The following is a 72,089-nucleotide window of genomic DNA, read 5'->3' on the forward strand; positions in this document are numbered from 1 at the left end:
ACAAAGGAAGAATGGCAATTGAAGTTAATGGCGAATGCGGAACTGGCCAAAATGAAGGGAAGAATCCGAGAACAGTGGGACCAGAAGTTCATCAAGGACTGGACTAAATTTGTAAATTGTTTGAAAGACAATTGTAGTCAATCAAACACATTGGTAGGATTGCAAGAAGCTTTGTAAGGAAAGGTATAAAAATCACCGCAGAGAAGAATAAGAAAATATGGTGCTTTGATGTTTTTGATTTGAAAGCCATGGTTAAGTAATGAAAATGCAGAAATTTGAAATGAAAGGTAGAAAATCATAAGGAAGGTTTGAAGGAAGTCATGGCCCTAAAAAGCCAAATAGTAAAATATAAGAGGAGAAATTGTAATGGAAAGCATTATTGTAAAATTAATAAAAATGATATGGCCAAAAGAAAAGAAAAGAAAAGAAAAGAAAAGAAAAGAAAAGAAAAGAAAAGAAAAGAAAAGAAAAGAAAGGGGTACACTAATGCCTGTCCCTCAGGCAGTACTGGACCCAGGAAGGTGGGATATGGTCATTTCAAGGTCAGTTTCTGAGCCCTGGCTCAGGTGCACCTAGAAGTAATGAGCATGTTTTGCTCCCTAGGCTGTATTCCAACTTCACACTCCTTTTTCAGAATTCTAGGCCTATTGGCACAGTCCACCCTGGGTATTTCTTCTTCATCTCAGTTATAGTGCAGCGCGCATTTACTCTCTTATTACATGGATAGAGTCTGGTGTCCTATCTAGCCTATTCTCACAATATCCAACCAGAAACCTGCAGGAAACGCACAAGCAAGATTTGAGTCCAAGACCCCTCTCCTCTTCTGTGCATTCCGGCATAGAATGTATTCAGAAGAAATGCTGCCTCCATCTGTGGAATTTTAAGTAATGCCTCTGAAGCTTAATTAGAGGGGGGCAGAGAACCAACAAGAGAGTATTTCTGCAAATTAAGTTTCTTGACCCCGTTGCGGTCCTTACATGTCACAGAGAATGCACATACTTACATCCACATCCTCACCCAAAGTCTCCTGAAAGAGAAAAATGCCAGCAATCTTGAGAGTCATTTATTTTTATCTGCAGTATATTATTATTATTATTATTATTATTATTATTATTATTATGGCATAATGTACAATAGGGTTATATAAGAGAAGGACTGCTTAGATCTGCCAGTCCTTGTCATAGTGACTATAGTAGTCATTAAAGGGGCTGCACTTGAGGCGGAGGATCAGGCTGTTCCTGTAGTGGGGTGTGTGTATGTGTGTGTTTGTGTGTGTGTGTGTGTGTATGTATTGGTGTCTCACAACTTTGACCTGTTGCAGGACCTTAGCCTGACCTTAGCAGAGCATACCCAGAGTTCTAGAAAGCAATCAGTTGCAGGCAGGATGGACGAAGCAGGAACAAAATGCTGTTACTAGTAACTTGGTTACTTAGAGGTGTTTATTATTTACAGCAGGCTCTACAAGTTACTATACACAAGAACAGATACAGATATGGATCTTAACTAGCTCTCTCTGACAAACTCCAAATGACTCTCAGAACTCCACACTGACCAACAAACACTTCAGTCAGTAAGGTCATAAGTCATCATGCCTGTGTGAGACCTCAACCAATGGTAGAGCTGTATCTAAGGTCCCATATCTCCAGGCAGATAACTCCTCTCTGCTCAGTCATCCTTGGCCTTCAGCCAACTCTTAATTGATTCTGTGTGAAGCTGCACAGAATGGCACGTAGTCAAAAACCCCAACAGTATGTGTATGTGTGTTTGTGCGTTGCCAGTGTGATGCATTACAATATACTCACAAGATCTCTTTTGCTCTGCGCATGTTTCTGAGGAATGAAAAACAAAACAAGGGTGACTCAATTCTGCTTTTCCATCAACAAACCTTGGGTACAGGAAAGATTCTCCTGGAGGATGCTCTGGGTCACTGGGGTTTGAACGGACATGGAAATTTCATCCTTGAGCACGGAAGGCTCATTTGTTACATGAAATCTTGTGCGCTGACACAACCTGAGACCAGGGCAGGCTGCCATTTTGAGGTAGCCCCTAGGAAAGCAGCAGAGTCCTGCCTATAGCAGTGCTTATTGTAAGAGTTTTAGGTAGGCATTGGAGTTTCCCCATGATGCCTTGCAGTGACACTCCATCATTTGGGGAAATCAAAGTGGTGGCTTGCAGATCTAGACACCAAGGCAGTGCTGGTGTGCACTGAGAAAACCTCAGATCAGGGCTGGCTCCCATTTGAATTTTCGCATCTTTTTAAATTGTAAGCCTGAAGGCAGTGCTTCTGTTTTGTTTTTTCTTCTTGAAATTAGTTCTCTGGGAGTCACTTTTAGAGATAAAATAGAGTTCTTTTTTAATGTAAATAATAAACTGAGCAAAGGTAGGGCCCAATTACTCTGTGTCGTGCCTAGTAGGCAGGTTTATGCTTTGTTTTCCCACATAGCAATGAATGGCAGCTTTTCAACCCATGTGGGAGAGCTTAGGAGTAGTGGGAAACACTTGACCCTCCAGATTATGTTGACCTACAACTCCCATCAGCTTTCACTATTATCTATGTTGGCTGAGGTTGATGCATGAAGCAGTTCAACAAGATTTGAAGGGCTTTTGTCTCACTAATAAAACACTGTGAATTCACTCTTTCACTACACAGATAGATCTCCCTTCTCCTTAATCTTGGTGACTTTAAAAAACAAATCCACACAAGCGCAATTAAAAGCAAGTGAAGTAACGAAAGCATTCTTTTGCAGATTAAGGGTTTGGCATAGTCCATATTTGGCAGCCACAGAGAAGGACCACAGCTACTTACGTGCGCCTTATCTTTGCCTTTCTGAAAGAGAAAATTGCCATCAGTCTGCATAGTGCCCAACAGAGTTATATAAAAGAAGCTGATGAGAGAGTCAGAGTGATTAGATGGTTGGACTAGGACCTGGGAGACCAGGGTTCAAATCCTCATTCTGTCATAAACTCATTGGGTGACCTTGGGCCAGTCCCTGCCTCTCCACCTAACTTAATCCATTGAGTTGTTCTGGGGATTAAATGAGAAGGGGAGAACAATGCACACCAACCTGAGCTCCTTGGAGAGAAAAAAAGAGTATAAATGCAACAAACAAACAAACAAGGATGAATATGTCACAGGCTACAGTAGCAGAGAGAGCAGAAGAGAGGCATGACCACACCATCGCTACAGCTGGGAGGCCACTCTGATTCTGTGTCTCTTTGACCTATCCCTGTCTAGCGAGTCACTGGAAAAAGTTGCAGCTCATTTACACATTTCTTCCTCTGTGCCAATCCATTTTGTTTTGTTTTCAATTGTAAGCCAGAGGGAAAGGACCCCCACTTTTTTGTGACCTGGGGACCAATTTTAGCTAAAAAGCGGAATAAAAAAAAGTGAAGTAACAAAAGCATTCTTCTGCAGATTAAGGGTTTGGCATAGTCCATATTTGGCAGCCACAGAGAAAGACCACAGCTACTTACCTTTAGCCCACCTTGGACTTTCTGAAAGAGAAAATTGCCATCAGTCTGCATAGTGCTCAACATAGTTATATACGATAAGATGATGAGAGAGCCAGAGTGGTTAGATTGTTGGACTAGGACCTGGGAGACCAGGGTTCAAATCCTCATTCAGCCGTGAAACTCATTGGGTGACCTTGGCCCAGTCCCCGCCTTTCCATCTAACTTATTCATTGAATTGTTGTGGGGATTAAATGAGGAGGGGAGAACTATGCACACAAACTTGAGCTCCTTGGGGGGGGGGCAGAATATAAATGCAATTAACAAACAAACAAACAAACAAGGATGAATATGTCACAGGCTGCTCTAGCGGAGGGAGCAGAAAGAGGTAGGACCACTCCATCCTACCAGTGTGGTATAGTGGTTAAGAGCGGTAGTCTCCTAATCTGGGGAACCGGGTTCGCGTCTCCGCTCCTCCACATGCAGCTGCTGGGTGACCTTGGGCCAGTCACACTTCTCTGAAGTCTCTCAGCCCCACTCACCTCACAGAGTGTTTGTTGTGGGGGAGGAAGGGAAAGGAGAATGTTAGCCGCTTTGAGACTCCTTAAAGGGAGTGAAAGGCGGGATATCAAATCCAAACTCTTCTTCTTCTTCTTCATCGCTGCAGCTGGGAGGCCACTCTGATTCTGTGTCTCTTTGACCTTTCCCTGTCTAGCGAGTTGTTGGAAGAACATGCACCTCATTTTACAGATTTCCTCCTCTGTGCCAATCCATTTTGTTTTATTTTCGATTGTAAGCCAGAGGGAAAGGATTCCTCCCCCCCTTTTTTTGGTGACCTGGGTTCCAATTTTAGCTGAAGAGTGGAATAAATAAAGTGAAGTAACGAAAGCATTCTTCTGAAAATTAAGGGTTTGGCATAGTCCATATTTGGCAGCCACAGAGAAAGACCACAGCTACTTACTTCCAGCTTATCTTTGCCTTTCTGAAAGAGAAAATTGCCATCAGTCTGCATAGTGCTCAACAGAGTTATATACGATAAGATGATGAGAAAGTCAGAGTGGTTAGAATATTGGACTAGGACCTGGGAGACCAGGGTTCAAATCCTCATGCAGTCATGATACTCATTGGCTGACCTTGGGCCAGTCCCTGCCTCTCCACCTGACTTACCGTCTTTTTTGCACCATAACACTCACTTTTTTCCTCCTAGAAAGTAAGGGGAAATGTCTGTGCGTGTTATGGAGGGAATGCCTACGGGTGGCATGCCTACAGATTTTCCTCCTCTAAAAACTACGTGCGTGTTATGGTCGGGTGCGTGTTATAGAGCGAAAAATACGGTAATTCATTGAGTTGTTCTGGGGATTAAATGAGAAGGGGAGAACTATGCACACCAAATTGAGCTCCTTGGAGAAAAAAAGAGAGAGTATAAATGCAACAAACAAACAAACAAGGATGAATATGTCACAGGCTACAGTAGCAGAGAGAGCAGAAGAGAGGTATGACCACACCATCGCTGCAGCTGGGAGGCCACTCTGATTCTGTCTCTCCTTGACCTTTCCCTGTCTAGCAAGTCACTGGAAGAACTTGCAGCTCAGTTTACAGATTTCCCCCTCTGTGCCAATCCATTTTGATTTGTTTTCAATTGTAAGCCAGAGGGAAAGGATTCCTCCACCCCCCACTGCCTTTTTTTTGGGGGGGGGGGGTGACCTGGGTTCCAATTTTAGCTGAAGAGTGGAATAAAAATCCTTTAAACAAACAAACAAACAAATAAATAACCCAGGCAATGGTAGGGCCAGGGTTGGTGGGTAAGAGCTGCCCACTCAGCAAGATGCCTTTCAGAGATGCCTCCTTGGACCGAAGATTGGGGCCCCATCAGTGCAGCATGTCACACACACGTGTGTCATGTATGCATCATTGGAAGGAGGCACATCATCGAGACCAGGCTTTGCACAGTTTCATTGATTGCGGCTCTTCCTCTCTCACATTCAGGAAAAGCCTTCCTTTGATGCTCAGTGGTTAGACCTCCACCCCCTCAATATCGGGGGGGGGGAGGCTAAGTCCCCTGCTAAGGAATACTGAGGGGGCTGAAGACACATCCACCCCTTAGAGTTGATGTGTGTGGTGCCATCCCCTAGTGTAATGTTTTATAGCAGTGAATGGTGGCTTATCAGCAGATGTGCGCGTTGACTGGTGTCTTCCAGTTGTGCTTATGGAGCAACCCTGCCTCACTTGGGGACAAGATCTGACTCTTGCCCGGGGACTTTCCTGTGTCCCAACGCACAGCTCTTCTTATAGACCAGCTGATTGGCACAGACACACTCTGGATTCTAATTCCTGGTAACACATTACTGTGAATTAAGCCTTCCTTTCTCAGGTAGATCGTCCTTCTGCCTATGCTCAGTGACTTTTAAACAGTCTGTGGGAGCCCTATTAAGGGACAGGAACGAACAACAATGTTGTTCTGCTCCTTTGGTTTTGGGTGTTCTCTAGTCCATATAGGCAGTGCTTTTTTCTAAAAAAAATGTTTAGGGGTACTCTCATTTTGACTCAAGAAAACCACCATTTCCTTGAGACCCTGAAAAAAAAAGGCCATCAGGTTAAGAACTTAATTCATTCTGGAGGTCCGTTCTTAACCTGAAACTGTTCTTAACCTGAGGTACCACTTTAGCTAATGGGGCTGCCCGCTGCCACCACACGATTTCTGTTCTCATCCTGAGGTAAATTCTTAACCCGAGGTAATATTTCTGGGTTAGCAGAGTCTGTAACCTGAAGCGCCTGTAACCAAAGGTACTACAGTATTCAGAAGCATTGTTGCCTCCAATTGTGGAATTTTAAATAATTCCTTGGAAGTTTAATTAGAGCAGAGAACTGTTGCAGTCCATACATGTCATAAACAGAGAAAAGAGATACTTACGGCGCCCACAGAACCCTGAAAGAGAAAAATGCCATCAGTGTTCAGAATACTTTATTTTTCTCTGCTTTTTTTTTTTTAAAAAAATCTATTTTTCACTTTGTTTTTCCCGAACAGAAACAAAACATACACAAAAATATCAATGCAACATGAGGGGCTTTTTGATGATAAAGTCAAAAGAAGGATTAAAAAAATAGGAGTAAATGAACGTGATACAATTATAAAATTAAAAAATTGTAAATGGGGCATAGAAACAACTTGCATTATACACTGAAGGGAAAAAGGAAAAAAGGTCTTAACAGTTTACAAAGGTTGTCAAATAAAATCATATTTCAAAGGGATTTGTCACCTGTATTGTTGTTTATTTATTATTTAATTCATAGCTCCCCAAGAGAGTACTTAACAGTGTTATATCAGAGAGGAAGATGGTGACAAAGATGACCAGGATGGGGGGGGGGTAAGGGTATAGAAGAGCAAGTCTCTTCCCCCAAATCATAGATCTGGAAAGTGAAATATAATGGGAAAAGGGTGGGAAGGGGGTTGAAGCCAAAAGTACAAATCAACAAAGAAAGAAGGCAGGATGAGGGCAACATGGATCAATAAGTTTCATTGGAAATGCACGCTGAGAACATGGAGGCTGCTTTGTGTTGCTTTGGGCTCAATGCCAAACTGAAGCCAGTAAGCAAATTAATAATAAACCCCCCAAAAGCTTAAAAGTAAATTTCAACAACCAATATAAGAGGGATAAGCTGGTTAAAATCTGCAATTATTAGACAAAATAGCAGTTGCTACAGCCAAAGCTAAATGATAAAGGAGAGAGAGGCTGGTCCCTTTATGCAGCAATCAGCTGTGCCCGTTGGAATTTTGTAAAACATCCAATGCTAATCATACTTTGTAAACTAAAATCACTAAACCACCACAATCAATAAATGTAAGTTCATAAATTTCAATGGCTGTCATCTATGGCTAACAATGGGTACCACCCATCCATTTTAATGTAATATTGGCCTGCACTGAGCCCCCTCCCCCACTTTAAAAAACTTTTCTGTTTTTTAGCAATACCTCTAGCAAAACTAGCAATACTGGTAACCTTCACAGAGTATGCACATACAGTGGGAATCCAGGACAACGCACTTAATAACAACTGCCATCATTCCTGGCCATTGGCCATGCTTGCTGGGGCTGATGGAAGTTGTTGGTTAGCAACATATGGAGAACCAGAGTTTCCCCACTCCTGGTCTAGACAGAGGAGAGAGCTGCACAAGGCCAGAAAAGGGGTCACAGAAAGCTGACATCCATACACTGGTTTAATCTGTACCAAGTCTTTAGCTGGAAGCTTCTAAGTTTGTTTTTAGCATGAAACCCAGCCCACTGAATTACTCCCCTCTTACCAAGCTCTGTACAGACACCGCCACGAAAAGGAACACAACCAATGGATACAGCAGCTTCATTTTGCCGGTCTCCTTCTTTTCACTCTTTGAGATACTACTCAAAGCGCAAACCGTCCTTTCCAAACCCCAGCATTTATACTCACTTTGGGAAGGCTCAGTGGGTCCAAATCTCAATGCTTCCATTGTCAAAAGGCGTGTGGATAATAGGTTTATCAATAAGGAAAGGTCACGGGATGGATTGCATCAGCCTAACCACAGTATGGAACAACATGGCTGCATCCAAGGAAAAGAAGGATGCAAAGGGCAACTGGACATGGCATCCCATGGCTCTTGGCACTTCTGCAGCTGGCACAGAAATATTATCTGCCACTTCTTTGATGTGCTGGAAAATGCCTGGATGCTGGACACAGCCATGTCTGTTTCGGATTTTTGCTGGACCCTTTGGAAGGCAAAATCCATAGCTGCTGAGGTCATTCAACTAACTTTCTACTAACATCTTCCTTGATTAGGGCTGGGCCAAGCTGTCAATTCTGAACTCTATTGATTTCTCATTTAGCAATGCATTTTAAGTCCTTGTGAAAATTCGTTAGTGTTTTTGTGAAAATTTCTCCTAAAATTAAATATGTATGCAAAAAGCCTAATGAACTCCTTCTTGCAAAGCGGGTTTCCCTAACATATGCAATGTTCACTTGTTAGATGCATTTTTATGCACACTCTGCATTGTATAGGCATTTGAAAAAAATGTATTACTTGGCTGGAGAACTGCATTTGAAAATTCAGAGAACAGCAAATCTTGAAGGACTACTGTGTTTCACCTCTCGTATTGTTTTGGGAGATGGGACTCAGTTAGGCTCATCTTAATTATTAATGGGAACATTTTCTCTCTCTAACCCTGTTAGATAAAATTGTGAATAAATCGCCTGTAGTTTTTAGCAGAAGAAGCAGCTCAGACATAATTCCCAGACCTGTACAAATAACAATGAGCAAATTGATTCCCTGGTCCTGAATGGGGTAACTGTGCCCCTGAAGGACCAGGTGCGCAGCCTGGGAGTCATTTTGGACTCACAGCTGTCCATGGAGGCACAGGTCAAATCTGTATCCAGGGCAGCTGTTTACCAGCTCCATCTGGTACGTAGGCTGAGACCCTATCTGCCTGCAGACTGTCTCGCCAGAGTGGTACATGCTCTGGTTATCTCCCGCTTGGACTACTGCAATGCGCTCTACATGGGGCTACCTTTGAAGGTGACCCGGAAACTACAACTAATCCAGAATGCGGCAGCTAGACAGGTGACTGGGAGCAGCCGCCGAGACCATATAACACCGGTCTTGAAAGACCTACATTGGCTCCCAGTACGTTTCCGAGCACAATTCAAAGTGTTGGGGCTGACCTTTAAAGCCCTAAATGGCCTCGGTCCAGTATATCTGAAGGAGCGTCTCCTCCCCCATCGTTCTGCCCGGACACTGAGGTCCAGCTCCGAGGGCCTTCTGGCAGTTCCCTCACTGCGAGAGGCTAAGTTACAGGGAACCAGGCAGAGGGCCTTCTCGGTAGTGGCGCCCGCCCTGTGGAATGCCCTCCCATCAGATGTCAAAGCGATAAACAACTACCTGACATTCAGAAGACATCTGAAGGCAGCCCTGTTCAGGGAAGTTTTTAATATGTGACATTTTAGTGTATTTTCATCTCTGTTGGAAGCCGCCCAGAGTGGCTGGGGAGGCCCAGCCAGATGGGCGGGGGTACAAATAATAAATTATTATTATTATTATTATTATTATTATTATTATTATTATTATTGATTGCCTTGTTGTTAACTAGGGTTGAGTACATACCACCTTCTTGGGAGTGTTACAATCCACATTCTCATATTTTTCTTATTCAGTGCTCCAACAATGTATTAACTTCATGCACTCCCAGAGCCGGTAAGGTTTGCTAAGTGACAGTATAAGGGGAAAATGAGAAACTGAGAGGATCGAAATTGAGATATCTTCCCATCCGTGCTGTTAATACATGCACCTGGGAAAAGAAGATGGTGGGAAATGAAGATGCAGTTTGCCAACTACCCTATTAGCAAAGTTTAAAAAATAAAAATAAAGGGGGGAAAAGGCAGGAGTTCTGGGGTCTCCTGGTAACCCCCTGAGCCACCCATAACAAAGCCCCTGGTGTTTGAATCACATATGTATTATGGTTTATTAAAGCAATATCCTTGTCTTATCATGATTTGAAGTTCATGATCCTTGGCTTATCACAATCCTTTGTCATCATCAGATGCCCCTTTGAATGAGCTTGCTGCAATATCTCCACTGAACCAGCTAATGAAACCACAGTGCTGTTCTGAATCAACAGGGACTCTGCTACTCTTGGACCAACCTCAGAATGGTTTCTTTGTTGTTTGCAAAAGGGACCTGAGCACCGATAAGGGAGACCAAGGTAAATGAATCTTATCAGCGAAAAGGGCATCAGATTCAAAGAGTGTTGTGCATAGATAAAGAGATTTGGCACACCTTCTCTGGGCCAGATGGATCAGCCAAAATCATTAGGTTCTTGGCAAGGGCAAAGTGGAAGCAGAAGCTTGAGCCCTCAAATCCCAGAATGACCACCATTATCATTATTATCATTATATATTTATATATACCCCATCTTTTCCCCTGATGGAACTCAAGGTGGCACCACCAAAGAAAGTTCAAAACAGGTCTCAGCCACACAAGCAACAGAATGAGATGGGAATGAATTGATAGAGTCCTATAATGATATATTGGATTATGCCACTTCTAAACCTGACTGCAGGTACTGGACTTACATTACCAAATCCTACCCCATCCCCCTTTTTTAAAAGAGTCAGTGCTAGTACTTCTGAAGAGCTGTGCTGGATCATGGAAACTGTTCATCGGTTGATGAAAGGAGAGATTAGTCCTTCTTGTTGCAAGGTGTTGCTTCACAGAAGCTTTACCTGCAGGATTCATTCAGGGCCTGATCTGGGTCACGGCCAGTTCAGTGTTCCAGATCAGGCCTCAGATCGGGTTGTGAGGGCATGCACAGCCCTAGTGCATATAAAATAATATACAGTACACTAAAATGCTGCTGAACTTTCATGGGGATGTTTGTCTTCTTCTTAATTTAAAAATTGCTGCTGAATTTGAGGCCACATTCACACCATACATTTTAAGCACTATGACATGGGTAGGTAAGCTAAGGTCCGTGGGTCGGATCAGGCCCAATTGCCTTCTGGATCTGGCCTGTGGACGGTCTGGGAATCGCCGCATGCATCGCCAGCGTACATGTTCTTTCCCTCTCCTTCCCTCTCCCTCACACGGCGGCGGCGCCTACTCCCTCCCTCTTCCTAGCTTCTCCCCACCTTGCCAGCAGCAGCAGCAGCAGCAGCAGCGCTTGAGCGGCCACCATTTTAAGCAGACCCTCTCTGGAGCCCTTTCGTGGGCCAGTCATCGTTTCCCCCCCCCCCACCGCCAGCCCCTGCCACTCGCAAGACACAGGTAAGCAGCCACTGGGGATTGTGGTGCTCTTGCCTAATTTTTCTTCTTCAAAATATAGTCCGGCCCCCACAAGGTCTGAGGGACAGTGGACCGGCCCCCTGCTGAAAAAGTTTGCTGACCCCTGCACTATGATATGACTTTTAATAGCCATGGCTTCCATCAAGGAATTCTGGGAGCTGTAGTTTGTTAAGGGTGCTGAGAGCTGTTAGGGGTCCCCCCCTATGTTCCCCTCAAAGAGCTACAATTCCCAGAGTTCCCTGTGAAGAGGGATTGATGGCTAAACCATTCTGAGAAGTGTAGCTCTGAGGTGGGAATAGAGGCCTCCTAACAACTATCAGCACCCATATCCAAATAAGCTCCTGGGATTCTTTCAGGAGGGAAGTTCTGACTGTTCAAAGTGGTATGATACTGTGTTAAAGGTGGTGTGATGCGGAAGTGGCCAAGACTGGGGAAAAACGAGAAACTGAAATTGGTCATGCATCCCTAATGATTAAAATGTTTTCTGGATGCTTATAACGAAATGGCTCTGCTTCGATCATCATTATGTTAGTGTAACTAGTTTGGTTTTTTAGAAGTTTGACCTCCCCATACGAACCTCCCCAGTTTGGTTTTTTAGAAGTTTGACCTCCCCATACAGCAACACAACACTGTTCCTTCTCTTCAAGTGTGGCAAATGAAATCATTTTACGTGGCACAATGCCACACACGCCCATCCCGCCACATTTCCTTGACAGGAAGGGAGCAGAAATTCTATAACAATAGGGGCATTGGGTTTGGGCACTCAGGCCTGCTGGCACATGTATTAAATGTAGCTGCAGAACTGAATACTGTTCCTGCAGGAACATCAAGGTGTGGAAGAATCTTGGAGAGGTGAAGATGATGATGCAGTTCCTTGTATGGACTGCTTTGCTTTTTGCAGTCTCAACACAGGCTTGGGTAAGAGAGAGAATGCATCCAATGGGTTGGGATCGCTTTTCAATTGCACCACAGATTTGAAGTGGTATTATACCACGGTAAATAGCCATGGGTTTTCCCAAAGGATTCTGGGAAGCAGAGGTGGATTTAGGCAGGGCAACCAGTTCCACCATACTGGACTCCAAGCCTAGAGTGTGCCACAGGGCATCACAACTATGATGTTGTGAATTGAGCAGGACGTGAGAGGCATCGGGCACTAAATTTTGGCCTCACATGGGGCACCGCTGAAATCTGAAAGACTAAAGTCTGCTCCTCCAGGGAAGTGTAGTTTGTTATGGGTGCTGAAAATGGCTATGAGACGGCTATTCCCCTCTCACAACTACAATACCCTGAATTCCTTGGGAAGAGAGATTGATTGTTAAACTACCCTGAGAGTTGTAGAACTGTGAGGCAATTCCTTCAGCCTACTTTGCAGTTGGGCCAGGCCTGTCAGCAGCCTTAACAGACGGCACTTTGGGGGAAGCTGTGGCTGTTTGAAGTGCTATATTAGTGCTTTAGATGTGTGGTGCAGATGTTGCATTCGAGTACTTAAAGTCCTGGATTTATTGTGATGTTACTTGCAGTGCTGAAGCTCTGAATGGCCTTTATGTTTTTGAGTCAGTTGATGGATAAGGGTTCAAACCAGATTTGGGTGGGCCCAACAACATGCAAACTCAACCTGAGAGATCGGTTGAGAACTAGGCCAGTTCCAAATTTCAAGTTGCCCTCAGTGATGTGATGGTTGTGGGCCACAGCAGTGCCCTGAGAAGTGCTAGGCAGCTGGGTCTAGCCACCATTTGGGGAGGAGTGTTTGCTAAACTCCTCACATTTACAAACTTGGACCTGGCACTAGCACAAGACAGTTGATTCTGCCACCTATCGGCCTTGTTCAATTTAAAAGAGCATAGGTTCAAAGCTTTGGCCTCGAAGCTTGAGTTGTAAGGAAAAGGGTACATTTTTCAAGTTGTCAGAAATACATGAATGTGTCCCTTCCAGGTGATGTGACCTTTGTTTTGATTGGTATTCATATGTTTGTAATTAATATGCAAAATGTGCATGCCTTTTCTATCCATGAGTAAGCCTTAACAGGGAAGTGCATGTTGCTAAGTGGGATGCAGAGGTTTTGGGAACATTGTCGCAGCAAGTATCCCAGAGGACAATGGACTGCATTATGAATCAGATACATGGAATCGGGACCAGTATCAAAGATTGATATGGTCAGGCATCAGTCATAAGCAGGGCTCACGGAGAAACAGGGATGGAGAAATTTGATTCTTTGCATTTAAAGGCAAAGCTTCCTAATTCACACTTTCTAAAACAATGTTTGAACTGAAACACAGCCATCCTTGAAAACTCGCTCCTCTCTGAATTTTGCAATGGAGTTCTCCAGCCAGGTAACATGAACAAAAATGCATCTGCTACAGGGGAAAGTGTATATAATAATGCATATATTGGTGATAAATAACATACAAATAGCATTGTGTTAGGGTGAAATTATTTGTAAAAAAAAAAAAATGTATATGCTAGGCAACAATGCACACAAATGTGTCTCTAAACAGAAATGTGTACTATCAGGAGGCCCTTTAATAATAAATAAATAAATAAATAAATAAATAAATAAATAAATAAAGTATTTGTACCCCACCCATCTGGCTGGGTTTCCCCAGCTACTCTGGGTGGCCCCCAACAGAATATAAAAATGATGAAACATCAAACATTAAAAACGACACTAAACAGGGCTGCCTTCAGATGTCTTCTAAAAGTCAGAGGGTTGTTTAACTTTTAAAATATTAATAATTGTAAGCATGAACTGATGTGAACATGTAGGGAAATCCATTTTAAAAGTAGAGAAATAAGAAACCTGAGAAGAAGGGAAATTGACATATTCACCCATCCGTCCCGACAAGAAATAGACACACCTGTCCCACTCTCTCCTTTTCATGGCTGCGATTTGCTTGATCACGTGCCTCTCACTTCGGTCCAGACAGTGGTAGTGGTGAAAGGGAGGGGCCACAGGTGCCACTGCCTGCCTGCTCATTGGCTATTTGCCTGTTAAGCCAGTAGGTGGTAGCAATGGTGAAGTCGGTGGAGGAGCTGGTGGTAATGTCAGTGACAAGATGGGCTCCCTGAGGGTTGTGAAGGCGAAATCACAGAGGTTATCTTGTCCAGGGGTCCTACAAACTCCGGGGGTCAACAGGGCACCTGTTTCCCAGAATGCTTAGCACGGTGACACTGACATTCTGCACCTGAGTGCATCTCTGTAACTGGCCAGATATCGTAGAAATGAAAATAATGCCTGTTTTGTTTTGTTTTGTTTTGTTTTGTTTTGCAGGGTGATGGAGATGGGGATGAAGATGAAGATGAAGGGGGGATGCCGGTAAGTTAAGCAAAGCTGGATTTCAGTTACAGTGTCTCCCCTTTAAAATGTTTAAGGTTCATAACTTGAATGAGTGGGCAGCCACAGTTACCTCACATCAGTTTCCACTCCACACAGAAACATATCTCACACACCTATCCCACCCTTCAAGTAAGGCTCTTGGTCATCCAATATAGGATTTTCTAACCACCCCCCATTCTATTCTCACAACAACCCTACAAGAAAGATGGTCGGTGGGCAGAGAGAGACTGGATGCCTCAGCATCATCCAGGAAGTTTCATGCCTGAGAAGATATTTGAGATCTGACCTCTGATACTCCATCCTAGGGGTTCTCAAGCCATGGTCTGTGAGCTACATTCAGATGGCTAGCAGCATATCCATAAAATACAACAAGAATCCATGCACCAACGAGGCCAGCACATTACAATCACTACAACAAGCAACAATTTTCATGTGGGGAATTTTTTTTGCAACCTAGGAAGCTGTCCTCATCTTAAACTGTGGTAGCCACTCTGACCAGAAGCAGCTCTCAGGGGCCTTTCAGTGGGGATGACCAGGATCAAATCTGGGCACCTTCTGCATGCAAATCATATGCAGTATGACTAAGCTGTGGTCCACTCAACAATCTTTTTTTTGGGGGGGGGATCTCACTTGCCCCATCAAAAAGAGTCTGACAATCACACAAAACAAAAGGAAACAATATGAACCACTATCTGGCCATTCAGTTAATAATCAGGAATGGCTGTGAGCAGAATGCCTGCTTTGCAAGGGGTTGGAATAGATGGCCCTCAGGGTAGATTCCAACTCTACAATTCTATGATTCTATGAAATAGATATTACAGGGTGATCTCTCCTTCTCCCCTCCCCTTTCCCTCTCCTGTCCATCAGTTTAACAGTCAGTGTGGTGATGAACTAGGGCCTGGGAGATTAGAGTTCAAATCCCCATTCTCTCATGAAGCACACAGGATGACAATGTGCGAGTAACAGTCTCTCAGCCTAACCTATCTCACATTCTCCTCTAAAACACTGCCTTCCCACATTTTGCCCTCCCTCAGTCCAGATTTTCCCATATTCACTCCCTTTTGGAGTACCCTTGGTCTGAAAAAAAATCTATATTGAGTAAGGGGTATGTGTGGGAAGGCAGTGATTTAGAGGAGAATGTCATATGGACAATGGAGAATCCATGGAGATACAGGAAGCTTCCTATGCTCATTAAATGTCAGTATGGCTGAGTTCAAGAGAATGGAGCAATGTATATATGGCATGTCTAAGTTGGAGTAGTAGAATAGTGGAGTGTGGGAGGTTGGGGTGCATGTCATGTGTGGATCAGTTAATGCTTTCCCCCTCCTTTGTAGGATCTAATGTCCATGTTTGGAGGTGGTGGCGGTGGCGGCTTAATGGTAAGAATTTCTCCATCACCTTCTCCCGTTTTCTTCTGTGCTTTCCTTTGGTTGGTGGGAGGCAACTGGGATATATTTTTTTTTTTAATTGCATCAACCAAAGTCACATGAGGTTGCTCCCTTGTTGAAGCTAAGCTGGTCTGCCCAGAGATAGTTACCTGGTGTCCAAGGTATGGTGTGAAGGCAATTTTAAATAAACAAATAAATAAATAAATAAATAAATAAAGCAAGCGTAGGACAGTTGTTTTTTAAAAAAATAAGAAAAGAAAAAGATTCTGGTCCATATCATGGCAAAGAGATATCAATTTCCTACCCTGGAGAAGACAGCAACTGTTGCACAGTATGTCTAAAATTGAGTAGTGGGGATGCCAAGTGTGTATCAGCCAAGAGAAGATCAAAAACCTTTCCTTTCCTTTGCAGAAGATGCTTGGAGGTGGTGGCGCTAGTAAACTAGCGGTAAGTGCATTTATATTACATTCTTTCAATTTCCTCTGAGCAATTATATTGGGAAGTCAGAATTTCATCCTAAAACATGGTGGATATTGGGAGGCAAATAGCATCACCCCAAGAGAGTCACCCTGACACAAGCCAAATTCTTACAAGCACTAAAAGTGGTTTGCTTCCTGCAAAGCCTTCAAGCACCTGACTTCCATGCATCTCCCTCCTCCAGGACACTTGCGAGCATCCATTGTCCTACAACCAAGTACAGTTCAATGGGTGGGTGTGAAGAGAGAGAATTTTCAATGGTGGAGCAAAAACTCTGGGATGCCCTCCATAGGAAGACCCATATGGGCAAATCACAATCAGAAATGGGCAAATCAGTCTAATTTTAGTCATGGTTGATGCAAAAACAGGATAATAGACCTGAAAGGCCTAGGGTATGATCCAACTGACTCTTCATCTATTCTTAGAGAAACTTGCCTTTCTGTAAAGCTCTTTCTTTTTACTTCCTTGTAGGCAATGGCCCCTTTGCTAGCTGGTGGTGGAGGTGATGGCGAGGTAGGTGGTGGAGGGGTAAGACACAATCCTTTTTCATTTCAGGGCAGATCTTGCCATGAAGTCAGAAGTCAATCTGAAGCACCATCACCATCATCCTTATTCTGCACATGACTTGCTTGTTGAGGGAAACCACCATGAAACCATGTGTTTAGCCACCCCCTCCCCAACCATACTCATGCTCCCTCCTGGTCAGTATGCTGAGCACATGTGTGGAACCTCCAGGACCATAGGCAACATGCAGCCCTTAGAAGACCGCAGTACCAAAGTGGTGATGTGGCTTAAATGATGAACTGGGAGTTTAGAGTTCAAATCCCCATTCTCTCATGAAGCACACTGGATGACAATGTGCCAGTAACAGTCTCTCAGCCTAACCTGCCTCACATTCTCCTCTAAAACACTGCCTTCCCACATTTCCCTCTCCCTCAGTCCAGATTTTCCCATATTCTTTCCATTTAGGAGTACCCTTGGTCTGAAAAAAAAAAAATCTGTATTGAGGAAGGGGTGTGGGAAAGCAGTGATTTAGAGGAGAATGTCATATGGAAAATGGAGAATTTGTGGAGATCCAGGAAGCTTCCTAAGCTCATTAAATGTCAGTATGGCTGAGTTCAAGAGAATGGAGCAATGCATATATGGCATGTCTAAGTTGGAGTAGTAGAATAGTGGAGTGTGGGAGGTTGGGGTGCATGTCATGTGTGGATCAGTCAATGCTTTCCCCCTCCTTTGTAGGGTCTAATGTCCATGTTTGGAGGTGGCGGCGCTGGCGGCTTAATGGTAAGAATTTCTCCATCACCTTCTCCAATTGGTTGGTGGGAGGCAGCTGGGATAATTTTTTTAAAAAATGCATCAACCGAAGTCACATGAGGTTGCTCCCTTGTTGTAGCTAAGCCTGTCTGCCCAGAGATATTTACCTGGTGTCCATGGTATGGTGTGAAGGCAATTGAAGGAAGGAAGGAAGGAAGGAAGGAAGGAAGGAAGGAAGGAAGGAAGGAAAGAAAGAAAGAAAGAAAGAAAGAAAGAAAGAAAGAAAGAAAGAAAGAGTTGTTTTTTTTAAAAAAATAAGAAAAGAAAAAGGAACAATAAAAGCAATGGGATGAAACTGTTCTTTGTGAAACAAACAAAACTGCTGGCTACCAAGCAGGCCAATAGCAGCCTCTCTCTCTCTCTCTAACCCTCTCCATTTCATCCCAGAGCGCTCTAAGTTGTCCGCATAATAAAACTGCAGATAAAAACCAGATAAAAATCCCCCAAATTGTTTAAGAACATATATACATAAAATGTATAGTAAAATGCATGTAAAATCAGTAAACCCCTTGAGAGATGAATGTAGGCAACTAGCTTATATGTCTGGGCAGACTTGCTGAATTAAAACAATTTTCTTTTTTTTTCAATTTTGTTCAATTAATTTCCCACATTTTTAAACAAACAAACAAACACAGATCATAAGTGAACTTAGTCTAATATTAATATCATAGTTAAATGACTTCCTCAAATTCCCTTGACTGAATTTCATTATATATCATTGTAATGGTTTTCCAAAACAGTTTCTCATAATATTTACTTACTCCTTAACTTCTTTATCTCTTTTCATCTTAACTTTAAACATAATGTTTTATAATTTCACATATTTAAATCCTTAGCCTATCTGTTACTTTGCAAGTGTTTCTATTTAATTTAACTTAGCATATTTGGATAATTAGTCTTTGAATTTCTTCCATACTTCCTGATATTCCTCCTCCTTCTGGTCACGGATTCTTCCGGTCAGGTCGGCTAGCTCCAGAAAGTCCATCATCTTCATCTGCCATTCCTCCACTGTTGGTATTTCTTGTGTTTTCCAATTTTTGGCTAATAAAATTCGAGCTGCAGTCTAACATCTTTTTGGGGCAATTCCAAACCTATTATTCCAAGAAGAAAGGCCTCTGGTTTCTTAACAAATGTATATTTCAAGATTTTTCCCCAACTCATTATAAATCTTCTCCCAGAAGTCTTTCACCTTGGGACAGGTCTACCACATATGGTAAAAGGTACCCTCCTTTTCTTTACATTTCAAGCATAGATTATCACTATTGTGATAAATCTTTGCTAACTTTCCAGGGGTCAAGTACCATCTATACATCAGTTTCATTATATTTTCCTTTAACATTGTAAATGCAGTGAACTTGACCCCTTTCCTCCACAACCTTTCCCAATCTTCAAACATTATGTTATGTCCCACATCTCTTGCCCAATCTATCATCATGGATTTAACTTGTTCATTCTTTGTATGCCACTCCAATAATAAATTATACATTTTAGACAAATTTTTAACTTTAGAATCTAACAACCCCGTTTCCAATTTGTTTTTTTCCAAAGCAAAACCATTTTTCTTTGTACAATTCATTAATCTGGTGATAATGTAACCAATTTGTTTTATCTCTGATGTGGTCAAATGGCTTTAATTTAAGTCCTTCATTATCTTCCAGTAACAAATCTAAATATCTTAACCACTTGGATTCCATATTTGACTTTTTCTGGGCCTTTGCCTCCATTGGCGAGAGCCATCTGGGTGTTTTCCTTTCTAGAAGATCTTTGTATTTAATCCAAACATTATATAGAGATTTTCTAATCACAAGATTTTTAAAGCCATTATGGGCCTTTACCTTCTCATACCATAGATAAGCATGCCATTCAAACACATTGTCAAATCCCTCCAAATCTATAACATCAGTAACCTCTAGTTGCATCCATTCCTTAATCCAGCAAAGCGTTGCTGCTTCAAAATAGATCTTCAAATCTGGCAGGGAAAATCCCCCTCTTTCGTTCGAGTCTGTTAGTAATTTATATTTGATTCTGGGTTTTTTCCCCTGCCATATAAATCTAGATAGTGCTTTTTGCCATTCTTTAAAACACTTCACATTATCAATAACTGGTAGGGCTTGAAACAGAAACAACATCTTTGGCAATACATTCATCTTAACTACAGATATCCTGCCCATTAATGACAATTTCAAATTAGACCAAGTCTCCAAATCTCTCTTAATTCCATTCCATAATTTCTCATAGTTATCTTTATATAGATTCAAGTTTATCACCGACAAATTGACCCCCAGATATTTAACGTTTTTCACCAAGACTAGGCCCATCTTTTCTTGTAATAACTTCCTTTCCTCATTGTCCAGATTTTTCTCTAAAACTTTGGTTTTGCTCTTATTTAACTTAAATCCTGCTACCTGCCCAAACTCCTGTAGTGTCTCCAGTGCTTTTATTGCACTGGAGTCTGGTTCTTGAAGTGTCAATACTAGATCATCAGCAAAGGCATTTAATTTATATTGTTTGGATCCTACTACTATACCTTTAATTTGTTCTTCTTTTCTTATCATACTTAACTAGACCTCAAGGACCGAAATAAACAGCAGAGGGGAAAGTGGGCACCCTTGCCTGGTTCCCTTCTCAAGAATTAAAACAATTTTCAGCAGGCATCTACAACAACATAGCAAGGATGCCTGACCAATGTCAACAAGCTAGGAGTTCCTAACTGAAAATGCTGCCACTCTAAATTGTTGACTCCTTATAAATGTGGAACAAGTATTATGTGGCATTTGTAAAAGTGCTACTAGTTTCACACTTTAGAACCCATCAGCCAGGGGCCTTAAGTAAACTCGTTCCACATTAAGAGCTTCATATACCAATTGTAGAAAATGAAAAATTCTATGACTCTGTGACTCTACAAGAAATACCAGAAAGAAAGAAACTAAAGGAAGCCCAGATTGGCTGGACTGCTCCACATCATGGCAAGAGATATTGATTTCCTACCCTGGGGAAGACAGCAACTGTTGCACAGTATGTCTAAAATTGAGTAGTGGGGATGCCAAGTGTGTATCAGCCAAGAGAAGATCAAAAACCTTTCCTTTCCTTTGCAGAACATGCTTGGAAATGGTGGTGCTAGTAAACTAGCGGTAAGTGCATTTCTATTACCTTCTTTCATTTTCCTCTGAGCTATTATTTTGGGAAGTCAGAATTTCATCCTAAAACATGGCAGGTGTTCTTATTGGGAGGCAAATAGCATCACCCCAAGAGAGTGGCTCCAACGCAAGCCAACTTCCTACAAGCACTAAAAGTGGTTTGCTTCCTGCAAAGCCTTCAAGCACCTGACTTCCATGCATCTCCCTCTTCCAGGACACTTTTGAGCATCCAAGGTCCTACAAGCAAGTACAGTTCAATGTGTGGGTGTGAAGAGAGAGCATTTTCAATGGTGGAGCAAAAACTCTGGGATGCCCTCCATAGGAAGACCCATATGGGCAAATCACAATCGGAAATGGGCAAATCAGTCTAATTTTAGTCATTGTCAGTTTTGCACTTGTTTACCCAACAGTCTGTTCTGCTCCATTTCTGCATCAATTTGTGAGCAAGTTGTTCAAACACATAGCTACAGGACACTCATAGGACCAGGTATCTCAATGCATCACCTCTCTATCCATACATGAAGCTTTTCACCAAAGCCCCTCCTGTAGATGCAGTGGCCATCTGTGGTGAGGGAGGTGTCTAAGAGGGAAGTGGCATTCTCAGCCTCAGCCAGCATGGCCAATGGTTAGGGATGACAGGAGTCCAACAAAATTTGCAAGGCAACGGGCTCTTCATCCCTGGCTAAAATCTCCCATTAGACATGAAGTTCATTAGCCAAATGTGAAAGGGGTTTAACATTCTGATATTTGCCCTGAATCCTGCAATTATGTCAAATGTGGACAAAAGGTCCTCTCATGTCTACCACATGTAAGATGGGTGGTGCCTTTTACTTTTCATATTTGGGAATCTTAACAGTCTTTTTTGGTAAGAAACTGACCATCCTTTCCATGTCCATAGAGATAGAAGGATCTGTCAATTTTGGTTCCCCCATTTCCAATTATTCCAATCTTTAATCTGATTCTCCACATTTCTGCAGCCATCTGCTTATTTAAAAAGAAAAAAGAAAATTCCTCAGTATTTTAGTGCAATTTTCTCCTGAAAACCATATTTTTGCATGCAGGTGTTTTGGGTTTTGTTTTGAATTTTCAAAAACAGGAACACAGAGCATATTTAACCCCCCTCCCCTCCTCCCATCCCACTTCCAACCATACCAAATATAGCATATCTACATATACCTTAGGAGTTTCTCTTTGCAGGCAGTACTCATTAATATCCAAGTATTTGCAAGCATTTTCCACTATACAATGCATTTTTCCTAATATAATATTTGGTAAGAAACTATCCATTATAATCTTCCTGTATTTGTGAAGCTTTTGTAGGCCTTGGGAATGAAGTCAGTAATGTCACTGGGTTGGTAAGAATCTAATATAAGCACCTCTTACAGTATGTGTTAGACTTTTGTGCTATATTCACATGCAAGGCTATTGCATGAAGAATGACTGCTCAGCTGGCCACACCCCAGATGACACATTCTTGCTGCGCACTCAACATTTCCATCTTCATTGAGGATGTCTCCAAAAGGGCATTTATACACGGATAGCTAAATATATATCAGCTCCCCCCTTGCAGGTGCCCATACAGATTCAAGCTATTTCCACGGTGGGACAGCAGTGTGTGTTTTCTCATTGGAGACAGTGAAAGTGACAGAGATGTTGCTCCATCTATCTTCTCCATGTGCTAGACCTAATAACAGGATACATTCCAAGTTCTCAGCGTCCTAGGAAATACATAAACTTTAGAAAGGAGGAAGACCTTCCCAGACTGTTTAGGTGAAGGTTTTATCTCCCACAACATAAATGGCCTGGGTATGGTCTGGAGACACATGAAAACTCCAACTAACTGAAGTTAAGCAGATCTGAGAGGGTAATGGGGAGTTAAACTATGGAATTTGCAATCACCGGATGTAATGTTGACCATCAATTTGGATCATTATAAATGGGGAGAAGACAAATACATGGAGGTTAAGGCTATCCATAAATGTTCATCATGATGGCTGTTACATTACCTCAAGTACCAGAGGCCTTATGCCTGTAGATGATAGTTGCTGAGGAACTAGAGCAGGAGGCTTCTATTGTCCTCTTGTTTGACATGCGAGGTTCTAATAGGCACCCACTTGGTTGATGTGAAAACAGGATGATAGACCTGAAAGGCCTGGGGTATGATCCAACTGACTCTTCATCTATTCTTAGAGAAACTTGCCTTTCTGTAAAGCTCTTTCTTTTTACTTCCTTGTAGGCAATGGTCCCTTTGCTAGCTGGTGGTGGAGGTGATGGCGAGGTAGGTGGTGGAGGGGTAAGGCACAATCCTTTTTCATTTCAGGGCCATGAAGTCTTGCCATGAAGTCAGAAGTCAATCTGAAGCATCATCCCCATCATCCTTATTCTGCACATGACTTGCTTGTTGAGGGAAACCACCATGAAACCATGTGTTTAGCCGATCCCTCCCCAAACCATGCTCCTTCTGGGTTCAATTAAGGGTCTCCTATGCACACAGGTCCTGCTATCAGCTTGATTTTTCTGCAAAAATATTACATATCTGAACAGAAAGCATTATGCCCAAACCTCACTTACTAGTGCAGCTGATTCCTATATCTGAACAGCCACAATTTGCCCACTTGTTTTGCTCTGCTAGTTGGTAGCAGCTGTTTGCAGGCAGAAACCATTTAGAAAGGGAAGAGGGAGAGAGATCAGACAAATAATCCCCCCCCCCTTGTCTCTCTTTTGCTGGCTGGCTGCAGCCATTTTAAGAAGAAACCATGGCAAGAGAGGGAGGGGAGATCACTGATTAGACATGTTCCCATAGGAAATATTGGAGATTGCCCGGTCTTTATGAAAAACACTCACCCCAACCAACAATTTATTGGGAACTCATTTTGTTCTTTAAGTAGGACCTCATGACTCATTGAACGTATACATGATTCTGGGATGTATGCTAGGTTAGTGGTGTGCTTTTCTTATGAACCTCCAAGAATTTCCAATACTCCAAATGCAATTCAAGTACAGTGGTACCTTGGGTTACATACGCTTCAGGTTACAGACTCTGCTAACCCAGAAATAGTACCCCAGGTTAAGAACTTTGCTTCAGGATGAGAACAGAAATCACGTGGCGGCAGCAGGAGGCCCCATTAGCGAAAGTGGTGCTTCAGGTTAAGAACAGTTTCAGGTTAAGAACAGACCTCCGGAACGAATTAAGTACTTATCCTGATGTACCACTGCACTGCAAAGGGTCTGCCCATTGACTTTTCTCTTCCAAAAACAATGGTAAATAGAAATGTTGCCTTGACTAGAAACTTTGCCATCTGGCAATTCAAACAGCAATGGAATGTATCGCCACACAGGAGGACTGCTTACCCGATCTCCCAACAGCTGAATCCCCACCTCCTTCTGGGAAGAAATGGGGAGGGATGAGCTGGTGAGGAGGTCAGCATGGTGCAAATGTACTGGAGGATCTGATCCCATGATCCTGCTGGCAGGTTGGCACTGCACCTGCCCCTCTATCACCTCACCCCCCCATTACTCCTGCTAAGTAGCAGCAACTCAGCTGACAAGAGGTCAGGTGAGTGCCGCTGCCCGCCATGGCACACACTACTGAGCGCAGCTAGGGGCACGATAAAACTTTGCTGGCTGGAGAATGCTGGTTTCTTCATGCAATGAGAAATCAAAGCAAATGGGGGTGGACCTATGAATATGTGCATTAACAGAGATAATTCTCCTGTTCCCCTTGTAGGACATGTTGTCTATGCTTTCCGCAGATGGTGATGACGAGGAAGGTGGTGCTGCGGTAAGAAACTCTCCCTTTTAATTCCAGGGCAATTCTGAGAGCAGGGTTAAGCATGTGGCCCCATCACCATATTTCCTCTGCACACACAAGTAGGCTGTGAGGAAGCCTAAAGTATCCCATCAAAGCTGAATTTTAAACAAAACATCTAAAAAAGGCTCATAAGTGATTCAAATTCTACAATGTGTTGTCAAAGAAGAGCTAAATGTCATTTCCTGTCTTCCATGTACAGAAGGATTAACACATTTCCTTTCCTTTGTAGGGATTGCTTAAGAAGTTTTCGGTAAGAAACCATATGTTGTAGCCCTTGTAATGTTAGTTCCTTCAGCCTTTAGTTGGTGTTCCTGGGAATCAGGACAGTAGAAGAAACTATCTAATATATCTCTTATTAGGGTGCTACTCATTTATCTGATATTAGGTAAAGGTAAAGGGACCCCTGACCATTAGGTCCAGTCGCAGATGACTCTGGGATTGTGGCGCTCATCTCACTTTATTGGCTGAGGGAACGGCTTCCAGCTTCCAGTCATGTGGTCAGAATGACTAAGCCGCTTCTGGCGAACCAGAGCAGTGCACGGAAACACTGTTTACCTTTCCATTGTAGCGGTACCAATTTATCTACTTGCACTTTGTGCTTTCGAAGTGCTAGGCTGGCAGGAGCAGGGACCAAGCAACGGGAGCTCACCCCGTCGTGGGGATTCGAACCGCCAACATTCTGATCGGCTAGCCCTAGGCTCTGTGGTTTAACCCACAGCTCCACCTGCGTCCCTATATCTGATATTATCACAGTGCAATTGCGTAGAGAGTATGACGAGAGACTCCCTGGGCTTTTCAGCATACATTTACCACCCCAGTGAGGCTATTTTAACTACTGTTGTTTGGGTCTCTGTTCACCTTTCCCAATTTAATTAATTCATGCCTTTGCAAACTACCCTGGGTACGATGACTGAAGGGCAGAATAATAGTAATAGTAATAGTAATAGTAATAGTAATAGTAATAGCAATAGTAATAATAGTAATAGTAATAGTAATAGTAATAATGTGAGATTTTGACCAGCTTCTGCCCATCTGATGCTGATACAGGCTCGTCTTATCTTGAGCCCACGCAGAGCAGTCCACACAGCAGAAGGATAAGCAGTATGTGCCACATTCTTAATTTTTATTTACACTCTATGCTGAGAGAATACAAACATGCATCTTGCCTTTGTAAGAGCAAAGAAGCTACACCTCTCGGAAACAAAGAACACCGAGAGAACAGTGAAAAACATGAAACCAGCGTACGTCACATCCAGTCTCCCATTTCCCGTGGGAATCCAACAGTAACTTGGACTGTGGAATGCAAAACAATGTCTTGTGACTGCAGTTGGTGCTCAGTGAGGGAAATAGAAACCAACATCCTCCCCCTTTCTGTGAACATCACTGGGCAGCGTGTTCGTACAATATCAGTACAAACCCAACTTCTGCACATAGGTACAGTGTTGATCCCTTGATACAACCTTGGACAATACATCAGCAGGAATTTCATTACCTGGCATTTTAGGACACCGTTACGAGTCCCTTCTGAACACGTTCCTTAGCATGTTGCAGTTTCAATTGCAAATGCTTCGTGCTTTGCTTACAAGCTTCCGAATTTAGCAAATTGGACATTTGACAGGAATTTTCATGTCTTTGCACAATTGTAACAACCATTCACAATCTTTAAGTGAATAAGACAGTGCATTCAGTTCAGCTTCACAAGTACTTAAGCTAACTGTTGTTTGCTTCTTGCATGACCAATCAAAAAGACCCTGATTGTACATGTAGCAAACTCCAGACGTACTTTTCCTGTCTGTAGTGTCACCACCAAAGCTTGCATCTGCAAATATCTCAAGACCACCGGACTTCTGATTGTTAAATCTTAGTCTGTAATGCATAGTGCCTTTCAAATAGTGTGCTATGCGTTTCAGAGCTTTCCAATCCTTAACAGTAGGATTGTTGACTTGTCTGCTTAGCAAATTACAGCTAACAGCAATGTCAGGTCTTGAACATCTGGCAATGAAGTTTAATTTGCCTAGCACACGTCTGTACAGTGTACTGTCAGAAAATGCTTATTCAGTGTCATCTACCTGATAACCAGCTGCTACTGCTGTCTTAGCAAATTCATCAGCAAATCTCTTTGGAGGTCTGCCTTTTGTGGCTCTTTGTGACCTGTGAATTAGCCTTAAGTCTTCAACACTCTCCTCTTCCTTCTTAGGAGAAAAGTGGCCTATAGTGAACAATGGTTCCTCCAATTCTTGATCAGAGCTTTCAGAGGGTCGCATAGAGGCTTTTGCACTCTTGAAATCCTCTGAATCACCTGATTCAGTCTCAGACTCAGAATCAGGACCTTCATCAGTGGGTGTGGTTTGTTGCGGCAGCTGTGGCTGTTGTTGCTGCTGTTGCCTATCCTCAGTCTCATCACTGTCATCAGGATAGCATTGGAAAATTCACACATTCTCCCCCCACTTGGCATTGTACTCAACACTTCTTGTGAGCCTAATTGTCTTAGAGTCAGTCATCATTATTCTGTAAGAACCTTTCTGATAACCTAGAAAGATACCATGCAATCCACGCTTGCCTAACTTGGAGCTTTGTGGTGTGTGAACCCACATGTCAGAACCAAAAATTCTCATGTGTTTGATGTATGGCTTCTTGCCAAACATCTTCTCATAGGGGGTACAACCAATCGCTGAAGATAACCTGTGATTATAACTGTAAACAAAACACGAGAGAGATTCGGCCCAATAACTCTCTGGAAGATTGGCATCATGCAGCAAGGTTTTCAACCCTTGAAGCAATGTTTGATTTGCCCTCTCGCAAAGTCCATTCTGCCATGGCGAACGAGGACTAGACAAATCATGTTGAATTCCTTTCTCAGTCAGAAAAGCTTCAAACTGCTGAGAAGTGAATTCCCACCCACGATCAGTGAAAAAAGCCTTTATCTTCTTACCATGCACATTTTCCAGCCAAGCACAGAATTCCTTGAACCTTGGAAAAGCCTCTGATTTCTGCTCGAGATTGTACACATAAATATACCTGGAAAATGCATCAATGAGAACCATGAAGTACCTGTTTCCACCCACAGAGGGCAATAGTGGACCAACCAAATTGGCATGAACAACCTGGTATGGTTCTGTAGCTTGCTTACTAGACACCTTACCTTTCGCAGCCATTTTCACCTTGTTTGCTGCGCATGCCTTACACTTCATGTGGTACCTGCAGGGTTTAATAGTCATACCTTCAAACAAGGAAGGCATTTTAGATACTGCCTCAAAATGTAAATGACCAAATTTTCTGTGAAAATCATGAATACATCCTGCATGCAAACTTTTGTTAGAACCTGCAATGCAACAAGTTTCATCCTGCACATCATCATCAAAATACAAAACAAACGATCAACATATTCAGCATGCAATACATAATCATTTTTCTTTGTGATGGTGCACTTCTTGTTCTTGAAGGAAACGTCAATTTTCCATTCATTCAGCTGTGCAACACTGAGTAGATTGTGTGCGGCATCTGGAACGTAGAGCACATTGTGTATCGACAAGTCCAAACTGTGAAGAACAACAGTTCCATAGCCTTGACTGGGGATCATGTGGTCATCCACCTGGTGAATCGCACCTTCCTGCGGTGTAAAAGACACGAACAGTCGCTTGTTGTTGCAAATGTGTCTGGTGGTTCCTGAATCAATCACGAAGAAAGATCTAGACGTCTTCTGGACCTTTGCAACCTTTGGAGTGAAGCGTGAGACCATTGCCTTGTGCTGCTTGGTCCTGAACACCAGACCTTTGCCTTTGCCTTTTCCACGCAATGAGCTTTGCTGCGCTGCTCTGTCTTGGCCCTGGGAAATCTGCATTCCCTCTTCATATGGCCTAGACGTCCACACGAGTAGCATTTCACTGTCTTCAAAGCTTTGATGCCATCTGGTGGTTCCACTGCATTCTGGGATGACATCTGTGAAGACTCCCCCTTACCCATGCAGCTAGCACCTCGGCGGTCTGCTTCGTTCAGAATCATGGCAGTAACATGCGCTACTGTGATCTGAGCAGTTGGCTGAACAGCAATCTGAGTGGCAACGGACTCCCACAAGCATCAGCCAGCCTTGCATTAGCCATCTCTGCTGCATTAAATCAAGCTGCGTCTGTGTTTACTACAGCCTCCAATAGCACTCTGCAAGAGCACTTTCACTTTTCAAGCCTCCGAGCCTGTGAGCCTGTGCCATGGCAAACGGCTTTAAAAGTTCAAAGTCCAGCCTTATAACCATTAATTAGGAGCTGGCAGGCTGCCCAGAGCATGAGCACATACCTCTCATCAATCTTCTTGACGCGCAGAGCAAATAACGTCCGATCCGTCCCTCTGCCTCTGGGGGCATTCCAATCCTCTGTTTCTTTGTTCCTCTGCCAGCAGCCATTAGTTCAGTCCGATTCTGTTTTCCTGGGCCCGGAACCAAAAATGTGAGATTTTGACCAGCTTCTGCCCATCTGACGCTGATACAGGCTCATCTTATCTTGAGCCCAGAGTAGTCCACACAGCAGAAGGATAAGCAGTATGTGCCACATTCTTAATTTTTATTTACACTCTATGCTGAGAGAATACAAACATGCATCTTGCCTCTGTAAGAGCAGAAAAGCAACTCCTCTCGGAAACAAAGAACACCAAGAGAACAGTGAAAAACAGGAAACCAGTGAACGTCACATCCAGTCTCCCATTCCCGTGGGAATCCAACAGTAACTCTGACTGTGGAATGCAAAACAATGTCTTGTGACTGTAGTTGCTGCTCAGTGAGGGAAATAGAAACCAACAAATAATACTTTGAAGGCTGACACCATAAAAATGTGAAGTGAACTTTATGTGCCACTTGTGAAAAGGGCTAAACCCTGAACATGACTCCAAAACAAATTAGCAGCCTGGCTCAGTTCTTTGAAGATAACTGTAATATGCTGGCAGGATCTCACTGCTTCATATCCTCCAGCATTTCTTCAATGAAAATAGAGGGACAGCCTAACAAAAAGTGGGACATACTGGGATCAAATCAGAAACCAGGATGGGTTATTTAAATCATGGACACCCTGGGAAATAGGGACACATGGAGGGTCTGCTGCTTTCAGTACTGGGGGCATGAGCACCAGACATACCAATTGTGTCCTGCAGGAGGCAGGAGCTAAATATATATCAGCTCCCCCCTTGCAGGTGCCTATACAGATTCAAGCTATTTCCACGGTGGGACAGCAGTGTGTGTTTTCTCATTGGAGACAGTGAAAGTGACAGAGATGTTGCTCCATCTATCTTCTCCATGTGCTAGACCTAATAACACTATACTGGTCCCTGTGCTCTTATTGTTGTGAAGCCAGAAGTCATCCTGAAAGATTCTCGGAAGTCCTATAACATCACCCAAGGAGACCTCAAATGCATTCCAAGTTCTCAGTGTCCTAGGAAATACATAAACTTTAGAAAGGAGGAAGACCTTCCCAGACTGTTTAGGTGAAGGTTTTATCTCCCACAACATAAATGGCCTGGGTATGGTCTGGAGACACATGAAAACTCCAACTAACTGAAGCTAAGCAGATCTGAGTGGGTAATGGGGAGTAAAACTATGGAATCTGCAATCACAGGATGTAATGTTGACCATCAATTTGGATCATTATAAATAGGGAGAAGACAAATACATGGAGGTTAAGGCTATCCATAAATGTTCATCATGATGGCTGTTACATTACCTCATGTACCAGAGGCCTTATGCCTGTAGATGATAGTTGCTGAGGAACTAGAGCAAGAGGCTTCTATTGTCCTCTTGTTCTACATGCGAGGTTCTAATAGGCACCCACTTGGTTGATGTGAAAACCGGATGATAGACCTGAAAGGCCTGGGGTATGATCCAACTGACTCTTCATCTATTCTTACAGAAACTTGCCTTTCTATAAAGCTCTTTCTTTTTACTTCCTTGTAGGCAATGGCCCCTTTGCTAGCTGGTGGTGGAGGTGATGGCGAGGTAGGTGGTGAAGGGGTAAGGCACAATCCTTTTTCATTTCAGGGCAGATCTTGCCATGAAGGCAGAAGTCAATCTGAAGCACCATCACCATCATCCTTATTCTGCACATGATTTGGTTGTTGAGGGAAACCATCATAAAACCATGTGTTTAGCCGCCCCCTCCCCAAACCATACTCATGCTCCCTCCTGGTCAGTATGCTGAGCACATGTGTGGAACCTCCAGGACCATAGGCAACATGCAGCCCTCAGAAGACCGCAGTACCAAAGTGGTGATGTGGCTTGAATGATGAACTGGGAGTTTAGAGTTCATATCCCTATTTTCTCATGAAGCACACTGGATGACAAGGTGCCAGTAACAGTCTCTCAGCCTAACCTGTCTCACATTTTCCTTTAAATCACTGCCGTCCCACATACACCCCTCCCTCAGTCCAGATTTTCCCATATTCTCCCCATTTAGGAGTACCCTTGGTCTGAAAGAAAAAAAAATCTGTATTGAGGAAGGGGTGTGGGAAGGCAGTGATTTAGAGGAGAATGTCATAAGGACAATGGAGAATTTGTGGAGATACAGGAAGCTTCCTAAGCTCATTAAATGTCAGTATGGCTGAGTTCAAGAGAATGAAGCAATGCATATATGGCATGTCTAAGTTGGAGTAGTAGAATAGTGGAGTGTGGGAGGTTGGGGTGCATGTCATGTGGGGATCAGTCAATGCTTTCCCCCTCCTTTGTAGGGTCTAATGTCCATGTTTGGAGGTGGCGGCGCTGGCGGCTTAATGGTAAGAATTTCTCCATCACCTTCTCCAATTGGTTGGTGGGAGGCAGCTGGGATAATTTTTTTAAAAAATGCATCAACCGAAGTCACATGAGGTTGCTCCCTTGTTGTAGCTAAGCCTGTCTGCCCAGAGATATTTACCTGGTGTCCATGGTATGGTGTGAAGGCAATTGAAGGAAGGAAGGAAGGAAGGAAGGAAGGAAGGAAGGAAGGAAGGAGTTGTTTTTTTTAAAAAAAAAAATAAGAATAGAAAAGGAACAATAAAAGCAATGGGATGAAACTGTTCTTTGTGAAACAAACAAAAGTGCTGGCTACCAAGCAGGCCAATAGCAGCCTCTCTCTCTCTCTACCCCGGAGTGCTCTAAGTTGTTTGCATAATAAAACTGTTGATAAAAAAAACAGCTTAAAATTCCCCATTTTTTAAAAAAACATATATACATAAAATGATCAATAAAATGCATGTAAAATCAGTAAACCCCTTGAGAGATGAATGTAGGCAACTAGCTTATATGTCTGGGTAGATTTCATGAATTAAAACAATTTTCAGCAGGCATCTGCAACAACATAGCAAGGATGCCTGACTAATGTCAACAGGTTAGGAGTCCCTAACTGAAAATGCTGCTACTCTAAACCAGGCTTCCTCAACCTCGGCCCTCCAGATGTTTTTGGCCTACAACTCCCATGATCCCCAACTAGCAAGACCAGTGGTCAGGGATGATGGGAATTGTAGTCTCAAAACATCTGGGGGGCTGAGGTTGAGGAAGCCTGCTCTAAACTGTTGACTCCTTATAAAGGTGGAACAAGTATTATGTGGCATTTGTAAAAGTGCTACTAGTTTCACAGTTCTGAACCCATCAGCCAGGGGCCTTAAATAAACTTGTTCCACAACATTAAGGGCTTCATTTAGCAATTGTAGAAATTAAACAATTCTATGATTCTGTGACTCTACAAAGAAATACCAGAAAAGCAGCAACTAAAGAAAGCCCAGATTGGCTGGACTGCTCCACATCATGGCAAGAGATATCGATTTCCTACCCTGGGGAAGACAGCAACTGCTGCACAGTATGTCTAAAATTGAGTAGCGGGGATGCCAAGTGTGTATCATCCAAGAGACGATCAAAAACCTTTCTTTTCCTTTCCTTTGCAGGACATGCTTGGAAATGGTGGCGCTAGTAAACTAGCGGTAAGTGCATTTCTATTACCTTCTCTCATTTTCTTCTGTGCTATTATTTTGGGAAGTCAGAATTTCATCCTAAAACATGGCGGCTGTCCTTATTGGGAGGCAAATAACATCGCCCCAAGAAAGTCTCTCCGATGCAAGCTAAATTCTTAAAAGTAATAAAAGTGTTTTGCTATCTGCAAAGCCTTCAGGCACCTGACTTCCAGGCGTCTCCCTCCCCCAGGACACTTTTGAGCATCCAAGGCCTTTTGGTAATAAATGTTGGTGGCAAGGAAAGTTTCTTCACCTGATAACAAATAGAGTCATGTAAGGCGTTTAAGCCTTGTACGTGTGCATTATATAGGATTATGTTTTTCTCCTCTTTGTAGGCACTTGCACCTATGCTTAGAGGTTAATGCTATCCATAAATGTTCATCATGATGGCTGTTACATTACCTCAAGTACCAGAGGCCTTATGCCTGTAGATGATAGTTGCTGAGGAACTTGAGCAGGAGGCTTCTATTGTCCTCTTGTTCTACATGTGAGGTTCTAATAGGCACCCACTTGGTTGATGTGAAAACAGGATGATAGACATGAAAGGCCTGGGGTATGATCCAACTGACTCTTCATCTATTCTTAGAGAAACTTGCCTTTCTGTAAAGCTCTTTCTTTTTACTTCCTTGTAGGCAATGGCCCCTTTGCTAGCTGGTGGTGGAGGTGATGGCGAGGTAGGTGGTGGAGGGGTAAGACACAATCCTTTTTCATTTCAGGGCAGATCTTGCCATGAAGTCAGAAGTCAATCTGAAGCACCATCACCATCATCCTTATTCTGCACATGACTTGCTTGTTGAGGGAAACCACCATGAAACCATGTGTTTAGCCGATCCCTCCCCAAACCATGCTCCTTCTGGGTTCAATTAAGGGTCTCCTATGCACACAGGTCTTGCTATCAGCTTGATTGTTCTGCAAAAATATTACATATCTGAACAGAAAGCATTATGCCCAAACCTCACTTACAAGTGCAGCTGATTCCTATATCTGAACAGCCACAATTTGCCCACTTGTTGTTTTGCTCTGCTAGTTGGTAGCAGCTGTTTGCAGGCAGAAACCATTTAGAAAGGGAAGAGAGATCGAGATCAGACAAATAATCCCCCCCCCGTCTCTCTTTTGCTGGCTGGCTGCAGCCATTTTAAGAAGAAACCATGGCAAGAGAGGGAGGGGAGATCACTGATTAGACATGTTCCCATAGGAAATATTGGAGATTGCCCGCTCTTTATGAAAAACACTCACCCCAACCAACAATTTATTGGGAAATCATTTTGTTCTTTAAGTGGAACCTCATGACTCATTGAACGTATACATGATTCTGGGATGTATGCTAGGTTAGTGGTGTGCTTTTCTTATGAACATCCAATAATTTCCAATACTCCAAACGCAATTCAAGTACAGTGGTACCTTGGGTTACATGCGCTTCAGGTTATGGACGCTTCAGGTTACAGACTCTGCTAACCCAGAAATAGTACCCCAGGTTCAGAACTTTGCTTCAGGATGAGAATAGAAATCACACGGTGGCAGCAGGAGGCCCTGTTAAAGTGGTGCTTCAGGTTAAGAACGGTTTCAGGTTAAGAACAGACCTCCGGAACGAATTAAGTATTTAACCTGATGTACCACTGTACTGCAAAGGGTCTGCCCACTGACTTTTCTCTTTCAAAAGCAATGGAAAATAGAAATGTTGCCTTGACTAGAAACTTTGCCATCTGGCAATTGAAACAGCAATGGAATGTATCGCCACACAGGAGGACTGCTTACCTGATCTCCCAACAGCTGAATCCCCACCTCCTTCTGGGAAGAAATGGGGAGGGATGAGCTGGTGAGGAGGTCAGCATGGTGCAAATGTACTGGAGGATCTGATCCCATGATCCTGCTGGCAGGTTGGCACTGCACCTGCCCCTCTATCACCTCACCCCCCCCATTACTCCTGCTAAGTAGCAGCAACTCAGAGGTCAGGTGAGTGCCACTGCCCCCCATGGCACACACTACTGAGCGCAGCTAGGGGCACGATAAAACTTTGCCAAGTGGAGAATGCTGGTTTCTTCATGCAATGAGAAACCAAAGCAAATGGGGGTGGACCTATGAATATGTGCATTAACAGAGATAATTCTCCTGTTCCCCTTGTAGGACATGTTGTCTATGCTTTCCGCAGATGGTGATGACGAGGAAGGCGGTGCTGCGGTAAGAAACTCTCCCTTTTAATTCCAGGGCAATTCTGAGGGCAGGGTTAAGCATGTGGCCCCATCACCATATTTCCTCTGCACACACAAGTAGGCTGTGAGGAAGCCTAAAGTATCCCATCAAAGCTGAATTTTAAACAAAACATCTAAAAAAGGCTCATAAGTGATTCAAATTCTACAATGTGTTGTCAAAGAAGAGCTAAATGTCATTTCCTGTCTTCCATGTACAGAAGGATTAACACATTTCCTTTCCTTTGTAGGGATTGCTTAAGAAGTTTTCGGTAAGAAACCATACATTGTAGCCCTTGTAATGTTCCTTCAGCCTTTAGTTGGTGTTCCTGGGAATCAGGACAGTAGAAGAAACTATCTAATATATCTCTTATTAGGGTGCTACTCATTTATCTGATATTAGGTAAAGGTAAAGGGACCCCTGACCATTAGGTCCAGTCGTAGATGACTCTGGGGTTGCGGCGCTCATCTCGCTTTATTGGCTGAGGGAACCGGCTTACAGCTTCCGGTCATGTGGTCAGAATGACTAAGCCGCTTCTGGTGAACCAGAGCAGTGCATGGAAACACTGTTTACCTTTCCATTGTAGCGGTACCAATTTATCTACTTGCACTTTGTGCTTTCGAAGTGCTAGGCTGGCAGGAGCAGGGACCGAGCAACAGGAGCTCACCCTGTCGTGGGGATTTGAACCGCCAACATTCTGATCGGCAAGCCCTTGGCTCTGTGGTTTAACCCACAGCGCCACCCGCGTCCCTATATCTGATATTATCACAGTGCAATTGCATAGAGAGTATGACGAGAGACTCCCTGGGCTTTTCAGCATACATTTACCACCCCAGTGAGGCTATTTTAACTACTGTTGTTTGGGTCTCTGTTCACCTTTCCCAATTTAATTAATTCATGCCTTTGCAAACCACCCTGGGTACGATGACTGAAGGGCAGAATAATAGTAATAATAATAGTAATAGTAGTAATAGTAATAGTAATAGTAATAATAGTAATAGTAATAATACTTTGAAGGCTGACACCATAAAAATGTGAAGTGAACTTTATGTGCCACTTGTGAAAAGGGCTAAACCCTGAACATGACTCCAAAACAAATTGGCAGCCTGGCTCAGATCTTTGAAGATAACTGTAATATGCTGGCAGGATCTCACTGCTTCATATCCTCCAGCATTTCTTCAATGAAAATCGAAGGACATCCCTACAAAAAGTGGGACATTCTGGGATCAAATCAGAAACCAGGATGGGTTATTTAAATCATGGACACCCTGGGAAATAGGGACACATGGAGGGTCTGCTGCTTTCAGTACTGGGGGCATGAGCACCAGACATACCAATTGTGTCCTGCAGGAGGGAGGAGCTAAATATATATCAGCTCCCCCCTTGCAGGTCCCCATACAGATTCAAGCTATTTCCACGGTGGGACAGCAGTGTGTGTTTTCTCATTGGAGACAGTGAAAGTGACAGAGATGTTGCTCCATCTATCTTCTCCATGTGCTAGACCTAATAACAGGATACTGGTCCCTGTGCTCTTATTGTTGTGAAGCCAGAAGTCATCCTGAAAGATTCTTGGAAGTCCTATAACATCACCCAAGGAGACCTCAAATGCATTCCAAGTTCTCAGTGTCCTAGGAAATACATAAACTTTAGAAAGGAGGAAGACCTTCCCAGACTGTTTAGGTGAAGGTTTTATCTCCCACAACATAAATGGCCTGGGTATGGTCTGGAGACACATGAAGACTCCACCTAACTGAAGCTAAGCAGATCTGAGTGGGTAATGGGGAGTAAAACTATGGAATCTGCAATCACAGGATGTAATGTTGACCATCAATTTGGATCATTATAAATGGGGAGAAGACAAATACATGGAGGTTAAGGCTATCCATAAATGTTCATCATGATGGCTGTTACATTACCTCAAGTACCAGAGGCCTTATGCCTGTCCTGTAGATGATAGTTGCTGAGGAACTTGAGCAGGAGGCTTCTATTGTCCTCTTGTTCTACATGTGAGGTTCTAATAGTCACCCACTTGGTTGATGTGAAAACAGGATGATAGACATGAAAGGCCTGGGGTATGATCCAACTGACTCTTCATCTATTCTTAGAGAAACTTGCCTTTCTGTAAAGCTCTTTCTTTTTACTTCCTTGTAGGCAATGGCCCCTATGCTAGCTGGTGGTGGAGGTGATGGCGAGGTAGGTGGTGGAGGGGTAAGACACAATCCTTTTTCATTTCAGGGCCATGAAGTCTTGCCATGAAGTCAGAAGTCAATCTGAAGCACCATCACCATCATCCTTATTCTGCACATGACTTGCTTGTTGAGGGAAACCACCATGAAACCATGTGTTTAGCCGACCCCTCCCCTAACCATACTCATGCTCCCTCCTGGTTAGTATGCTGAGCACATGCGTGGAACCTCCAGGACCAGCCCTCAGAAGACAGCAGTACCAAAGTGGTGATGTGGCTTGAATGAGGAACTAGGGCCTGGGAGATTAGAGTTCAAATCCCCATTCTCTCATGAAGCACACTGGATGACAATGTGCCAGTAACAGTCTCTCAGATTACCTGTCTCACATTCTCCTCTAAAACACTGCCTTCCCACATTTGCCTCTCCCTCAGTCCAGATATTCCCATTTTCTCTCCTTTTGGGAGTACCCTTGGTCTGAAAAAAAAAAATCTGTACTGTGGAAGGGGTGTGGGAAGGCAGTGATTTAGAGGAGAATGTCATATGGAAAATGGAGAATTTGTGGAGATACAGGAAGCTTCCTAAGCTCATTAAATGACAGCATGGCTGAGTTCAAGAGAATGGAGCAATGCATATATGGCATGTCTAAATTGGAGTAGTAGAATAGTGGAGTGTGGGAGGTTGGGGTGCATGTCATGTGTGGATCAGTCAATGCTTTCCCCCTCCTTTGTAGGGTGTAATGTCCATGTTTGGAGGTGGCGGTGCTGGCGGCTTAATGGTAAGTATTTCTCCATCACCTTCTCCAATTGGCTGGTGGGAGGCAGCTGGGATAAAGATTTTAAAAATTGCATCAACTAAAGTCACGTGAGGTTGCTCCCTTGTTGAAGCTAAGTCTGTTTGCCCAGAGATATTTACCTGGTGTCCTGGGTATGGTGTGAAGGCAAAAGAAAGAAAGAAAGAAAGAAAGAAAGAAAGAAAGTGTAGGGCTGTTGTTTTTTTAAAAAAATAAGAAAAGAAAAGGGAACAATAAATGCAATGGGATGAAACTGTTCTTTGTGAAACAAACAAGAGTGCTGGCTACCAAGCAGGCCAATAGCAGCCCCCCCCCCTCTCTCTCTCATCCCAGAGTGCTCTCTACATAATAAAACTGTTGTTAAAAAAGCAGCTAAAAATTCCCCAGATTGTTTAAAAACATATATACATAAAATAATCAATAAAATGCATGTAAAATCAGTAAACCCCTTGAGAGATGAATGTAGGCAGCTAGCTTATATGTCTGGGTAGATTTCATGAATTAAAACAATTTTCAGCAGGCATCTGCAACAACATAGCAAGGATGCCTGACTAATGTCAACAGGTTAGGAGTCCCTAACTGAAAATGCTGCTACTCTAAACCAGGCTTCCTCAACCTCGGCCCTCCAGATGTTTTTGGCCTACAACTCCCATGATCCCCAACTAGCAAGACCGGTGGTCAGGGATGATGGGAATTGTAGTCTCAAAACATCTGGGGGGCTGAGGTTGAGGAAGCCTGCTAAACTGTTGACTCCTTATAAAGGTGGAACAAGTATTATGTAGCATTTGTAAAAGTGCTACTAGTTTCACAGTTCTGAACCCATCAGCCAGGGGCCTTAAATAAACTTGTTCCACAACATTAAGGGCTTCATTTAGCAATTGTAGAAATTAAACAATTCTATGATTCTGTGACTCTACAAAGAAATACCAGAAAAGCAGCAACTAAAGAAAGCCCAGATTGGCTGGACTGCTCCACATCATGGCAAGAGATATCGATTTCCTACCCTGGGGAAGACAGCAACTGCTGCACAGTATGTCTAAAATTGAGTAGCGGGGATGCCAAGTGTGTATCATCCAAGAGACGATCAAAAACCTTTCTTTTCCTTTCCTTTGCAGGACATGCTTGGAAATGATGGCGCTAGTAAACTAGCGGTAAGTGCAACATCTGGGGGGCGGTAAGTGTCCAACATCTGGGGGCTGAGGTTGAGGAAGCCTGCTCTAAACTGTTGAGCCGATGTACAGCTTCCAGTCATGTGGTCAGCATGACTAAGCCGCTTCTGGTGAACCAGAGCAGTGCACGGAAATGCCGTTTACCTTTCCACTGTAGCGGTACCAATTTATCTACTTGCACTTCATGCTTTCGAAGTGCTAGGCTGGCAGGAGCAGGGACCGAGCAACGGGAGCTCACCCCGTAGCGGGGATTCGAACCGCCAACCTTCTGATCGGCAAGCCCTAGGCTCTGTGGTTTAACCCACAGCGCCACCTGCGTCCCTATATCTGATATTGTTGTTGTTGTTTAGTTGTGTCCAACTCTTCGTGACCCCATGGACCAGAGCACGCCAGGCACTCCTGTCTTCCACTGCCTGCCGCAGTTTGGTCAGACACATGTTTATAGCTTCGAGAACAGTGTCCAACCATCTCGTCCTCTGTCGTCCCCTTCTCCTTGTGCCCTCAATCTTTCCCAACATCAGGGTCTTTTCCAGGGAGTCTTCTCTTCTCATGAGGTGGCCAAAGTATTGGAGCCTCAGCTTCACGATCTGTCCTTCCAGTGAGCACTCGGGGCTGATTTCCTTAAGAATGGATACATTTGATCTTCTTGCAGTCCATGGGACTCTCAAGAGTCTCCTCCAGCACCATAATTCAAAAGCATCAATTCTTTGGCGATCAGCCTTCTTTATGGTCCAGCTCTCACTTCCATACATCACTACTGGGAAAACCATGGCTTTTACTATACGGACCTTTGTTGGCAAGGTGATGTCTCTGCTTTTTAAATATCTGATATTATCACAGTGCAATTGCATAAAGAGTATGATGAGAGACACCCTGTGCTTTTCAACATACATTTTCCATCCCACTGAGGCTCTTTTAACTGCTGTTGTTTGGGTCTCTGTTCACCTTTCCCAATTTAATTAATTCATGTCTTTGCAAACCACCCTGGGTACGATGACTGAAGGGCAGAATAATAGTAATAGTAATAGTAATAGTAATAGTAATAGTAATAGTAATAGTAATAATACTTTGAAGGCTGACACCACACCATAAAAATGTGAAGTGAACTTTATTTGCCACTTGTAAAAAGGGCTCAATGTTGAGCATGATGACTGAAGGGCAGAATAATAATAATAATAATAATAATAATAATAATAATAATAATAGGCTGTACTAAATGCATGTACAGTGGTACCTTGGTTGTCAAACTTAATCCATTTTGGGAGTCCATTCGACTCCCGGAACTGTTTGAAAACCAAGGTGTGGCTTCCAATTGGCTGCAGGAGATTCATGCACTGTATCTGAAGCCACAGGAGCCACATAGGACATTCAGCTTCCAAAAAACAAACAAACAAACAAACAAACAAAACGTTTGCAAGCCGTAACCCTCAGTTCCGGATTTGCAGCGCTCAGGAGCCAATTTGTTCAGGAGCCAAGCCGTTCAACAACCAAGGTACCATTGTACATGAATTGGTTGAGCCAATGCAGTGTGCATTGTTGGGGGCAGGGCCAGCAGCACAGATCCTATTCCCCTTGTTTATATGTGTGCGAGAAACATGGTGTGAAGAGGAAACAGGGAGGGTGCCATACGTCTGTAAGTCCTTTCAGGAGCCACCATTGGCAGGAGTCCACTTTAGACGGGACAGCACACTGTGGCCCTCAGCTAGTGTCAACTGCAGAAGGCAGGTTTCTTCACCCAATAATGAACCAAATCACACAGTGCACACCCAAGAAGGAGATGTGGACATGTGCATTACAGAAGTTTATGTTTTTCTCCCTGTTGTAGAGCATGATGCCTTCAGGTGGCGGTGGTGATGAAAAGGAAGGTGGCGGCCTGGTAAGGGACTAACCGGTTATGGAGCCAGGAGTTCTTATTAAACATTTGTTCAGACACCATTATTCAGATACTTGTTGCTTCTCCCCAAGCGCATTCTAAGGCTGCAATCCTAACCCCATTCAACTGGGAGTAAGCCCCACTGAATTCAATATGGCTTACTTCTGAGTAGACATTTACTTGTTCAGTGCTACTGAGTTTCTCAAATGTCCTCCAGGAAGGAATGCCTTCTAACCAAGTCACTGCAAAGTAAAAAGCCTACACAAACTCCTTCTGCAAAAAAGAAATAGACACAAAGACTAGCATGGGATGCAAAGAGAGAGCCAACTATGAGGGGTGTGGTTTGCATAAGAAGGGGTGAGGCAAGGGACCCACTGAAACCCTATTGCCTAAGGGGCCACGGAAACCTGGGTCTGACCCTACAAGGTCTGACAACACAGCAGCAGTTACTGATGCAAATGCAACTCCATCATGGGGCAGAGAGCAGATTTCTTGCCTGACAACAAAATACATTGGCACTAACTCCAGGTGTCTGTGGTGGGTTTGGCACCCCCAATAATCTACATAGGCACTATCTCTATGGAGCCCTGAGTGCCTCAGCCCCCTCAATATTTGTAGCAGGGGGGCCAAGCCCCTGCAATGAAGAGGGGAGCTGGCCACCCACCCGATCCCCGCCAACACAGTGACCAGTCCAAGGCCTCCACTGAGGCCCACCACAGACACAGCCCTGGAAACACACCTGTGGCCACAGTAGGCCCCAATGGGGGCCCCATGGCAGATGCAGAGGTTCAGTCACTGCAGTGGCAGCAGAGGACCAGTGGACACGAGGCAGCGGGTGGTGGCTGGTGGTGGCTGAGCATGGAGCCCAGTGTAATGCGCATGTGATGTGTGAGCAATGTCAGGATGTCACATTGCACATGCATGCACCGCTGGACACCCACAATCTGGGGCACAAGTCAGCACCTCTGACAAAATATAAAATCATATAGGATATGCCCAAGATGGAGGCACCAAAATCAGTGTTAGAGAAGAATTCTGTGTTTTCCTTTTCTTTAGGGCCTAATGGCTTTGCTTGGAGGAGGAGGAGGAGGAGGAGGAGGAGGAGCTGCGTTATCGGTAAGATGCCTTCCATTACATGGACTATGAAGACAATAGTTTTATCGCAGAATGAATGCCCTTCCTAAGTAATAATGTTGGCTCCTCCCAATATCTTTCCCCCAGTTACTTTGTGCTCTGTTAATGAGTATACAATGTGCACAACAAACTTCTCTATCCTGGCTGGCACACCTATAGAAAAACATGAAATGGCCTCAGGAGTGAACATTTGTAAGTAAGTTTCAGAAGGCACTTAGGTTGTCTTTGCTAAATGTATTAGGTGACTAACAAACTGAATAAATTAACAAAACAACAACAAGAAATCCTGAAAAGTTGGATGCAAGGTTCTTCTCCGGCCATCAGCTAAGCGACTTCCCATTTTACTCTATTTCGTGTATGTGTTAGGGGGTCCAGAGCATAGCCCCTGCAGAAATGGGGAGTCTCCCGCATGCCCCTTCAGGCTATGTGTCTAGTCCTGAGAATGCAGAAAACTGGAGATAGATACTGTCAGGGGCTCAGGAGCAGAGGCACAGGGAAGAGAGGAAATGGAGAGCGAAGGGGAAGAATCTGAGGGCAGCGTAGGAGAAGATGACAGTGGCCCGAGAGATTCCATGAGCCTCTCCAGCGAATCAGAAGATTCACAGAAGGGGGTGCCGGTGGCCAGGGCAAGGGGGGTCCAAAAGGGGACACTCCAGAAGCAAGGGGCCAGCGGGGACTCCCAGAGCAGCAGTTGGAGATCAGGACCAGCTTCCCCACCAGAGCGTAGTGGGGGGGGAAGAGTCCCAGAGCTCGGGGCCAGCGTCTCCCCCAGCAGGGAGAGAAGATGAGTCAGGGCTGACCACGCCTCCATCGGAGAGTCAGGGAACGGAGGGGAGGCCAGGTCCAGCTAGCCTCCCGGAAGAGGGAAGTAGTGACAGAAGCAGTGTAACGGTCAGGAGGAAGGTCACTGGGTTGGCGCGAGAGCCAAGTTCAAATGTACAGGCGCGCGGGACAGCAGAGAACCTGGATTGGGAACCAGGTCCTAAAGCCCGCCGGAGGCAGGGGGAGGAGTCAGGGGACTCAGCGTCAGAAGAGTCCAGAAAGGGGAATGCCCCAGCAGACAGGAGGACCCAGAGGAGGAGAGAGCAGAGGAAGAGGTGGAGCAGGTCTAGAGTCTTAAACTGGTGTCAGAGGGGAGGAGATTCAGACGGAGCTTCGGCGGTCTAGGGTTTAAGACGTAGAGCTGCGCGCCACGGTTTTTGAAATAGAGACTGAACTTCAATAAAGACTTTTGTATATAACAACGACCTGGCGTTGGTCCTCTGTGAGCTGGGACTTCGGGCAGCTCTGACAGATACATTTACAGCAGGCATGTCCAACTGGTCAGTCACGCTCCACCTGTCATCCTCACCCCAAAAAGCTCAACAACTCTGGTCAATCCAATGGATAGATCACTGCCAGTTTTTTAATAGCTGGAGTAGATCGCAGTCTCTTGGGAGTTGGACGTGCCTGATTTACAGCGTGGGGTGTTATATGTCCATCAGCCAGAGAAAGATTAATGCCTTTTCTTCCTTTTGTAGAGTCTAATGTCGATGTTTGGAAATGGCGGTGGTGCAGTAAGACATTTTCCATTACCTTCTCCCATCCCCCCCCCTCATTTTTTGGGTGGTGGGAGGAGGGGCAGTCAGAATTAATCCTAAAATGTAACTGACACCTGTATGGTGAGGCATGTTGCATCATTGCAAAACATGCCCTTCAGTTGAGATTTCTGCATTGCACAGTGTTGGGCATTGCACAGTGTTGGGCTTCCAATTCTACAATTCTATGAATCCATGATTCTATGAATCCTTACAGACAGTAAGGACAGTTTGGGGCCTGGTAGCCTACAAGCTACTTACCGTATTTTTCGCTCCATAAGGCGCACCAGACTATAGGGCGCACCTAGTTTTTAGGGGGGGGGGGAATAAAAAATTTTCCCCTCCCCAAAGGGCAAAGAAGCCAAGACAGCCAGCGGGATCCATCCCGCTGGCTATCTTGGCTTCCTTGTTAGCTGCGTGCAATCTCTCCAGAAGCCAAAACAGGGAGTGGGGTGGATCCCACTCGCTGTCTTGGCTTTGTTTTTAGCCGTGGGGATGGGGCGGGAGAAGCCCGAGCTTCCCCTGACCCCAGCCCCCAGAACAGGTCCGGGATCGCCGGCAAGGTTGCGCCAGAGCTTGCGGGGCTGGGGGTGCACTCTGAAGGCTTGCAGATAGCTGCCTGAAGCCCGGGGAGTGCAGCGGGAGTTGGCGCTGCGCTCCCTGGACTTCAGGCTTCAGGCTGCTATCTGCAAGCCTTCGGAGCATGGGGGAACTCCTGCTATGCTCTGAAGGCTTGCCGATAGCTGCCTGAAGCCTGGAGAGTGAGAGGGGTTGGTGCACACTGACCCCTCTCGCTCTGCAGGCTTCAGCGAAAGCAACGCGAAGCCTCCAGAGCGCGGAGGGAGTGCTCCCTCTGCGCTTCGGAGGCTTCCTGTTGCTATCGCTGAAGCCAAGGAGCCTGCATTCGCTCCATAGGACGCACACACATTTCCCCTTCCCCAAATATGGTACTTCCATGTCTGTAGCACGTTAAGTATACTCTTTTCGGCTCTGCTGTTCCTCCCCACCCTCGGTATTTCTTGGGTAACCATGCTCCTTTCCCCACGACCACCCCTTCCCCTATTGTTCCTGTTTTACCCAATCCACAATAGTAATGATTTTAATTCTGTGAGAATCACTGCAGCTATCATTCTTCAAAAGAAGTGGCCACGCCAGCAAACTGCATTCAGTTTTGGCAGAAAATGAAAATGTTTTGTTTTCCTTTGTTTTTAAATCAAACTTCAAAGAAGGAAAACCACTGGATGTATCTGTGTACAGGTCGGCTGACTTAATCTACACTAGTTGCCGGCAAATTTCATCCTCATATGTGAAAATGAAAAATAAGCTATTATTAGATCCCCCATTATAGTGAATGAGGAGAAAACAGACTTGTTTTTAACAAACCTTATTTCATTATTGAGAGTCTAATCATATAGGAAAGAAACAGAGAGGCTCTGAAACACATCAGGCTTCTTCCCAAAATCTACAGATACAAGTTGCCTCTTCTATCTAGTGCACACGCCTAACATTTACAGCCCACCTTTCTTCAAGTTGCTCATGCTGAATAGTATAGGAAGACTGAAGTCACCACTTCTGGTTCCAATAACTGTTTGCCCTCTAGATGCAACCCGAATTTGACAGCTGAAGCAAGTACTTCAGCCTGGTAGCATGGTCAGCTCTGATCCTTTATTACTATTTCATTGGATTCCCAGCTCTAGTCTCTCCTGATTCTCCATTCCAGTTTTGAGGTTGGCCCTTTCATTACTATCCAAATGGCTCAAGAAACAGATGTACCTTCTGAACAAGCAAAGGGCCGTATTTTATGTCCCTTATATTCCTTTGGTGCCTCATCTGCTCCCATTCTATTGGCATGATTGATCTCGAGAGGAAGAAAACACTCCTGGCTAATATGTTCCCTATCTCTTTTCATTGCAGGCTGGAGCAGAGAAACAAGAGGCAAGAGGAAAGGTGAGACACTCTTAAGAGTCACTTCCCTTAGTTTCAGGCCCATCATAATGGATTTGAGGAGTGGAGATTCATACACACAAGAAACTACTTGGAGAAATTAATGGAATATACACACTTCCTGTGCATGCAGTTCCCCCCCAATATGCCTTTGTTTACATTAGTTGCTCTAATATGCACATGTGTGTGTGTTCATTTCATTTGCACTTTTTACAAAGCAAACAAGCACATTCCTTGGTAAAAGAATTGCATCGCATAATTCAGAGAAGTGTGGATTTTGAAGGGTAGCTGTTTATTGCTTGTTTATTGGTCCATGAAATTTGAATTAGATAGGTTTGCCTGAAAATGTGAACCAAATGAATTTCTCCCTCTCCCTTCCACAACGGAGACCCTTAAATGAGACAAGGTGTAGCCTGGCTATTGCAGGAGGAGGTGAGAAATCTGATTCCTTTCTCATTTTAAGGCCAGCCTCCCCAGCTCACATTTTCTGAAGCAAGACGCAAACCAAAACACAGCCATCCCCCAAAATGTGGACGTCACATTTTGCAATGCAGTTATCCCACATGCATGGTGGAAGTGTGCCTAAGAATGCATCTACTACTGAAAGCAGCATACAAAATTGGAGAAAATTGGTTTCCAAAAATGCGAACTGGGGAAATTGCATAGGAAAACAATGTATATTAGGAGAAATTAGCTGCAAATTGCTGGTGGTGCATTTTCATGAGCACTTTCAATAGTAGTAGTTGCAAACCGATGTGGACATATGGAAAATTGAACTTCCTATGCAAAAAATGAGGAACTGAAATGGACAGAGTTGCCCATGCCAAATTGCAGATCATGTTGGCTTGCAGAAGAGAGCAGGAAAGGAGAAAGCATGCAGAGCAGCCTCACTTTTCCTAGTTCAAGGATGGGAAAACCTTTTCAGTCCTAGGCAACTTTCCAGGGGCCACATGCAGTGGTGCACAGTGCCAGAGATAAAGGTGGGCAGAGCAACCAATGTTAATTTTACCTTTGTATACGAAGCTGATGGAATATGCAGAACTTGATAAACTGCCTGGGAAGATCAGATATCTACAAGATCAAAAGTTCATCGAGGACTGGGGAAAATTAACTGAATACTGGGGATGTATAAGTGATAATGGAATAACATTAGTGGCATTTAAAGAAGCTCTGTAATAGCATAAGAAATATTGTAAAAAAGCAAAATAGAAGAGGGGGGTAGGTTTAAAGGCAATACCAAAATCTGGAAATGTGTATTTTAAAAAATTAGAATTTGGATGATTGGCAGAGAAGCCGAAGGAAGTCAAAACCGAAAAGTTTAATAGAAATAGCAATGTGGTATGAATATATGGAAAATTAATAATATATATATATTTTTTAAAAAGTACCTTTGTATAGGAAGCTGGTTTCTGCGTGCATATACTCCTCCCTGTCCTTCATCCAGGCATACAAAATGCATCACCAGAGTTAAAGGACACATGGCAGCCAGGCAAAAAAAATTGAGGTGCAAATTAGATGGGTGTGGCCTGGGGAGAATTTGGAAGGACAGATAGAGAGGTGGGGGGGCAGTGGTGGAGTTTAATGCTCCGGCACCCAGGGCAGAGAGCAGGCGTGGGTGTGGCTGGCATGCACCCCGGGGGCTTCTGAACAAGCAAAGGGGCGTATTTTCTATCCCTTATATTTCTTTGGTGCCCCATATGCCCTCATTCTATTGGCATGATTGGTCTTGAGAGGAAGAAAACACTCCTGGCTAATATGTTCCCTATCTCTTTTCATTGCAGGCTGGAGCAAACAAGAATAAAAAGGCAGGAGGAAGGGTAAGACACTCTCAAGAGTCATCTCCCTTACTTTCAGACCAATCGTAATGGATTTGAGATGGAGTGGAGATTCATACACACGTCCATATGCATTTCTCCAAGAAACTACTTGGAGAAATTAATGGAATATACACACTTCCTTTGCATGCAGTTTTCCCCAATATGCCTTTGTGTACATTAGTTGCTCTAATATGCACATGTGTGTGTGTTCATTTCATTTGCACTTTTTACAAAGCAAACAAGCACATTCCTTGGTAGAAGAATTGCATCGCATAATTCAGAGAAGTGCGGATTTTGAAGGGTAGCTGTTTATTGCAAGTTTATTGTTCCGTGAAATATGCTTATACTCCTCCATGTCCTTCATCCAGGCATACAAAATGCGCCACCAGTGTTAAAGGACATGTGGCAGCCAGGCAAAAAAATTTGAGGTGCAAATTAGAGGCAGTGAGGGGTGTGGTCTGGGGAGAATTTGGAAGGACAGAGAGAGAGGTGGGGGGGGAGTGGCAGAGCTTCATGCTCTGGCACTGGGGGTGGAAAGCAGGCGGGGGCGTGGCTGGCGTGCGTCCCGGAGGCGTGGTGCGCCACCTGCAGGGGTGTGGCATGCCATCTGTGGGGGCATGGTGCCCAGCATGGGGGGGGGGGCGGCCGCTCCCCTGCCCCCCCTTGCTCTGCCAGTGGGGGGGGGCACATTTGGCCTCCAGGCCTGAGGTTCAGCACCTTCCTTACTTGTCAGGACCAAAGCCAATGTTTCCATTCTTCTTGCAAGCCTGGAAATAATTATGGCTTATTTTCTTCTTTTTAGGGTGCCGGTGGCAATAGACAACAAGGGAGAAGGGTGAGTACATATCATGGGAATAGCATCAGTTCTTCCAGAAGTGCTCCAGGGAACCTGCTTAGGCCTTTTCACATGTTTTGTGCAGGATTGCTGTGAGCAATGCCAGGGAGCAAAGCTTGTGCCACTGGCCCCGCCCCAACGCCACACCTTCCCACTGGCCCCGCCCCTTTGGTGCATAGAGCTGCTCAGATGTGGCTGGGACCCCTATGTCTATTCTGGGGCATATTCTTTCGGTTGTTTGAATTTCTGACTTTGCATTGCAGAAGTGGAAAAAGCCACAGCAGCAGTAAAGTCATGTGAGTATCAAATATGCCTATTATGGCATTGCCTCTTCCTTTCTCCTTGTGATGTATCATAGAATTCAAAGGGGACCCAAGGGCCACCTAGTCCAATGCCCTGCAAATCAGGAAGTACAGTTAAATAAGCCCAGGTGGATGGCCCTCCAACCTCTATTTAAAAACTTCCAGTGAAAATTTGCTCAGTAAGAATTGGGCAACTACCGTATTTTTCACCCTATAGGGTGCACCGGCCCATAGGGCACACCTAGTTTTTTTTGGGGGGGGAATAAAGGGAAAAAAATTATCCCCCCCAAAAAACTAGGTGCACCCTATGGGCCGGTGCGCCCTATAGGGCGAAAAATACAGTAGTATAGGGCTCCCAAGGCTTGCGGATAGCTTCCTGAAGCCTGGAGAGCGAGAGGGGTCGGTGCGCACCAACCCCTCTCACTCTCCAGGCTTCAGCAAAAGCCTGCATTCGCCCCATAGGACGCACACACATTTCCCCTTCATTTTTGGAGGGGAAAAAGTGCGTCCTATAGGGCGAAAAATACGGTAATTAGGTTTGTTCTTTTAGAACTGCTGATTTTGATACATTTCATGCCTACTCATTTATCATTTTTAAATTTATTTTGTGGCCAAGGTTTTAAAAACTAACATTGCACTCCTATGCATATCTACTCAGGAGTAAGCTCCATTGAGTGGAACATAGGAAGCTACCTTATACTGACTCAGGTCATTGGTCTATGTAGTTCTCAGTATCATTCGAGAAGGCAGAGGGCCTTCTCAGCAGTGGCACCTTCCCTGTGGGACACCCTCCCATCAGTTGTCAAGGAGATAAAGAACTACACAACTTTTAGGAGACATGCGAAGGCAGTCCTGTATCAGGAAGTTTTTTTTTAATTTTTGACATTTTATTATGTTTTTATATCTTGATGGAAGATGACCAGAATGGCTGGGGGAACCCAGCCAGATGGGTGAGGTATTGTTGTTGTTGTTGTTGTTGTTGTTATTTACCAACTGACAGCAGCTTTCCAGGATTTCTGATGGGGTTATGTCCCAGCTGGGAACTTTTGCATTCAAGGCATGTGTTCTACCATTGAGCTGTGGCCCTCCTGCATTGACAGCCCTGAAGAGTCTAGAGTAGAGATGCAGTGCTGCTTCTGTGCATTCATTTGCCTGTAAGATGAAGGGCCCCAAAAGCTCTCTCTTGGAGGATGAGATTTGACCTCATGATCTGTTCACTCCAGGTCATAGCTGCCAACTAGTGGGGGGACTTGGCTGTGGGTTCCAACAGTGCAGGTTCCGACGTAACTTCCGGTTTCTACTGAAAGTCACACTGGAAGCCCAACGTGACTTCCAAGGCAACGTCGGAGGCCCTGCCAGGCTTCTGACACAACTTCCGGTACAAACCAAAGTCACATTGGAAGTTTTGGACATGATCGCCAAGGCCCCGTGAGGCCTCAGACGTGATCTCAGAAGCCAGGCCTCAGAAGCACCTCAGTAGCTTGCTGATTAATGTGATGTTGTGACATCATGACTTCACAACGTCATGTTACGTCATGGATGCCATTGGGCACCCATAACCTAGGGCCCAAGTTGGCACCCCTACATTTTTTGCAGTCATTTTCTTTTATGACTTCTTCCCCTCTCGTCTTTTTCCAGGATGTCTGAAATAGCCCAGAGCAAGAGCTAACAGATCAGAAACCGAAGGAGCTAATTGGGACACCAGCTGGCACACCTTTCTCCCTTCCTCCAGAAAGACAAGAAACCTACGTACATGTCTGCAAAATTAACAGAGTCCATTCCATCAAAGAAAACAGAACATTCGACCTAAACAAATCTTGGTTTAGGGGTGATTTTACTTTGGTGTCTTTAATTAACTATTCCGTTGTCCTTGGTCCTGGAAAATATTTCATGCAAATAAAACTGAAACCCCAATTGCACAGACATGGTTCTTAATTTGTTTTATTGAGGAGTAGACGATGAGCCTTGATTGTACTCCTAAATCTCGATTTTCATGAAGGTTGTCTTATTCTCTCTGCTACAGCTGTACCATTGCTAGAAAAGATAGCTGCTCACTCCTCTTCTGCTGAGCTGTAGTGCCACCAGTAGGCAGCAGGCAGTAATGTACCGTATTTTTTGCTCTATAAGACACACCAGACCACAAGACGCACCTAGTTTTTGGAGGAGGAAAACAAGAAAAGAAAAAATTCTGAATCTCAGAAGCCAGAACAGCAAAAGGGATCGCTGCGCAGTGAAAGCAGCAATCCCTCTTGCTGTTCTGGCTTCTGGGATAGCTGCGCAGCCTGCATTCGCTCCATAAGACGCACACACATTTCCCCTTACTTTTTAGGAAGGAAAAAGTGAGTCTTAAAGAGCAAAAAATATGGTACTTACCATTTCTTCTCTTTTCACTTTTAATTTGTATACAGTACCTCCTTTTTATACTACTATGCCCAAGGTGGTTTACAGCAAGAAAATAAACAACGAAGAACATGCACCTTATAATAATCTGATCCGATACAGAAAGTCATAATAAAATATATCTTTAAAATGGAATGACTTATATCAAATAAAGTAATATCCAGTGATTGATTAGAATATAATAGTACACAATAAAATTAACTCTCAAAACATCAGCAAATAATAATTAAGAATAAATTCACTCTTAACCATTACAATAAATAAGTAATAAACTGTGATCAATAAAAGCAACTGCAAGTCACAATGGATAAAATACCACAATACGTACAAAACCATGTACAAGGATCAAATCGAGGCACAAAAATACAAAACTTACAGAATTATTAGAAAAATTATAACATTACCGGCACAGACAGTGTCAGGAGACACAAGTGACCAATAGTGTTGTCTTGGCAAGCCTGATGAGTGCAAGCAAATTCTTGGGTTAAGCATAGTTGCTTTCTATCCCCCCCCCTCCCCATTTCTGCATCAGTTTTCTCTTTTTAAGTCCTAATGAAAATCCACCAGCATCTTTGTGCTCCTGATATGCACATCTCTGTATGCAATGTTGTCTAACATATACATTATTTGCATAGTAATTCCCCGCAGTCTAATGCATTTTGACATGGTTTCTTCTTCTTCTAATATCTGCATTCTAATGCACACTTTACCCACATTATATGCATTTCTGTACACACCACTTGGCTGAAAAGCTGTGTTGCAAAATTCTGAGAGGTGTGGATTTCAAAGGACATCTTGTTTCAGAAAATGTGAATTAAGTAGGTTCCTGCACAAAAGTTAGGCTGGAAAGAAACATTCCATTGTAGCTAATATAATAGGTGGTGTGGTGTGGGAGAGTGCTCACAACAGTTTCGCTAGTTTTCAAATGTGCCCCAAGAGATTGGTGAACCGTAGTCTAGACCACCAGTCCTGATACTTCATATTTATTTTATTTCATTAAAATTGTATGCTTCTGGATATATGAAAACCCCCTCAAAGTAGTTCATTGTCATGAATTGGCTGGAAGCCCCAGGGGTAAACAGTTCAGAGCCAGGGGTCTGTGTGGTCAGAAGGACAATAGGAAGCAGACTGCAAAGAGGATGTGTTGGAAGCTGAAGAGGTAAAAGGGTTTAGTGGGCAAGAAGAGTCTGTGGCAGAGAGCAGTTCAGAATCAGAGCTAGAAGCAGAGGCTGGAGAAGAGGGGGCCAAGTGGCAGAGATGACATGGCTGCTGAATAAGCCAGGGTGTCTCCCCCTCCTGCTGTGACTTCCTGTTCTCTCCCAGAACTAGAAGAGGTACGGAGAAGGCCAAGCAAAGGCAGGCACTGCAACAGAGATGACCTGAATGACAAGCTTGGTGGATCAGGAGAATGCTGTGGATGTAATGTATCTTGATTTCAGTAAGGCTTTTGACAAATCCCCTATGATATTCTTGCAGAGACGCTGGTAAAATGTGGGCTTGACGAGGTAACCGTTAGGTGAATTTGTAATTTGATTGACCTGGGGGAAAAGTGACAAGTGAGGTGCTGCAGGGTTTGGTCCTGGGCCCATTGTTGTTCAACATCTTTCCAAATTGAAGAGATGCAATAAATTTGCAGATGCTACTGACCTTGCACCAGGAGTGATGAAAACTTGATGCCTAGCTTAGACTAGTCATTAAAACAAACAAAAAACCAATTTTAGCGTATTTGAGATTTATTTATTTTTTAAAGTTTTTGCCAGTCATCAGGGTATTAATTAGGGCAGTTCATATTGTCTGTACAAAGACAAGAAAATCAGTTCATGTTATAGCGATTATCCCGATTGTATTAGCATTGGTTTTGTGATTCAGTTTTTGTCTGATCGGCTTAGGGCAAGCAGTGTAGGAAGAGTGTACAAGAGAGTAGGGAGCCTTTGTCAATGTGGCAGAGATCTTCAGTGTATCTTCAGATCTTCAGAGATCTTCAGTATTAAGGCGCCTGGAAATAAGAACGTAAATAATTAGTCACATAAACATCCCCAATGAGGTAAGGCTGCATAAGGGCTAGGGACCCCTGATCATTGGCTATGATGGGTGGAGCTGATAGAAGTTGGAGTTTAACAACGTCTGAAGGGCCATATGTTCTCTGTCCCTGATCTAAAGCTAAAAGCTTTTAAAGGGTAAAGAGTAAAGGGACCCCTGACCATTAGGTCCAGTCGTGGCCAACTCTGGGGTTGCAGCGCTCATCTCGCTTTATTGGCCGAGGGAGCCGGCGTACAGCTTCCTGGTCATGTGGCCAGCATGACCAAGCCGCTTCTGGCGAACCAGAGCAGCACACGGAAACGCCATTTACCTTTCCCCTGGAGTGGTTCCTATTTATCTACTTGCACTTGACATACTTTCAAACTGCTAGGAGCTCACCCCGTTGTGGGGATTCGAACCACCAACCTTCTGATCGGCAAGTCCTAGGCTATGCGGTTTAACCCACAGCACCACCCATGTCCCTTAGCGCCACCAAATTAACAAAGTACAATCCTATACATCAAGGATAAAGATTCTATGGCCCTGGAGAAGCTGTCAAACTCCAACTTTCATCAGCCTCATGTTACATGGTCAATGGCCAGGAATGAGGGCCACAGGTTCCCCAGCTAAACATGTACATGAGTTCACTGGGGCTTACTCCTAGGTAGGAATGAATCGGTCTTGGTTTCTCATCTCCTCCCACCTTCCCAATCCTCGAGAAAATTATTCAGCATTTTCATCTTTCCAATCTTAAATTCAGTTCTCCACATTGTATTGGAAATACATAGAAGAATATTGTGATCATGACGAGATACATGGCCTCCAACAATTATCTATTTGTTGCCTTATTGGGCGTCTGTGTAGGGATCTGAATCTGCTTGGTTAGCCATTGCAATATTTTGGTCCTTTTTTAGTACATCTTTTAAGGAATTAATTTTATATGGGAATGTTCCATGTCATAAGATGGCATGTAGGCTTTTATGTCAAGGCTACAAAACAGCCTTGGGTCCATGAGACCAGCAGGGCAGAGCTAACCAGTTCTTTTTTGTTAGCTCATTGTTTAGCAGTTTCAGAGCCGTGGGAATGAGAATGACTAAGCTGTGATGGAAGTCCTACACTGATACTGGAAAAGGACAGCTTACCAGTCCTTTGGTATACCTTGAAATGGTTTGGGATGATGCCATTGGTATTTTTCTTGGCGGACCTAAGAAACTGAACTCAAATTTCAGCGGCATCCTATGCAAGACTAAAATTTGGCTGCACCCCTGCCTCTCTCCCTCCTTACAGATAGGTAGCCGTGTTGGTCTGCCATAGTCAAAACAAAACAAATTCCTTCCAGTAGCACCTTAAAGACCAACTAAGTCAGTTCTTGGTATGAGCTTTCGTGTGCATGCAAAAAAGCTCATACACGAAAGCTCATACCAAGAACTGACTTAGTTGGTCTTTAAGGTGCTACTGGAAGGAATTTGTTTTGTTTTCTCTCCCTCCTTGTTTTGTTCTCCCCTGCTGTTCAGCACCCAGTGCGACTGCACCCTAAAACCACCTCTGACAGAAACATGGCTGTTTGCCACATTCCCAAGTGTAAAACAGTATACATATAGGATACAGGAGTGCTGTTCCACAGAGAACTCCACCTAAGGCCAGAGATGCAGAAGTGTGCTTTGCAATACTTCTAGAAGATGGGGTTTTACCTGCTGTCTTTTCTAAAGGGTTTTCCAAGCGATGCAAAATAAATAACCTTGATAAGAGTTTTGTACTTAAACGCTTAGTGATTTGCCCTAAAACTTTGTGTAGGCTGTGTGTGTGTTTTTATGTCCAGTGCTTGTTGCATAATCAATAAAGCTCATAATCTTTACTCCAAAGTGTGTTGCCTCTGAATCTGAAAGAACAATTGCTTTTGGTAGAACACCCATCATTACAGCAATCTGCATTTTTTAAGAAGAAAAAATGCCCATGAAAATCCTCTGCCATTTTAGTGTGAATTACCCCAATAAATATATTTTTGTATTATTGTTATTACTTATTAAATTTATATCCCTGGAAGAGCCCAGGGTGACAGTTGGGTGTGTAGTTTTGACTAATTTCTTGTTTGTTTGTTTGTTTGCTTGCTTGCTTGCTTGCTTGCTTGCTTGCTTGCTTGCTTGCTTGCTTGCTTGTTTGATATATTGCCCTTTATCACAAGGGAAGAAGAGTTTGAATTTGATATCCCACCTTTCATTCCATTTAAGGAGTCTCAAAGCGGCTAACATTCTCCTTTCCCTTCCTCCCCCACAACAAACACTCTGTGAGGTGAGTGGGGCTGAGAGACTTCAAAGAAGTGTGACTGGCCCAAGGTGGAGCGGAGATGTGAACCCGGTTCACCACTCTTAACCACTACGCCACACTGGCTCTCAAGAGAAAAAGGTACAGGGTAAAAGCACAAATAAACAGTTAAAACAAAAACAATAAAACCATACCCCACTCCTACAAACAAATGTAAAAGGCTGTAGAATCAGCCAAAGGCCTGGTTGAAGAGGCACGTTTTTGCCTGGCACCTAAAGATGTATAATGAAGATGCCAGGCAAACCTCCCTGTGGAGAGCATTCCACAAATGGGGAGCGACTACAGAAAAGGCCTCTTCTTCTGTTGCCACCCTCTGGACCTCACATGAAGGAGGCACACAAAAATGGGTCTCAGGTGATGAACACATATTTCTGGATGGTTTATATGGGGAATGGCGGTCCTTGAGGTATTGCAGTCCTGAGCCATTCATGCCTTTATAGCTCAAAATCAGCAATTTGAATTGGGCCTGGAAGCTAATTGGCAGCCAGTGTAATCAGTATAATATGCTCAAACTGAATTGCTCCAGTTAGCAACCCGGCCACCAAATACTGCACCAGCTGAAACTTCTGAACCATCTTCAAAGGCAGCGCTACATATTATGTGTTGCAGTAATCCAGCATAAACGTTACCAGAGCATAGACAAGAGAGGCTAGGCTACCCTTGTGCAGATAGGGGCGAACCTGGGCCACCAGCCAGAGTTGATGGAAAACCCTCCATGCCACCCAGACGATCTGATCCAGAAGGGAAGGAAAGAATCCAGGGGCAGGGTGGGTCAGTAGCTTATAAAATAATGTTTGAGTGTTTGTGGACCCTTGATCTAAGAGATTTGCCACCTATGATGTCAAAGCAAATAATTAGCAAACTTTTAAAAATATCCCATGTGAATACCCATGGGCAGACCAACAGAAATGTTTCCAATCTGAAATGCCAAAGTCCACAGTTCTTTCATTCTTATTTTTTAACTTCACATAGTAACAAATTAATCCACAGCATAAAAGGGATAAACCACCCATTATCAGTAACTCAAATAGAGTAATCTTACAGTAAACTTCACTGGTATAAGAAAGTATAGGATCCAGCGGATCTCCAGTTGAGCCAGAAAGTTCGTGGCTGAGCAGTGTTGTGCCAGCTTAACTCCCCATATCCAGCTCAGACGGAGATAAATTACTATATCTCCTGAATCCTGGGACAGCTAGGACCCTGCAGGCTACACACATGGCTGGGCAGAAATCAAAATAATTAGTCACACTCATTGGGAAATATATAAACAAAATCATGTGAATACTCACCGGTGCACCACCACCGGGAGGGACGAGACCCTAATATATCAAAGTACACAATTATTTATGGGTTTTTTTTACTTCATATACTATAAAGAAGGTGATCAATATCCATTGCCCATTACTATCCACACCCAGAGAGCCATCTTACTGCAGGGTCCACTGGGATGTGAAAGGTGAGGATCCAGCAGATCTCCAGTTGAGCCAGAAAGTTCATGGCTGAGCAGTGTTGTGCCAGCTTAACTCCCCATATCCAGCTCAGCCAGAGATAAACTACCGTATTTTTTTGCTCTATAAGACTCACTTTTTCCCTCCCAAAAAGTAAGGGGAAATGTGTGTGTGTGTTATGGAGCGAATACAGGCTGTGCAGCTATCCCAGAAGCCAGAATAGCAAGAGGGATCACTGTGCAGAGATCCCTCTTGCTGTTCTGGCTTCTGAGATTCAGAATATTATTTTTTCTTGTTTTCCTCCTCCCAAAACTAGGTGCGCCTTATGGTCTGGTGAGTCTTATAGAGCGAAAAATGCGGTACTATATCTCCTGAATCCTGGGACAGCTAGGACCCAGCTGGCTGCACACATGGCTGGGCAGAAATCAAAATAATTACACTCACTGGGAAATATATAAACAAAATCATGTGAATACTCACCGGCACACCAACAATGGAAGTGATTCCACCCTAATATATCAAAGTACACAATTATTTATGGGTTTTTTTTTACTTCATATATTATAAAGAAGGTGCTCAATATCCACTGCCCATTATTATCCACACCCAGAGAGCCATCTTACTGCAAGGTCCACTGGGATGTGAAAGATTAAGATCCAGTGGATCTCCAGCTGAGCCAGGAAGTTTGTGGCTGAGCAGTGTTGTGCCAGCTTAACTCCCCATATCCAGCTCAGACGGAGATAAATTACTATATCTCCTGAATCCTGGGACAGCTAGGACCCTGCAGGCTACACACATGGCTGGGCAGAAATCAAAATAATTAGTCACACTCATTGGGAAATATATAAACAAAATCATGTGAATACTCACCGGTGCACCACCACCGGGAGGGATGAGACCCTAATATATCAAAGTACACAATTATTTATGGGGGTTTTTTACTTCATATACTATAAAGAAGGTGATCAATATCCATTGCCCATTACTATCCACACCCAGAGAGCCATCTTACTGCAGGGTCCACTGGGATGTGAAAGGTGAGGATCCAGCAGATCTCCAGTTGAGCCAGAAAGTTCATGGCTGAGCAGTGTTGTGCCAGCTTAACTCCCCATATCCAGCTCAGCCAGAGATAAACTACCGTATTTTTTTGCTCTATAAGACTCACTTTTTCCCTCCCAAAAAGTAAGGGGAAATGTGTGTGTGTGTTATGGAGCGAATACAGGCTGTGCAGCTATCCCAGAAGCCAGAATAGCAAGAGGGATCACTGTGCAGAGATCCCTCTTGCTGTTCTGGCTTCTGAGATTCAGAATATTATTTTTTCTTGTTTTCCTCCTCCCAAAACTAGGTGCGCCTTATGGTCTGGTGAGTCTTATAGAGCGAAAAATGCGGTACTATATCTCCTGAATCCTGGGACAGCTAGGACCCAGCTGGCTGCACACATGGCTGGGCAGAAATCAAAATAATTACACTCATTGGGAAATATATAAACAAAATCATGTGAATACTCACCGGCACACCAACAATGGAAGTGATTCCACCCTAATATATCAAAGTACACAATTATTTATGGGGTTTTTTACTTCATATATTATAAAGAAGGTGCTCAATATCCACTGCCCATTATTATCCACACCCAGAGAGCCATCTTACTGCAAGGTCCACTGGGATGTGAAAGATTAAGATCCAGCGGATCTCCAGCTGAGCCAGGAAGTTTGTGGCTGAGCAGTGTTTTTCAGTTTAACTCATTGTCCCCAGCTCATCTGGAGATCTGCTACCATATCTCCCTCATCTCAACTCAGCCAGGGCACTGCTGGCTGAATACATGGCAGGGCAGAAGATGTATTTTGCCAATACAAAATAATTAGTTAAACTCTTGGGGAAAGATATAAACAAAATCATGAGAATACTCACCAGCAAGCCTCCAAGCTGAAATGTCAAAGTGCACAGTTATTTCTTGTTTGTTTGTTGTTGTTTTTAATAAATGTAGTAACAAACTGTGTCTCAATAAAATAGGGAGAATTCGCCCTTGTTTGCAAGACAACCAGAGCACTCTTACTGCAAGGTCCACTGGGATGTAAAAGGTGAGGATCCAGGAGGTCTCCAGCTGAGCCAGAAAGATCATGGCTGAGCACTGCTGACATATCTTCTCATCTTAGGACAGTCAGGACCCCATAGGTTCCAAAACCTTGAAGGCAATATCTGGGATGACATTCTTCTGCACACCAACATTTTTTATTGCAACAGCACAGCGGCCATTTTGGTCTCTCTGATCTCGCACTATTTCATGCTGTGTTCCGTCTCCCCAAAAAACTTCTTTTTTCAAGTATGGCTCCAAAAACACATTTGGGAGCTCCGCATTAGAATGTAGACCTGAAAACAGCACGTTTTGGGTGGTGGTGGTTGTGTCACACTGCAAATTGGCACAAGCAGAGAAAATGATGTATTTTGCCAGTACAAAATGTTTAGTAGTACCGTATTTTTCGCCCTATAGGACGCACTGGCCAATAGGATGCACCTAGGTTTTTTTGGGGGGGAATAAAGGGGAAAAAATATTTTTCCCCCCCCGGCGCGGGGCTGGGGCGGGGGATGCCTGAGCTTCCCCCGACCGCAGCCCCCAGAACAGGCTGCTACCCGCAAGCCTGGGGAGACCAGCGGGAAATACCGCCGGTCTCCCCAGGCTTGCGGATATCTGTCCCCAGAGCTTGTGGGGCTGGCAGCCTCCAAACCAGGTCGGGGAACAGCAGGATGGCGGTGCTGTGCCTCCCCGCTGTCCCCCGAGCTTGTGGGCTGCAGGCTGCTGCCCGCAAGCCTTGCGAGCCCGTGGGAACTCCCGCTGAGCTTGCAAGGCTTGCGGACAGCTTCCTGAAGCCTGGAGAGTGAGAGGGGTCGGTGCGCACCGACCCCTCTCGCTCTCCAGGCTTCAGCGAAAGCCTGCATTCGCCCCATAGGACGCACAGACATTTCCCCTTCATTTTTGGAGGGGGAAAAGTGCATCCCATAGGGCGAAAAATACGGTATATTGGGGAATTTATAATAAAATCATGTGGATACTCACTGGCACACCACCACGAATGATTGCACCCTAATATGTCAAAGTAGTCCGCTCACCTTCCTGGGTGGGTGGTGTTGCGGCCGGGTATCCAGGATCTTGTGGTGATCCAGGTGAGGGGCAGGGCCCAAGGGGGGCCCCTCGGGATGCCCTTATTTGATGTAAGTCATAGGGCTCCACCTACTGGTGGTTTACCCTTAGTTGGAATCCCTGCAGACAGGCAGGAATCAAAATATAGCCTGGCTTCACCCCAATGCCTAAGCCAAACTGCTCACATCTGTAACCAGTAAAGTTGTGACCTATTTTATCCCATAAACCTAATTACTCATGTTCATGTATTTATTGTCTAAGGAAACTGTGGGCCCAGGGCCTTGGAGTGCAATGGAATTATTTCTGGGTTTCTTACTTCATGTAATATAAAATGCGTGCTCAGTATCTATTGCCCATTATTAGCCACACCCAGAGAGCCATCTTACTGCAAGGTCCACTGGGATGAGAAGGGTTAAGATCCAGTGGGCACTGCTGGCTGAATACATGGCAGGGCAGAAGATGTATTTTGCTAGCACAAAATAATTACTTAAACTCTCTGGGAAAGATATAAACATTATACGCTATATGGTAATCCCACTTTTTAATTATTTGTTTTCAATTATGGTTTCATTGCAAAAAACAGAAACAAAGCACCTCTTGAGAATTATGTTCTCATTATAACAAAATAAATCATTTCATATTTGAAGGAGGGTCTAAGTCCACACACAAGGAGAAGCTCTCCAAATAGATGCTACTGAAGAAAATATTTTAGGCCCCATGATTGTATGTTTACTATGTTGAGACCAATTCCGTCATTTTTTTTGTGGAAGACAAACTTCAGTGGAATGGAAACCATACTACATGAGATGAATACAGGACAGAAACCAAGGGCAATCCTAACCAAGCCTGCTCAGAAGTGAGCCCCATTTAATTCAAGGGGGCTTTCTCCCATAAAAATGGATTTCAGATAACAGCCTTACTCACTAGTGGTGCTGATTTTTTCTCCTTTGTTTTAGCATTCTCCATCAGTGAGGCAGAAGCCACTTTTGCAAAGCAAGAAAAATGTCAGGAAATTGGAGCAGAGGTTACAGCACACTACAGAGTACAGAGTAGGGAACCTGAGAATCTAACAGACAGCATTTCCTCCACCATCATTCCATTCTAAGGTCTTGAGTAATACTTGAGCTTCCAAAGGTAACTCTGTTATCTTGGTGCTGTACATTATAGCATTTCTACATGGAAAACATACACCATATAGCAAATATACATCCCGCCATGGATGGTGGAGGTTGGCTTGGAGGGCTGGATGCGTTCTCCAACAAAATTCTGCTCTTCCATTGAGATATTAAAGGGTTCCCATATTTATATTCCAAAAGGTGAAAATCCAGACACAAACTTTGTGTGTGTGTGTGTGTGTGTGTGTGTCTGAAAGTTGTTGACTATTTTTTTAGTTTTATCCCAAGCTGCCATATGTCCGGTATATTACATAGTATATTATGGTATATAACACAAATTCTTGTATAGGCTATACCCCTCAATTTCTAAAGTCTATTCATGAGTCTCATCCCACCAGGATTTAGTAATTTGCCGTCCTGTATTAAGAGCTCAGATTTGTACCATACTCTGTACATTAGGATAGAGACAAGAGAAACCATGATTCATTCCCTCTAGCCTCTTCCTTCTTGTAGTTTCCTGCCCTTTGGCAGGTTTATGAAGCACCTCCTCAGTTTCCTATGCATCACTGAAGCTATTGCTAACAGTACCAGGTGTTCCCATGTCACCTATAATATTGATAATGCAAAATTATCAGCAATACTCACCCCTTTTAAAGGAGGAATCTGGAAGGTAGAATTGTGCCGTTAGAATTTGTTCTTATTTTTTACATCACATAATATACACCGGTATGGGCACAGACTGAACAACCATTACAATTAACTGTCATTATGCATATCATCATGGTTCTCGGGACAATTCAGCATAAGAAGAAGGAAGTCTCTGAACCAATGAGATTATAGTATAAAATTTCACAACAAGGGAGGCAACAGAGGAAGATAGAGGGCTTGGTAACTGGAGTGGTGATGTAGGGCAAATAGGTGCATACTGTTCATTTGCATGTTCTTAAGACTGTTTCATTGGAGGATTAAGGCCATGTCACTGTGTCAAAGGCTCCACAGAAAATGTGTATTTTGAGGAGCAATTTGAACTAATAGGAGAGGAAGGCAACACCAGGAATACAGGCCATACATCAGGGGGACACTGAAGTGGGGAAATGTGAGGACTGGACTGTGGGCATCAGACTGTAGCAATCCAGGAACATGGAATTAGGATCTGTGGGGCAAGCCAATAGTTAAGACTACAAAATAATTCAGGACCAGGGATGGAGGAGAAATTCTATATTGTTTGAATTGTAACAAGAAAGTTCCTAATCTGCACTTCTTGAACCAATGCAAAATCATTTAACAGCTATCCTTTCAATTTTGCACGAGGCCTTAATTGTGTAATACAAATCTCCAACAAAACAGTCTACAAAAGTGGGGGGGGGGAGCCATATACTTCAGAAAACAACATGCAGCAATGTATTATTTTAGTGGAAATTCTTTGCAAAAGTGTTTGCATTAGTCAAAAGTGTACAAAAAAAGTGTTGATTCAATAGATATCCATGCTAAAATGCTGGTGAATTTTCAAGAGGTTCCCCCATCCCAGAATGCTGCAGAAGTGAAGATCAAAGAACAATCCGGGAGGCATGGATGAGAAATAAGCCAGGTCAACTAATTCTGAAGAGTGGAAATTAGTTAATTTCATGATGTTGCTGCAGAACATGCTGACCATGGCGGCAGATGCACCAATCTGTATGCTGGCATTGCAAATAAAAGCATCCTCATATTTTTTTGTTTCAATTAGAATTAAGATCGGCATTCTGTTCTCTGGGGCTTTGTGTATAGCATTACAACCTTATAGCATTCAGAAGATCTTATGAATACTATCCAACAGTTTTAGGAGAACAGAAGGAGAGGATATCAGACAGACCAGCTAACAAATAAAAAGATACAAAGGCAGATTTTTGAATTGATTTTATCCCAGCTTCTGACAGAACACAGCCAAGTGAAAAGGGCTTTGTGGGTGAATGAAAATTGGTGGACCATATCCCTGTGGCCTTAAATACTTTGTTTTTGACTGATGGGTGAAGGTCCACTACTGTAGGGATGGGGAATCAGTGGCTCTCCAGGTGGTGTTGGATTAAAACTCCCATCATCCCTGGCCACTGGCCATGCTGGCAGGGCTGATGGGATCTGAGCATCTCTGGCATTGTGTATATTGCAAAGAAAATGAAAATGCAGAAACCTGTGAAAAAGATCATATACTTACAGAGGATCTCTTTTTTCGACGTCCCTTCAGATGGAAAAGCAAAGCAACATGACAAGTTAATACAATGGCAAGCAGAAGGCCACTATGGTTGGTTTTTCCAGTCCACAAAGATACGTAATTCCTGAGTCCCCTCCACCCCACCCCACTAATCTGTTATTAGACTGGGAAACAAAAGATGAGCTTGTTAAAGCCTCAATGACACACTGGGCGCAATACATATTTTAACCTCTGGGGAAAGCTCTGGAAAAGTGACTTGAAGTTTACAGCATGTTATTCTTTGAAGAAGAACTACCTAAAAATGATTCACAGATAGTACTTAAATCCAAGTAGGCTTGCTAAGATGTGTAAGACTGAATCAGATAAGTGCTGGAGATGCAAAGAGGTGGAGGAAACATTTTTTTATGTGTAAAAGGGTAAAAGAGTTTTAGGAAATGATCCATAATGAATAGGGGGGAAAATGTTTAAATGTATTTCCCCCAAAAAACCAGAGTCCTTTCTGTTGGGGATAATTCAGACTAAAATTTCCAGGTGTCCAAAAAGGCTATTTATGTATGCTACTACTGTAGCCCATTTTTTGTTAGTCCAAACATGGAAAATGAGCGAGGTCCCAACCAAAGAAGAATAGGAACTTAAGTTGACAGAATAAGCACAAATTGCAGACTTAACATCTAGAATATGTGATCAAAAAGAACATACATTTAAAGAAGATTGGAAAACTTTTATTGAATATATTGGAAATAATTGTATACAGCTGAAAATGCTGGAAGCATTAAGGTAAATCCAACATTTATTGCATCCATATATTTCATATTCATATATGAATGAAAACAAAAGCAACATGACAATGGCAAGTAGAAGGCCCCTGTGGTTGGTTTTTCAGTCCACAAAGATAGGTAATTCCTGAGTCCCCCTCAAACCCATTTAAATTGTGTTTTCTTTGCAGTAAAATGAAAGATGTGGAACAACTATAGCATGGATTCCGAAATTATGTCAAATAATAGGAGGAGATAGTAATCATGTATCCTGTTTGTTTTTCCCAGTCCAGAAATATACTATGGGAACTGAGGCACTTGGACAGACAGTTCATGTAAACAAAATCATGTGAATATTCACTGGCACAGAACGAAGAACATTTGCACCCTGAAATGTCAAACTGAAGTTATTTCTTGGTTTTTTATTTCATGTTCTGTGAAATGAATTCTCAATATAAAAGGAGGAAATTGTCCATGATTAGTAAGACAAACAGAGCAATTTTACAGTAAGGTCCACTGGGATGAGAAAGGTCTCCCAGCTGAGCCAGGAAGTTCATGGCTAAGCAGTGCTATTTTGCGGTAACTCCTTGCCCCCAGCTCAGCTGCAGATCTCCTGCCATATCTCCCTCATCCCAGCTCAGCCAGGGCACTGCTGGCTGAATACATGGCAGGGCAGAAGATGCATTTTGCCAGTACAAAATAATTAGTTAAACTCTTGGGGAAAGATACTGTATAAACAAAATCATGAGAATACTCACCACCAAGCCTCCAAGCTGAAATGTCAAAGTATACAGTTATTTCTTGTTTGCTTGTTGTTGTTTTTACTAAATATAGTATCAAATGGATTCTCAATAAAATAGGGAGAATACGCCCACTGTTAGCAAGACAACCAGAGCACTCTGACTGCAAGGTCCATTGGGATGTGAAAGGTTAGGATCCAGCAGATCTCCAACTGTGCCAGAAAGGTCATGGTCTGGCCAACATAATGCTTCCACTCTAATATATCAAAGTAAACAATTATTTCTGGGTTTCTTACTTCATATACTAAAAATGGATGCTCGATATCTATTGCCAATTATTAGCCAGGCCCAGAGAGCAATCTTAAAGTAAGATCCATCAATATGAGTATGGTTAGGATTCAGCAGATCTCCAACTGAGCCAGAAAGTTCGTGGCTGAGCAGTGCTGCTGTGCCAATGTAATTCCCCATCCTCAGCTCAGCAAAAGCTTTGCTACCCTATCTCCCTCATCCTGGGACAGCCAAGACCCCATAACCTCCAAACCTGGAGCCAAAATCCAGGACGCTATCTTTCAAGACTCCATCTGCCTGTTTTTATTGGGAGACTATGGCAGGCATTTTGGTGGTCGTGATGAATCGCAGTTTCACACCATAGGTTCCTCCCTTCCCCAAAAGTTCTTTCCTCGGTTATGGCACCAATACACCACACATTCTGGGCGCGATACCCAGCCTTGTGGCCCTGCAAAAAGCATCTTATTCAGGAGGAAATTGCACTATTAAACTTCATGATATCACAGCAACCAAAATGGTCGCAGTTCCCTCACAATAGAAAACTGGATTTCCTTGTTTTTGTGGGACACTTGAAGCATACAAGACCCTACTGGCTGAATACAAAGCAAGGCAGAATATGCATTTTTGCCTGTACAAAATAACCAGTTATTGGGATATATATAAAAGAAATCACGTGAATACTCACCGGCAAACCACCAGAAGGGATGGCACCCTAATATATAAAAGCACTCAATTATTTATGGGTTTCTTACTTCATGTTGTATAAAATGAACCCTCCATACTTATTGGCCATTAGTAGCAAGACAAAGAGACCATTCTTATAGTAAGATCCACCGATATGAGGAAGGTTAGTGTCAAGCAGATTACTAGCTGAGCCTGAAAGTTCATGGCTGAGCAATGCAGTGCCAACGTAACTCCCAGTCCTCAGGTCAGGTGGAGATCTACTCCATATCTCATCATCTCACGTCAGCCAGGACAACATACAATCAAACACATTTAAGCCAAAATCGGGGTTGCTATCTTTCTGCATGTCGTTTTCCTAACGGTGAAATCAAAATTGGCACAGCAGCCCTTTTGGTTTCTATGAGTTTGTGCTTTTCACACTGAGGTCTCCCCCTTAAAAGGTCCTCTTTGGGGCACAGTGCCCAAAACACATACTTTGCAGCGCCACTTAAGATCCCAGACCTGGGGACTTCCGGTTGAGAGTGACCCGATCGCAAGCGGGGATTTTTCCGTGTGGAGAATCCCAGGTTTTTCGGAGGGTTTAGGGGTGTCACAGGGCGCAGTGACCCCCCAGAAGTAGTGTCTGGAGGGTGTTCGGACACTCAGGTTCCCACAGATAGCCGAAACGCAGACCACCCGGCCGTCAGGTAACTCCCAAAAGAAGCGAAGAGAACGGCGGGGAGTGCGAGCAGGCTGAAGGGAAGCCATAACTACCTCCGGAAAACGAAGCCCCGAGCTTGCAGGGGGAGCTCTTAATTCTCAATCTTAAGAAATTCAGACTTAATTTGTTTAAAAAGAAGTGGATTAAAAAACAAGGAAAGAAACCGGATGAAAATAAGTAATTACGAGACCGGCTTTTAAACGCAATCAGCTTGAATGTATTGAAACAGCAAAGCCGACAAAAGTGAAAGTGAGTTGTCGCAAGCGGCTATTGTTTCTTTTCCCTTTTTGACTTGTTAAAAACTTTTTAGAGGATACAAATTATTTAAAGAGGGACTCAAATCAAAAGGGGAGACAGAGGGACTTAGTTTGAAGTACTGAAGGTCCTCTTTGGAACTGTGAAGGAAAAAGATAGAGAAATAGATCGTGGTACTACTTTTAAATAAAAACTGCGCAACGGAAGAGGAGCTTCCGACTCCATTGCTTACTGCTGTTTGTCCTTTTGTTTGCCTCGTGTCTGCCATTTTGCAACCTTGGAAGAACTTTCTCCTCTTTTGTTTTATACATAATGGGATATTTTTTCTTTTTATATAAATATATTTCTTTTCTGGAATATTTGGATGGTCACCTGTAATTTGGATTTGGATTATAAATTTGCTTTTTAATATTTTCCTAACTTTTGGAAGTTTTCGGTCCCTAGTGGGCAGAAGAAAAATTGCATCTTGTTTTTCTCCTTTGTTTTGCTAGCTCCTCTTTGTCCTTTTTGAATTGACAGAAAAGTTGGATTATAAATGGTTTACAATTTGATACAAAGAAATGAAATGGATTAGCCTAATTGGTGGCAGAAGATTTGGAATTTATAAAAGTTAAAATTAAAGCAAGCTTTCCTCTTTTTTTCCTTTTGGTGGCAACTGGAACGAATTGGTTTACAATTTGGATTATATTATAATTTCTGGAAGGAGTAGCCTAAATGGTGGCAAGAAGAGTTTATTTATTGGGTTTGTGAGTCCAGCTGCACATTCTTCCTCAAATTTAAGGATTGAATTGGGCTGAAGATAATACAAAGTTTTGGAAAAGAAAACTAGAACTGTGAACTTATATAAGATCAGCTACAAATTGTGGAACATTTGAGCTATTTGAACTATTTGAATTATAAAATTTGAATTTAAGTGTATAATTGTGTATCGGGGTTGGGCTCACCTAAGACTGGTTGAAGAGGTGGTGGGATTTTACTCACGATAAAGTGATCTGATTAATAAGTGTGGAGAGGTTAAAGGGTATTTGTGAGAATGTCTCATCCACCGAAGAAAGGTGGGGAGGGAGGAACACCAGGAGATAGAAGAGGTTCAAAGCCTGAATCAGATTTTAAAGGAGAAATATTAAAAATGTTTGCAGAAATCCGACAAAGTGAAAAGAATTTAGAGGACAAATTGGAGCATGTAGATACTAGAATTGAACAGGTAGATATGAGAATTGGGAAAATGGACCAAAAAATTGACGAAACAGTAAAAGAATTGAAAGGTCAAATTAAAAAAGTTTCTAAAAGAAAACAATCCTTAGAAGAAGGAATGAAGAAGACAAGGGCCGAAATGAAGGATGTGAAGTGCGAGGAAGAGAAGATTAAAGCAGGACTATCGGAAGTAAATAAGTCACAGGAGGAGATTTGGGATGCAATTGCCATGAATGAACTGAGGCAGCGGGAAGTGAATTTTAGGCTGAGAGCAGTCCCGGAGGTACAAGGCGAAAACATTAGAGACAAATTAGTAGCTGAGATTGCACAATGGTTGGAATTACAAAAGGAAGAAGTTGAGAGAACCATACAGAATGCATTCAGGATGAGAGTAAGAACAACTAAATCAAGGAAAGTGCTTGGAGATTGCTTGATCACTTTTAAGGATAAAGACATGAGAAATCTAATACTCCAAAAAAACAGAGAAAAAAGATTGAACATTGACGGGAGTTATATAATTATTTTTAAAGACATTCCAGTCAGACTGCTGAAACGAAGAGACCCATATAAACCACTGGTCCAAATTCTCAAGAAGAATAAGATTGAATTCAAATGGGAATTCCCACAGGGGATTTCCTTTGTTTATAAAAGTAAGAGACGCAGACTTACTAGTCCAGAGGAAACAGGCAAATTTCAGAGGCACTACAAAGAGCTAATGGAAGAAGAAGAGGAAGAAGAAGGAGGAGCAGTGGGAGGAATCGGTCCTCTAGGGGGAAAATTTTAGGAGAAAAGCAGAAAAAGAATGGAGAGACGGATGAGGAACAAGAAGGGGAAGAACAAGAAGAAGAAGATAGATTATAAGAATAAATAAATTAAAAAAAATAATCAGGAAGAAAACATGGCATTGAAATCATGGAATTGGAACATTAATGGAATGAATGATAGGAAGAAAAGAAACAAAGTGAACAATATCTAAAAAAGAAAAATTTGGACATCATCTGTCTTCAAGAAACTCATGTAGCAAGGAAGCACAGGAAAATTCTGATTAACAACAGATTAGGAAATGAATTTATATCTTCGGATAAGGAAAAAAGAGAGGGGTCATTTTATATGTAAAGAAAAATATTGAAGCTCAACAAATTTTCAAAGATGAAGAAGGAAGAATGATGGCAATACAGATCAAATGGCAAGGCGAAAAATTAATAATTGTCGGGATCTATGCACCTAATGGAAATAAGACTGATTTCTATAAAAATCTAGAAGAAAGACTGTTTGAATATATGTACCAAAAAATGATACTAATGGGAGACATGAATGGAGTCGTTTCAATGGAAATGGATAGATTAAGAGACAAAGAAGCCAGCAGAGAAGGGAAATTACCAAAGACTTTTTTCTCCCTGGTGAAAAACTGTAATTTAATTGACATTTAGAGACTTAGACACCCATTGGAAAAACAGTTTACATTTTATTTGGAACCAAATCAGTCGATGTCAAGAATAGATCAAATTTGGGTCTCAAACGAACTAACCACAAGAATCCGACAAATCGAAATACAACCAAGAGTAATTTCGGACCATAGTCCGATAAAATTGGAGATTAAAGGTTATGAAGAAAGATCATTTAGATGGAGACTAAATGATTACCTTTTGGACGATGAAAAAATTATACAAGAAGCACGAAAAAAGTTGATGGAATATTTCACAGACAATATGAACAAAGGTACAAAGATGAGTACTGTTTGGGATGCAAGTAAGGCGGTAATGAGAGGGTTCTTCATCCAACAGAATGCGACAAAAAATAAGAACAGAGAGAAAGGAAAGAAGGAAATACTAAGACAAATAATGGACAACGAACAAAAACTAATTAAGAAACCGAACAATGTTAAAATAAAACAAAATATCAAAGCCCTGCAAATGCAGTTTGCAATGATTATTAATAAAGAGGTGGAATGGAACATTAAAAAGTTAAGACAAAGAAATTTTGAGTTCGCCAACAAATCTGGTAAATGGCTTGCATGGCAAATTAAGAAAAGAAAAGAACAAAGTACAATTAACAAAATCATCGTGGATGGAGAAGAGATAGAAAACCCGAAAGGCATCAGAAAAGGATTCTTGGACTTTTATAATCATTTGTATAGAAACAGAGAAAAGAATAATATGAAGAAAATAGAAAGATTTTTAAGAGAAAAAAAGGTGCAAAAGATCCCGACAGAAAAGAAAGACAGACTGAATGCCCCAATTAAAAATGAGGAAATAATAGAAATTATAAAAGAGTTGAAAAAAGGAAAGGCACCAGGACCGGATGGTTTTACAGCGAGTTATTACAAAGAACTGAGGCATACCCTGACGGTACCATTGAAAGAAGTTATGAATAATATTATGAAACAACAAGACATTCCGGAAACATGGAAAGAAGCCTTTATTACACTTATCCCGAAGCAAGATTCCGGCCTAACACAAGTAAAGAACTATAGACCGATCTCATTGTTGAATACAGACTATAAGATCTTTTCTGGTATTTTAGCAAAAAGACTAAAAAAGATATTGCAAGAATCTATCTATGAAGATCAGGCAGGTTTCCTTCCAGGCAGACAGATGAAAGATAACATGAGAAATATAATAAATATTTTGGAATATCTGACTGCCAGGAATGAGAAACAAGCCATATTAATGTTTGTAGATGCGGAGAAGGCATTTGACAATATATCGTGGGAATTTATGTTAAAAAAATTAGAAATGATGGAAGTGGGGAATGATTTTTACAACGGTATAAGGGCAATTTACTCAGAGCAAAGGGCGAAATTGATCGTAAATAACGTACTTACAGAAGAAGTGAAAATACGGAAAGGTACAAGACAGGGATGTCCTCTCTCACCACTATTCATAACGGTTCTGGAGGTCCTTTTGAGTTCAATTAGACGAAATGAATTAATAAAAGGGTGACAGTAGGTCAAAATGAATATAAAGTTAAAGCCTTTGCCGATGACCTGGTAATAACGATAGAAGACCCGGTAAATAGCTTAAATGATGTCTTAAAGGAGATTGACCAATTTGGCAAGGTGACCGGGTTTATACTAAATAAACCAAAGTAATGGTTAAGAATATGGATCAGAGTTTAATAGAAGAAATGCAAAGAGAAACAGAGATTGAAGTGGCTAAGAAGGTAAAATACTTGGGAATATGGTTAACCCAAAAAAATATTGACTTATTTCAAAATAATTACATACCGGTGTGGAATGGAATTAAAAAAGATTTTGAAGTTTGGGGCAGGATGAAACTTTCCTTCTGGGGTAGAATTTCAACGATCAAAATGAGTGTGCTTCCAAAGATGTTATTTTTGTTTCAAATGATTCCTATAATTAAGGGGACAAAGACCTTCATAGAATGGCAAAGAATGATTTCAAGATATATCTGGCAGGGCAAAAAGCCAAGAATACAATTTAAGCTACTAACTGATGCGAAGGAAAGAGGTGGTTTTGCCCTGCCAGACCTGAAACTATATTATGAAGCGTCTTGTCTCTGTTGGCTAAAGGATTGGATTAAAAAAAAAAAAGTTAGATCTTGAAGGTTTTGATAACAGATTTGGATGGCACACTTATTTATGGCTGGAGAAGAAGAAAAGTCACAAAGGTTTTGAGAATCATATCTTCAGGAGTTCTATAATAGAAATATGGGACAGGTATAAAAATATATTGGAACCTAAAGTTCCACACTGGTTGTCCCCATTAGAGGTTATGAGCGTAAAGAAAACAAATATGAGAGGGAATTGGATTACTTATGGAGACTTAGTAATTAAAGAGGGGGAGAAACGGAAAATGAAGCCATATGAACATGTTAAAGACTATGTGTATAATTGGTTGCATTATCTTCAGATAAATGAAATGTTTAAAAAGGATTCTAAAGAGAGGGGATATATAGAAAAAGAGTTGAAATTTCAAACAGAAATAATAAATAACAACTTTAAGACAATGTCAAAAATGTATAAAATGTTACTGAAATGGCAAACAAAGGATGAAGAGATTAAGTCGGTTATGATACATTGGGCCAAGGATTTTGGTTATAATATACAATTGGTTGATTGGGAAAAAGTATGGAATGAAAATATGAAATTTACTGCATGTACGGCGTTAAAGGAAAATATTATGAAAATGGTATATAGATGGTATATTACACCGGTTAAGCTAGCAAAAATGTTTAAAACATGTAATTCCTCCCTTCCCAAAAAGTTATTTCCTTGGTTATGGCACCAAAACACCACACATTTTGGGGGAAATACCCAGCCTTGTGGCCCGGCAAAAAGCATCTTATTCAGGAGGAAATTGCACTATTAAATTGCATGATATCACAGCAACCAAAATG

The 72,089-nt window shown here is 43.0% G+C and overlaps 1 protein-coding gene and 1 long non-coding RNA gene across 3 annotated transcripts; one reads left to right on the top strand and one right to left on the bottom strand.

The window, feature by feature from the left end:
• Nucleotides 1-3,075: 3,075 nt before the first annotated feature.
• On the bottom strand, nucleotides 3,076-7,887 carry LOC309346185. 2 transcript variants are annotated; one of them, XR_014158431.1, is made up of 3 exons: nucleotides 7,750-7,887; nucleotides 6,362-6,376; nucleotides 3,076-3,495 (listed from the first exon to the last, which is right to left on the bottom strand). It is a non-coding gene; the product is annotated as an uncharacterized lncRNA (long non-coding RNA). The 2 variants fall into 2 exon arrangements; XR_014158432.1 differs by lacking the exon at nucleotides 3,076-3,495 and adding an exon at nucleotides 4,110-4,432.
• Nucleotides 7,888-12,003: 4,116 nt separating this feature from the next.
• LOC309345975 (uncharacterized protein) lies at nucleotides 12,004-50,403 on the top strand. The gene is made up of 21 exons (XM_081869513.1): nucleotides 12,004-12,171; nucleotides 14,522-14,566; nucleotides 15,922-15,966; nucleotides 16,387-16,422; nucleotides 16,924-16,965; nucleotides 17,692-17,736; nucleotides 20,862-20,897; nucleotides 23,140-23,196; nucleotides 31,417-31,461; nucleotides 32,605-32,640; nucleotides 33,303-33,344; nucleotides 34,795-34,848; nucleotides 35,108-35,128; nucleotides 40,828-40,878; nucleotides 41,932-41,991; nucleotides 43,530-43,565; nucleotides 45,501-45,533; nucleotides 47,312-47,347; nucleotides 48,150-48,182; nucleotides 48,446-48,478; nucleotides 50,123-50,403. Exons 1-20 carry the CDS (start codon nucleotides 12,112-12,114, stop codon nucleotides 48,470-48,472), a joined length of 840 nt encoding a protein of 279 aa, XP_081725639.1. The 5' UTR covers nucleotides 12,004-12,111; the 3' UTR covers nucleotides 48,473-48,478; nucleotides 50,123-50,403.
• The last annotated feature ends 21,686 nt before the right edge of the window (nucleotides 50,404-72,089 follow it).

This window comes from Podarcis erhardii (genome assembly GCF_964252035.2).
Source record: "Podarcis erhardii genome assembly, chromosome: 7".
Classification (NCBI taxonomy): domain Eukaryota; kingdom Metazoa; phylum Chordata; class Lepidosauria; order Squamata; family Lacertidae; genus Podarcis; species Podarcis erhardii.

Coding starts and splice junctions, on each gene's coding strand:
- LOC309345975 (XM_081869513.1), top strand. CDS start 12,112: ATGATGATGCAGTTCCTTGTATGGACTGCTTTGCTTTTTGCAGTCTCA. Junction 16,966..17,691: donor GTGGTGGAGGTGATGGCGAG/GTAGGTGGTGGA, acceptor CCTCCTTTGTAG/GGTCTAATGTCCATGTTTGG. Junction 32,641..33,302: donor GTGGCGCTAGTAAACTAGCG/GTAAGTGCATTT, acceptor ACTTCCTTGTAG/GCAATGGCCCCTTTGCTAGC.